Below are 62,223 nucleotides of genomic sequence, written 5' to 3' on the forward strand. Positions count from 1 at the left end.
AAAGCTGCTTTTTCAGGAGAGATTATTTGAGGTAGCATACCTTTAATTCTCTCATGGATGATGCGTAAAAAAATCTTATTCAAAAAATTACTCAAAGATATAGGCTTCAAATATGAAAAAGTACTAACCATCATCTCTTTTGGAATTAGGACTAAGTTCGTAGGCGTGATGAATCTAGATAGTTCAGCACCATAGAAAAAAGCTTTAGTAATTTTGTGAATGTCTTCACCAATAATTTCCCAAGCACTTTGATAGAAGGCACATATCATCCCATCTGATCCTCCTACACTATTTTGATTGAGCCCCATAACCGCTTCTCTGACCTCTTCTATCGTTGGCATTCTCTACATCTCCTCATTCTTGTCTCCACTAGCTCACTACTTGTGGTAGTTCATTTAACAATTCAAAATCTCCACTAGCATATTGCATTGCGAATTATTTGGTATAAAAATATATTTTTGCTCCTGAAATATCCTCTTGATCTTCTAACCATTCCCCTTCCTTGTTTTGTATTATGTTTACATGCAACCTACTTCTTCTACCTTTCACTATGGTGTGAAAGAATTTTATATTTCTCTCTCCTTCCTTAAACCACTCCATTCCAGATTTTTGTTTCCAGAACTCTTCTTCTCTTTGAAGTTATTTTATTAAGGCTGCTTGTGCTTTATGAAGCCTTTCCAGATTTAATCTAGTTGGATTTGCTTCAAATGTTGTCGAATGTATCTTTACTCCATTGCGTTAAATCTCTCTTAACCCTTTTTAGTTTATGATGAAATACATTAAAAGGATCCTTTCAAAGTCCCTTTCCAGTGGTCCCTCACTACTCCCATGAAAGATTCTTCTTTTAGCTAGAAATTCAAAAATCTGTACGGTTTACTCACCTTCTTAGTGGTCACTTTTAAAGTGATTTATAATGGTGTATGATCTGACCTACTCCTTATCAGGTGCTCTGTCTCTACAATTGGAAAGACAATATGCAATTCATCATTACACAACCCTATATCCAGTCTTTTAAAGATTCATTCCTCATCTGTTCTACCTTTCCACCACGTGTATTTTCTTCCCTTGAAACCCTTATTCTCCAAATTACACATATTTATACGGTGGTTTAAGTCTCTAACTTCTGAATCTACAACTGGCCTTTCCCCTAGTTTTCCTCTTCATTACTTTCAACATTAAAATCACCTCCTACCATCCATGGTATCGTTCTAGTGTTTGCCAGTTCATATATTGACTCCCACAATCGAAGTCTTTTTATTTGTGTGTACTTAGAACATATCAGAGATATTAGAACTTCAATGCCCAATCCTTGATTCATCAATTTGATAATTAACATCTGCTCTTCATCTCTTATCAGTTCATATTCAAAAATCTCATCAATAAAGGCCCGGCTCTTCCCATTAGTGCTAGCTACTGCATGTTCCATGCCTAACCTTCTTCTAAACTCTTCTAGTCCTTGATTATCTTCAAAAGGTTCCATCAATCCAATGAAGTAAAATTGACATCTCGTATGGAGATTTATTAGTCTTGTAAATGCTTTTTGAGTGTTTACTGACCTAATATTCCATAGTAAAGCCTTCATTGATAGTTAGGATTTCTTACAATCGTTCTCTTAGATTTTATGGATGATGTTTAAGCCTTTGTAAGATCCTCTTCATTTTTTTCCCTCTGTTTGGTATATTTTCCCTTGAGTTTCCCTGTTTGTTTAGGCGATAAATCACCTTCCACAACCACATGACTTATATTTTGGGATGAGTTTTCCTTCTCTACATTCTCCATATTCTACTTCGAACTCTGCTTTAAATCCCAATTTTGATCCTCCCCCACCTTTTCGTCATCGATCTAAAAAACCAGTGGTAGAATTTCCTTATCATTCACTTCAGCCATCATTATAGCACCTTCATTGATATCGTTATAACATTTTTCCTCGATTTTATTCATCTTTAGCCTTTTTTTCCTGTCCTTCCCCTTGAATCCCTTGGTTGCTTTGAATAATCACTTCCTTACATTTCTCTACCTCTATTATCTTTCCATTGTCTTTCTTTTGAATTTCCTAAGTTTCCTACTTGTCTTTCTGCTCCTTGATGGCAAAGGTTTTGTTCACCCATTCTTTGGTACTTTCCCCTTCCCTTTTGCTCTCATTGCTTTCTCCTTTGTCTATTTCTTTTGCCTTCCTCAGAGCTTCAAAGGCGTTATCATCTTGATAGTCGATCTCCCCTTCTATGTGCCCATATTTGTCCCTCTTGTATTTATTCCTTCTCCTTATCATCCATTCTTATCTATTTTTCTTGTTTCCTACCACTTTCCCGCTTGTTAAAGTTCTTCTTTGGTTTGTCGTCGTTCCAATAATGTTCTGTGTGCTTTCTTGCCCATCCCTTTGCTTTTCTTTTTCATTCATCTCTGGGTGAATTGTCCAGCAGTTTTGTTTGTCATGACCTTGTAAGCAATATTATTTGCAATATTTAGGCATGTAATCATATTGCACTTTAATCCACTTGGATTTATTACTCCTATCATTTTCTTCGTTAATCTTTACTCTCTGGGTTAACTTTGCAGTCAGATCCACTTTGATTTTTACTCTAGCACAACTCGGCCTATTATGATTCTTTGTTTCCATGTCCCCCATTAGGGGCCTGCCTACTACACTTGCTATTGAGAAAATAGCCTCCTGGCAGAAAAGTTTGGTGGTAGATCTGAAACTGATATCCACGCCACTCCAATAGTTGTTTCTACATCAGGTTTAAACCATGGATCCCATTTAAGGGTACACATTTACCAGTAATTCTCCTTTGCCTTAAAATAAAAGGTTACGGAAGATAAGAAATGCACAAAATCCTCCATCATTGTAAGTCTAATCAGTATTCGCCTTGTATCCAAGACCCCTATCGAGCAATCGCCTTTAATACCACAATGACTTGGGATCGTCTTCCTCAGTTCTGCAATATCTAGTTTGCCATACAAAAAATTCCCTATAATTGCATACTGCAAATTTTCCTTAATGATTAGTGATCTAACTTCGGATTCCTTCCATGTAATGCTCGGTTCTCCCTATTGAAATTAGAATTATCACTAGTTTGACCGGTATCACTGGGATTTGAGGAGCTACGATTTTAGGTTTAAGAAGGGTTGTATATTGGAACATATTAGAGTCTTTGTGGGTGTGGGTAGTTTGGATTCCAATTTTGTCTGTCATAGGTAGGGGTGGGAACTTCTCTGGTGGGATGATCCCACCAGCAGTATTGGCGGGCATGTGACCGCCGCTTTTTGTAGGGTAGGTTTCTAGGGTTTTCTAGAGCGTTTTTTAGTTTTGTTGTTAAGGATTAGTTAATCATAATTAGAAACAAATTACAATCGTGAATACATTGAATACGATGGGATATCCACTTAAAAGTTAGTTATGAATGATAATTATCTTAATTATAACTACTGGACTCTTTTAACCCCTAAGCTTCAGTCATTCTCGCAAGTTCTTCTAATTTGACTGGATTTAAAAGAATAATCATACTTTAAGAAAGTATATGATGAATTCGGTGTTCATATTTCAACATAACTAATTAGTTAAGTTCAAGAATAATGAAAATGATATGACCTAATCAAACGTACACCCTATTAATTATCTTTTTCTTTAAGATCAGTAACTATTGTCCCACCCCCACTTCACAATACATAAAATAGGTTTAAAAAGCACATAAATTGTAAATTATAATCGAACAAACTTTTTGTTTCTAGTGGTGCTACAATTTTATTTTATAAAAAGAAGAGTGAAAACTAATGCTAAGAAATTTTTTTCTTAATTACTTCAAATGATTTTGTTTACAAACAAGCTAAAATGTCATAGCTATATTATTGCAATAAACAATAATAGAGCAACCTTGATTGCTTCACATTGTGAGTATGTCATTAATAATAACAACAAAATTCAAAACACAAATAGCATAACACAGAGATTTGCATGACAGTTTCTGTCAAAGTCTTGAAATGATCCATTGGGAACTCATAAAGGAAGTGATCGCATAAAGTATAATTACTTGCTACCTCATGCAATTTCCCAGTTTCAAAATCGTACCAATATTAGTAGTTATGGTATGTTTCCACTAAAATTAGGTGGGAGTTGTATGGATGAATATGATTAATGGAAATCCAAAAGTGCCCAATGGAAGTATTAGGATTGTCTCTGTCAAACTCACCTTAAATTTAAGCCCCCATTCACTACTAGTTTTGTTGCCGCCTGAAAAAACCCAAAGTTCGACATAGCTTTTAGTAGTACACCCAATTGAAAAGACCAGGTAAGCTTACATCACAAACCAAATCAATCTCAGTTAATTTCATACAATTATAAGAAAAAAAGATTGATCAGAAATTGGTGCCAAAGTCATGTCCTTTCATCAATAAATAAAACATAAAATTCCGTCAATTCACTAACAGAATCAATAAATAAATAAATAAGTTTCTGGAGCTAATTACCTTGAAACCAGATCTTCATCCATTATTTTTCTTCTCTTACCCCAAATCTACCCAAACAGAAGATGTTTATTATTCTTTAAAAAAATATGTGTATTTTTTTAAGAAAATTAAAAGTGAAAAGATAAGAAACTAATGAAAGAGAACAAAATAAAAAGTTTAGAGTAAAAAACCAATTAAAATAAATATTTTACAAAGAAAGAAATGAAAATAATTAAATATATATATATATATAATAAAGCTACATGTAGAGGAGCTCACTAACATGCTTTTATGGCCAAGAATGACATTTTTTTTTTCTCAATTATTCCTATTTATTACTCCATCTGTCCCAATTTATGTGGAACTTTTCATTTTTTGATGAGTCAAATAGTTTAAGTTTGACCGAAAATTTGTGCATAGAATCTTCAAAAAATTTTGAAATGAAATTTATATATTTATAAATAACGTAAAAAGTATTATAGGTCACAATAATTGACAATTCAAAATATTTAAAAGATATATGAAAAATCTATTGTCCAAGATAAACTTGTTTGAATCTTGAAATTTGAAAAATGTCACATAAATTGAGGTAAAAAAATTAAATTCATTTTTTGAAGGACTATTGAGTTTCTACATTTAATAAACAATATAAAAAATATTAATAATATGTTGTAAAATAACCTAGAGTTCACAATCGTCAAGACTGACTTGGTTATCATTGAAATATGGATCCTAAAAATTATGTACAAAAATTATAATTTAATTTAATCATAGAAATTAAACCTGATAAATGTTTGAATATAAAATAATACCTTAAGGACCCGTTTGGTAGGAGATATTAATCAAAATAGTCCATGGATTAAAATTTAGTCCAACAAAAACATTGTTTGGTTACTTTATTTAACCTAATCCATGGATTAGATTAGTTATACCTCATACAAGGTCTTAATTAATTCCTAGAAAAGGGAGGGATAACTAATCCAAAGTTTAACAATCCTTGGATAAGACGCCTAAATGACTAAACTATCCCCAAATCTTTTTTCCTAATTATTTTTTTTGTAATTTAATGCTCTTTTTTTTATTTATATGAGAATATTTATAAATATTCTTTTAAATTCTCCAAATTCGTTCCATGTGATTTGATGATTTCACAAATTAATATTTTTTTCTCCATATTTGATTTGTTATATTGGGTTGGTTTTTTCGTTTTTTTTTAAATGTAGTTTGTCGATTGACCACTTGAACTATTTTTTTAAAAAAAACAAGCTTTGTGTATTTGAACAATTTAAGTAGCCTTAAATCTATGTTAAGTTCAAGGTATATTTGACAAACAAAAAAATTAGAAATATACCGTGCTATCAAGGATCTCTATGGTGGCATATCACACCTCAAAATTAATAATAATTTTTTAAATATATTTTAGTATTTAACTTGACAAATTAAATAAAATATAAAATCTCATAATAATTTAAGGGTATAATGGGAAATAAACTTTTTCTAGAATTTTAAACCAAACATAAGATTAAATGGGAAACAATGAACCAAACACTTGATAAAAACTAATCCCCGCATTACTAAACTCTGCATTAGTAATCCCTGCATTATGCATCTTTGTACCAAACGACCCTCAAATGTCTCTACGTGCGAAGTAGGCTTGTATTTTTTAATAATATCATTATCATCAGTAAATGTAACAACTCTAAACACATCATCTTGGCTTCTTGACTTTGATTGTCGGAGCTCTTCAATTCCAGTTTAAACAAGTATGTATTATCCACAATATTGTCCAACTCCATAGGATATGCAGATTTATTTGCAGCATCAGCAGTCTTAAAAAAAGTCATATATTACTGTCATGCCCCGAGCATATACCCTGTACATGGATGACACTCGAGAACCACTGCTGGTCCTCAAGCATATCCTTGTCTTGGCTGACTACTTAGCGGAAGACTGACTCAAGCATTTAAAGGCTTAAAATAGAAGTAAATCATTAAAACAATAAAATGTTCAACTCATACTGTCTGAAAATAATACTTAATGCAATAATAATTTGTAAAACACCCTCAAAGGGAAAGAAGGTAATGAGAGACTCCTCAACTCTATATATCTATGAAGCCTCTATAGTTCAACATGGATGTCAGGACAAAACCCACGACACCCTAAACTGACTAAACTGAAAGGAACGGGGGGAGTCCTCCGGAATGCAAGGAGGCTCACCAAAAGCTAACTGGAGTGCTAAATGATATCAACGGAGCACCTGTTGATGATCCTGAACACATGTATATGCACCATAGAACGATGCAGGTCGAATAACATCAGTACATTGAATGTACAAGTATGTAAAAACGTTGAACGAATAAATAGCTACATTGATAAGATTGGAAGAATACTCACCTCAACTCAACTCAATACAAAGCACTAATAAGAGATGAAATGTTTAAATCGTCATAAATAAAAGATACATGTATATAAAAATACAATAAATTATTCTTTACTCTTATATGGAAGATTCTCTAACCAATAATCATCACTATGAGCTATGTGATGATACATCGTCTTGCCCACGCTGTCAGAACTGTTCTATACCTTATCGGGGTATAGAACACCTCAACTAAGTGGATCCACTAAAGCTATGCTCGAAAGCAATAAGGAGTCATCTAAAAAGTACGATCATTTACCCATGTTGGCTACATAGTTTATGAGGAATGTGAGTCGTCTGAACTCATCCCATATCGGTGCTTAATACTACTCCTAATAAATATATATACTTATGCTCAAGTATAAATATTCTTTCTCTGTTTTGAGATAATTACTCAAAATAACCTCTTAAAAGAAGCAACTGCTCTGAAATATCCTGAACTCATAAACTATTTTGAGAAATCAAAGTTTCTCTTTTCTCAATGTAAAAATGTTACATTGGGGAATACTTAGTTCCCTTATATTCTTTCTCAATTATGTATGGAACTCTTCTCAAAACTCATCCTTACTTTTTCAGAAAAATTAGTTTAAGATCATTGTTGGTTAAAAAGGGTTCTTCAATGATAACTCTATAAAAGCTCTTGAACTCTCCTCTTAAGCTCAATTTAGTTTTGAATGTGCATTAAGACATATGATTAGGATATGCTGGAATTTTCAAAGGTAAATGGAGCTTATAGGAGCTAATACAGAGAAGGGAAACGTGGCCACAACTTAAAGGAACATACGTCGAATGCAACAAAGAAAATAATTGGCCCAACAATCCATGACGTACTATTGGCTCAGGGAACCAGGCCATGAACTTCATAAGTCAGGCCTGGGCGCATTGTTGGCGCAGGGCACCAAGCCCTGAACTTCATAAGTCAGGCTTGGGCACACTACTAGCGCACTGCCCCAGGGCTTGAACTACTGAAGGCCAAGCCTAGCGCATTACTGGCACGGCGCCCCAAGGTCTTCCCCAGTATCCTCGACAAATTTTCAAGTTAAATTAAGACCCCAAATTAGTTTAGAATTAGGAAATTTCTCCTAACTCTACTTGTTTCTCAAATCCAAAACCAATACATGAGAACTTTCATACAATTCCTTTTGAAAACATAACTTTACTAAATCAATAGGGATCATGCGATACCAAGCATGAAAAACACTATAAGATTCACAAAACAAAAGACTCAAAGCGTCAATTGTTAAAGAACATAATTCTATATCAAGAACTATGAATGAATCCTTTAGATTTGACGATTTCTAACTGAATTGAGAAGTAAGGCGTGACGACGAACTAGTCCAACACTATGATAGCCTTACATACCTGTAAAAGGGTAAAGGTTCTAGGCAAAAATCGATGGAAACTTGAAGAACGCTTGAACCCTTGGAATATTGCTCTAATTCTTCTAAGTATTGAAGAACATGAAAAGATGTTTTAATACAAATTAGACCCTTAATTAGGTGAAGAAAAAATGTGGCTTAAGCTTAGAAGGGGTGGGAAAAGATCAAACTACCCCTCTTAAAAACTGACAAGGTGCCTTAAAAGGAAGGTTCTTTAAAACGGGCATATCTTCTTACTCTGAACTCGAAATGAAGCAAACTTGGTGGCGTTGGAAAGAGGACTCAAAGACCTTTAATTTGATAGGTCATGGGCTACCTAATTCTTTATGTTCTGAGAGATATAGTTGTTTGAAGTTGACCCAAAACTCAAAATTGATGGGTGACTTGTACAAACCCCTTTTAGCCCTTTTCGAAGTCTGAGGTCTTACAATATCTCCCCCTTGGAAACATTCCTCCTCTGTGATATTTATTTAAGATAAACCAATATACTTTAAAATATTATAGTTTGTAGCTATATGTAGGGTTTTAAACTATTGCTTTTCCTTTTGTTTTAATTTTCAAATTTAATTGAAAAATTATATTTAAAATAAGCTAATTTCAAATGGATATCAAAATAAATGAAGAAAATCAAATAAAACGTTAAAAAATAAAATACACTTTTGTTTTTTTTTAAAAAAAAACACATAATTTTTTAAGAATTTTTTTAATGAAAAGATAAAAAACTAATAAAAGAAAACAAAATAAAAAGTTTAGAGTAACAAAAAAATTAAAATAAATATTTTACAAAGAAAGAAATGAAAATAATTAAATATATATAAGTTGTAATATAAATAATCTAATATATACAATAAAGCTAGATGTAGAGGAGGTGACTGACATGCTTCTAAAGTCAAGAATGACATTTATTTTTTTCTCAATTATTCCTATTTATTACTCTATATGTCCCAATTTATGTGCCACTTTTCATTTTTTGATGAGTCAAATAGTTTATGTTTGATTAGGAATTAGTGCATGGAATCTTCAAATTTTTTGAAATGAAATTTATATATTTATAAACTCCGTAAAAAGTATTATAAGTCACAATGATTGACAATTCAAAATATTAAAGATATATGAAAAATTTATTGTCAAAGATATACTTGTTTGAAGCTCAAAATTCAAAAAGTGTCACATAAATTGGGATAGAAATTTTAAAGTTAGTTTTGAAGGACTATTGAGTTTCTATATTTAATGAACAATATAACAAATATTAATAATATGTTGTAAAATAACCTTGAATTCACAATCGTCAAGACTGACTTGGTTATCATTGAAGTATGGATCCTAAAAGTTGTGTACAAAAATTATAATTCAATTCAAATTAAACCTGATAAATGTTTGAATATAAAATAATACCTTATATGTATCTACGTGTGAAGTATACTTGTATTTTCAATAATATCATTGTCATCAGTAAATGTAACAACTCTAAACACTTCATCTTGATTTTGACTGTCGGATGTCACGGACTTAGAGTCTTACTAAAGTTCTGTGCGGCACTTGACAACTTACTCACTAATCTTTCAAGATCTTGTAAGCTCAAGTAAGCCTTTGAAACTTAGATCGCTAAGAGAATGTAAATAAAGACAAGAGAACTTTGAAAGAAGGTCTTGTATTGCTTTGGAGAATGCTTTGCAACTTGAGTGATGCTTGTTTCAAGCTTGGATGGATGATTTACAAATGAATGGCTCGTCTATTTATACTACAACATAGGGGCTAAACTGCAAATAAAAATTACTACACAAGTCCCTAAAGTATTTACACTTTTGTCCCTCTCTAAAATTCTCTACACTTTCTAGGAAATTCTAAAGCCTTCTTGAAAATTATCTAGGGAGTTCTATAGTGTTCTACTAACCTCTCCACAACTCTAGATTTTTCTCCCCTCTTCCAGCGCAAAACTTGAAGGGAAAAGTGGCGGGTCATGACACTCTCCCTCACCTATTGATGTGACGACCGCATCGCATCACCGGTGCATAGATAACTGAGTCTTGTCTTCTCGTATGCGCAACCAATAGTCCATTGACTCGATCAATGCCCTCGTGCAACTCCTTCAGTTGCTTTCTTATCTCTTCTAGCTCGGTCTTATGGTCTACCTCCTTCCTAGGAGGCACGCGTCTTGGCGGCTCCTTTGGCATCACAAAATTGTTCCCTTCTAGAACCTTCTTCATGCATGGTGGAAAGGACCTTCTTGCACCATCGTCTTCTTTCGAACTTGCAATGGTGGTTATAAAAGTCGAATCCTTCTTCTTAGGGTTTCTGTCGAGCTTCATGGTCGTTAGTCGAACTTGCCCTTCCATCGTTGGTACCTTAACCAGGGGCACCATGCATGATCCTCCTTGCTCCATGACCAAGAGTTGTTGGAGGTAAGGATCGATCACTGCGTGGCACTGCTGGAAGAACTCTTGCCCAAGAATTATGTCAAAAAGGTCTAAATGAGTGACAGTGAAGTTGGTTTTACCTTGCCACTCGCCTAGCGTGATGCTTACTTCATGTGCGACTCCACACACGGGAGTCGGTGGTGCATTGACCGTCCTGAGTTGAGGGTTACTTGGATTGTAACTCAGCCCCAACTTTGTTGCTGCTGTCTTGGTCATAATATTGGCCTCTGCACCCGTGTCGACCATAGCACGAGCGGGTCTTCCATTAATCATGAGGTCGACATACTGTGCGTCGTATTCTCTCGGCTTCCCTGGCTGCATCGTGATATCTCTGCATAGTCCTATCAAGCCCAACTGCATAATCTATGCGCCTTGTCTTTGCTTCTGTGCATCATTCTCCTTCCGCTCTCGCAGGATAGCACCAAGACTGTTCAGTTCAGGGCACCTTGCATAGCCATGCGGCCCACCACATTTGTAGCAATCGTTTCTCTTTGTAGGTTCTGACTTTCTCTCAACATTGCTTTGACGTCCAGACTTCTTGCCATTTGACTTGTAGGTATCATGATTCTTGGGATGTGGCCGTTGCTCCTTGACTTTGCCACAATCTCCCCCACCATGGTCATGACTACCTCTTACTTCCTCTCCTCCAGCTCTATCGGGCTTCTCATGCCTGAAGTCTGTCAAAGCTTCGTCCTGCGTGATGGCTTATCGATAGTCCTGACATGTCAATGTTCCAAATCCGTCCTGGCCCAATTTTGCAGCCCATTTATGTAGTGAAACAACATATCTTCATCCATGAGGTTAGGAACCTGAAGCGTGAGGGTATGCGCGTATGTTGCCTATCTGCCTCAGCTCCCTCAACTTGCGCTTCGCCTCATAGATGACATTGTTAGGGAAGAAAGCCTTTTTGAACTCCACTTGAAATTGAGTGTTGATGGTGCAAAGTCCCTTCCCTATTTCCGACTCTTTACGCCTCCACCACAACATGGCCATCTCTGAGAGGTACAACACCACAGTGTTAATCTTACTCTCATCACTCTTCACTCTGTTGCACTTGAAGTAATTCTCAAAATGCCAACGGAAATTATCCACCTCTTGCACGTCACAGACGCCTTTGAACATAGATGGCTTGGAAGCCTCGACCTTGGCCTCCCTATCTCGGTCAAACGACAATGATCCTCCAACTTCCAAGCCCTTCTTGAGTGCTTTCATCTTGGCCTTCATGGTCTCAATCGTGCTTAACTCCTCCATGAGCCGACACTCCAAGGAAGTGATAACCTCCTTCATCTCAAACCCGGCACGCTGACGTCCCTCCAACTCCTTGCAGATATTGTCGGTCTCCTCAAGGGTGAAGTCCTCCAGAGTCTTGAACTTGCCATCGACCTTGTTCAAGCGTCTGCCTAAGATCTCCACGGCCTGCCTCGTCGTTTCAACCCTTGCAATCCACTCCTCTTCGGGTGTGATGTCAATGGGATCCTCGCCACGGTCATCGTCACTTGCTTCAGTGGTCGAAGGTGGGTGAGATGTTAGCGCCTCTCTTGGTGTAGGATCGGGCAGCGTTTCCTCGCCACTCTTAAGGTGCTTCTTTCCCTTGCGGTTCTTCTTTCCACCATCTAGCCTGACGTTAGTGGTGTTAGTGGCGTTTATGTCTCCTTCATTAGTCATTCCCTTAATATCAAACCTTTGCTCTGATACCTCGTTGTCACGAACTTAGAGTCTTACTAAAGCTTCGTGCGGCACTTGACAACTTACTTACTAATCTTTCAAGATCTTGTAAACTCAAGTAAGCCTTTGAAACTTAGATCGCTAAGAGAATGTAAATAAAGACAAGAGAACTTTGAAAGAAGGCCTTGTATTGCTTTGGAGAATGCTTTGCAACTTGAGTGATGCTTGCTTCAAGCTTGGATGGATGATTTACAAATGAATGGCTCATCTATTTATACTACAATATAGGGTCTAAAGTGCAAATAAAAATTATTACACAAGTCCCTAAAGTATTTACACTTTGGTCCCTCTCTAGAATTCTCTACACTTTCTAGGGAATTGTAAAGCTTTCTTTAAAATTATCTAGAGAGTTCTACTAACCTCTCCACAACTCTAGATTCTTCTCCCCTCTTCCGGCGCAAAACTTGAAGGGCAAAGCGGCGGGTCATGACACGGAGCTCTTTAATTCCAGTTGAAACATGTATGTATTGTCCACAATATTGTCCAACTCCATAGGATATGCAGACTTATTTGCAGCATCAACAGTCTTAAGAAAAAGATATATATTGCGTAGTTAGAATGAAGATACTGGAACAAAATGTATAACTTACGATATAAAGGTTAAACATGCTTAGAATTTTAACTTACCTCAAATAAATTAGTAGCAGTTTTTCCAATCATCTTTGTTTCTACCCAATCCCACAACATAAGGGAAATTTTGCCAGTGAAATTCAAAACTTTAACTTTTAGCAATTTGTACCTTGAAAAGTCATTCTATTAGATTATTGAATTTGTATGAAACATTGAGAGAAAAATATGAATTTTGGTTATACCTACGGATGACTGATTGAATAGTACACCTTTTACAATATAATTTGACCCCTTTTTTCATCAATCCCCTTTGCACATTGTTTGCATGCTAAATAAAACCATCCACGATCTATTTCTAGATGGATTCTCTTTGCCGCAATAAAATAATTCTCTTGCTGCAAATAGAGATTAAATAATTACTGTTATATTATTTTTTTTATAAAAAAAGTGTGTTGAATTAAGGAATGAAAATTAATTACTTACAGGCTTACTGTCAATCAAATCCTCAATTTCATGTACTTCAGATGTCAATTCTGTAGCAATAGATTGACTCTTTGGTGAAGAAATTTGTGTAATTCTTTGTGAGCTTTTTCTAGTAATTCGTTAACTTAGAGGAAGAATTGAATTGATCCAAAGCGTGTAAACGTGCCAAGTGTTCTTCACAGGAATTTGACCTACATAATTAATAATTTTTATTAAGAGTTTTCTAATTGTATAGTTCTCTTGAATAGTAAAGTTAGACACTTAAATAACCTCGAAATTAATGTGTCTTAATCAATTGCATGACAACGACACTAAGCTTGTCATTGGAATTCATCCAAATATGATTTGATCTATTCCACAAATTCACCCCAGAAAATAGTTGAGATATTTTTATTTCTATATAAAATGTATATGGTTAAGAATATTAATTAAAAATAATGAGTTTTTGTGGCATGTATTTATTAATTAAATTGTGACATGTTGAAACAAACCCGATTTCTCAATACAGATACATAAACATTATATTCATTGATAACCAAATTATAATAACAACACTTGAATTACAAAGAGAAGTAGTGAAATAACAAGTAACTAAAGATAGAGATAAGAATGGGGATGAGAAGTTAAGACTCTAGAAAAAAGATGAGAGGAAAAGACAATTTCTTCATAATACGCATAATCCTCCAAAAACCGCAGATGACAACCATTTTAAGTCTACTCAACCTGGATCCCAAGCAAAACAAGTATTGGGCTGTCTAATTCTTGGGCCTCTTTGTGGTTTAGCGTCAAGCCCAATAACTTGGTCAGCCGTGTTCACAACAATACTCTCCCCTGAAATGAGAACCTTGTCCTCAAGGTTCAAGTAGAGCCAAATTGACGAGGGAAATGTAACACTCTCGTAAGAGAATTTCTCAAAAAAGTTCAACACAAAAACATTTGTTTTGTGTAAATTCTCGGCCATGTGATTTAGCATAGAAGGCAGTGGCACTTGTAAGTTCTGGACGCCAACTTCTGGAGGCATGTAACAAATTCCAAGAAGTGTTGAAGAACTTGGAATAGCTAGCATTTCCACATTGGCTCGAATTGGATCTTTGTTAAAACGAATAGATAGAGAGAAAGATGTAGCATTTCTAAAACCAATCCAAGGAATAACCATTTGCTCAACCAAGTAAGACAGTAGAAAAACACCAGTAATAGAGCAAGTAAGCTTCATCCTCATTTTCTTCGTGTAACAAAGTGCAATGCGCCCCTCATTGTGCGTACAATTAAAAAATGACAAAGGACTCCATGGCGTTGAACAATTTGCCTCACTTAGTATTGCTTCCTTGTAACAAAATTCACGCTGATAGACATGACAAAGAGTATGATATGTCCATGGAAGTTTACTATCATTCTTGAGGTCGTGCTTCACATCTTCGTGTACATCTGCATATGGAGCACTCACTAGAAGACCATTTGCATTATAAGTTTCTCGCCTTTTTACTGGTAAAACATGAAAATCCTTCCCAATGAGAAATATTTTCATAAACACTAGCTCAGTTGAAGCAAGGAGAAAGAAGACAGAGTCAGTTCGTTTGGCATATTCAGCAACATAGTAGAAATGTACATCGCCAATGTGTCGAGGAAATAAAGATTTATGGCTAAATTGTTGGTCATCATTCACACTTGGAGGTTCATGCACTATGCCTTCAGGTTTAGTATCAAAATTTGCATATAGAACTAGTAGGTGTACTTCCCCTGCAATGTAAAAACCCTTGGATGCATTACAACTATACCCAACAGAGGACTCAATGAACAAGGTTTGACCACCAGTAATTGTGAAATATGAACTCAAAGGTTCTAATGGTACCAACGCCAAGTCATGTATTGTTGGGTGCAAGCAAAACCAAAAACTATCTGATCTTTCATCTGGTGAATCATTAGTATCACTTTTATCTGTCTGCAATAAAATGTCGCTAATATCCACACCATGAATTTTATTTTTTTAATTATTTTACTAATGTAAGAATTCACAAGCAAGTAACGTCCAGGGTCCCACACTTCAAATGGAAACTCTAATCCAAATTGGTCAGGTGGAAATAGATACCAAGTCAAGATAAGTATAGCCTGACCAAGTTCACGATGTAGATCAATTATACCTCTGTTTATAAGCTTTGCATAACTACAAGTAGAAAGAATAGAAGACATCTCCTCCCAACGTTGAACAAGTTCGAGAGGGTAAGCTTTTCTGAAGTACCCAACAATTAATTGATTCCAACGATCATCTAAAACATTGTGAACATCAAACATGGCAAGGTCAAAGGGAATAGATACGATAGAATTAATATATAATGAAGGCTTATCCACATTTGCAATAACGAATTCTATAGGTTGGTCTATGATGGTAACAATGTCCTCTTCATCATTATTATCTTTATTTTTAGCCTCTTCATTGCAACCATTAACCACAAGTCGGGAGAAAGAATTTAACAGATCATTAGGGGCAATGGAAAGTTCAATATGCTTGTTGGATGTATCGAGAGGATTTGAATCTTCGTACCTATCAAACAGTTCATCAAACATTTTGCACGCATTGGTATTGCTTTTGCATTCTGATTGATCACCATGAACATGTGAGTTGGTTATGTTACTCGATCGTGGATGAATATATGTGTGCCTATACATCTGACTCACCGAAACTTGACAAATTGTCCTCACAATGATTTTGGTTCTCAGTCACGTAGGTTACCTGCCTGAGATTGTGGAATCTCTCTGCCGCGGATTCATATCCTTTCTCTTTAAATTGAATTCTCACCTTATCAGCTAAATGCGGCCAATTCGTTAATTGACTATTCCTAAATAACCACTGGTACCATTGAAATGTTTCACCATCAAGGTAATGCGATACCACCATAAGCTTCTGATCTTCCTCAATTTTATAGAAATCGAAATAATACTCCGCTTGGACTATCCAAGCCTCCGGATTCTCACCTCGAAACTGCCATAGTTTGGCGTCCATAATTGTGTTTAGGGGTTCAGAAGAGGTCCTATCCTTTTCCTTCAAAACTTCCAGCAACATTGAACGAAATTCAGCGAGATCTTTAGAGATAGAATTCTTTAGTTATAGGATTGAATCATCAACGAAAGCCTTGAGTACTTATTGGTCCTCCATTAGAGACACCTCTGGATGAAAGCACCAATGAGACAAACCCGATTTCTCAATACAGATACATAAACATTATATTCATTGATAACCAAATTATAATAACAACACTTGAATTACAAAGAGAAGTAGTGAAATAACAAGTAACTAAAGATAGAGATAAGAATAGGGATGAGAAGTTAAGACTCTAGAAAGAAGATGAGAGGAAAAGGCAGCTTCTTCATAATACGCATAATCCTCCAAAAACCGCAGATGACAACCATTTAAAGTCTACTCAACCTAGATCCCAAGCAAAACAAGTATTGGGCTGTCTAATTCTTGGGCCTCTTTGTGGTTTAGCCTCAAGCCCAACAACTTGGCCAGCCGTGTTCACAACACATGTGTACTCATAATCCTATATGTCAACGTTCATGAACATTCAGACACTTGTTTGATACACAGTACATTATCATAACTCACAACTTCTTCAATAATATTTACAAAACAGTGACAACATAAATGAGTATTCGGTATAAATAATAATTGAAGTAAGAATAAGGAACAAAATAATAGAAAAAATATAAATTATGTAATAAAACAAAAAATTTAATTGAAAAAAATAAAAAATATGTTAATTACCAAATAGTTATGTGTTGTCAAATTCTTGTGGATTTGTAAGATGTGTATAAGGTTTAAATTTGAAAATAAACATGCTGAAATTTGGATCCTCTATCATCTCAACAACAGTCTTTTGTATGAATAACAATTCAAACTTGTGGTCTTTGATCTTTGATTTCATAGTATTTGGAAAGCCCACTAAATTCTTAATGACGTACATTCTCATTTTCTTAATTTGTTCTATCAAACTTGAGAATAGAAATCTGCCAAGACTCGCATGAATGCGATCGCCCTACACATTCAATCAAATAAATAATTAGGACTTGAATTGTGTATAGAGCGTTATAAAAAAAAAATCACACATATAAAACAGATTAGAATCAAGTGTAAGTATTATCAAAAACACTTTTTCATCCATCAGAATAACCTCAATAGAAAAAGGACAATCAGGTCGATAGCGATCTGTGTTTACGAAATTTTAATTTCTAGCACATTGAGTTGCTCTTAATTTCGCTAATGAAATCACAAATAGCCACCATTATTGATTATTCTATTAAATAAAATGAAACAAAATAAAAATACTGAACTCTAAGAAGTGTAAAAAAGTAAAAAAACAAGTGAATACTATATATAATTGTAGGTAACTTCCATCAATGTGGTAGTGGACAATTAATGGAAGTTCTAACTTTCATAAATGTGGAAGTTACAGGAACATTGTCACGCCCCGAGACTACCCCGAGACGCGGACACGGGACCTAGGACCACAAGTGATCCCAAGCTAACCCTTCTGGCATGATCATGAGCATACTAAAGATAATAAACTGATGCGGAAGCTAAATCATAAATAAAAATGAAAAAATGGGGAATACTCATATACTATAACTGAGATAAATGAAAACTGATGAGTTTAATACAAAGAAGATATTAACTCAATACTAAGTTGAATCTAACTATGTCTGAAATAAGCCTCTAAACTAGAAATGTTGGGACGTGCCCCAACTAGACCTAGCAAAACTGAAACTAAAGGACTAAAAACGATAAAGATAAACATGTCACTAGTCCTCGAAGAATGAGGACTCACCACTGATGCTGCTGAACTGAAGATCGAGAACCGATCTAAGCGTGATCTGGATGCTGAGAACATGAACCTACATCACGAGAAGATGTAGCGCACGTATGCGTCAGTACTTGAAAGGTACTGAGCATGCAGGATAGAGTAAAGTTGAAATAACATCATAACTGAACAAAGCAATAAAACAATGAAATAATTTGAACATGATATAGATACTGAATGCTGAGATAACTGAATGCAGTGACCAATTTATAACATGCTGAAACTAAATACTGGATATACTGATAAATGGTCAATGCAATAGAATCTGACTGAACTGTGGGAGCTACTAATAACCGACAATAAAACCATATGAGCTAAATGTGGAGTCCGATGTATACGCCCCATCGAGAGGACCCAATATACCCAACCAAAGGTATAGAGGCATGAATGGCGTGATCACTAACTGATATTGCCCACAGAGGGGACTTACACCTACGTGGCTCGTAGTTCTGGGACTATATGGGTACGCTAAACCCTAGTCCAACTCGGTATTATGCTACTCCCAATAGATTAAGTAGTTAACACATTATGACTGAGTTTCTGTATATAATGGATAGCTCAAAACTGAACATGCAATCTGAGAATGCAACAATTAATTTGATAACGATGCATTCATAAAGTGAGGCATGTATAACTGAATACATTATGACTGAAATATTGAATAACTCAAAATACTGACATGTAGATACTCATACTTGAAAACTCCTTCTTAGAGAACAATTCAAAATCATATTATACTATGATTATTGATGACTTGGGAAGTCATACTGCATAAACATTGATGGTATATCTAGATACCATACTGCTCATACATTGATGACCTACTCGAGTGTCATACTAATCATGTTTTAGAAGCTCTTTCTCAAAACTCATCTTAACTTTCTCAAAAATTCAATTTAAAACTCAAGTGTTGTCTTAAAAGAAACTTCTCAAGATTTATAACTAAAATAGGGTTTATGCTGAAATATACTGATAATGTGGCGTTCAAACTGGAGCATGTATATCTGAATAGCTGAAATATCTAACCTAGCATATGTAATTCAAGAACTAAAGAAATACATAACTAGGGTTCTGAAATTCATGCAATAAACTGAGTACAAACATGATAATCTGATTTGGGACATATTCATAGGTAATTCATGATAATCTGCTGAAATTCTAGAAACCATACGTCTGTTCATAGTAAGAGAATCAAGAAATCGACTGAAAACTAGGGACCTAATGGGTGAAAGGAACCCACTAGTGAAATCCCACATACCTGGTGACGAATTCCACGGAGAAATCCTGCGATTTTAGGGCTGGAACTGGAGGAAACTTGTTGCGTTCTTGAACTAGGGTTCTTGACCTCTTTTCTCCTTCTTACGCTCTAATTTTTCTAAGTTTTGATTAATGATTTGACTTAGCTAAGTTCTAGTTATGTTTCTAGACTTATACTGACTAAAACCTCATGATTTAGGGTCTAAACGACGTATCTTAGGGGTCCAACGAGATAGGAAAAGACCAAAAGACCCCTGACTTAACTGCTGTCGGAGTAACTGATAGACGGGACTGACGGGCCGTCATTCAATCTACGGTTCGTAGATTGAGATCGTCGGTCAAGTCTGCCCGACAGGGCTTTACTAAAACGAGCATAACTTTTTACTCGGAGGTCAGATTTTAGCAAACTCGGTGGCGTTGGAAAGAGGATTCAATTATCTATCATATCATAGGTCATGGGACACATAATTCCTTTTGTGATAAGAGTTATGACCATCTGAAGTTGACTCACTCAACAATTTTCATCTAACTGGCTGTTGACCCTCACCTACGGTCAGACCTACAGACCGTGGATCGAACGACGGTCCGTGCTGTTTGGTCGTCATTTGCGTCAAAGGCTGGGTAAAGGGAGCTTCGATCCACGGACACAGACCACGGACCGTGGTCTGATCTACGGACCGTGGGTCTGTCCGTGAGTCGAGACTTAGCCGATTTTCTTAGCTGGGTTGGGGAGGGGTTGCAGTGGTGAACCACTGACCACCAGCACGGGCCGTGGTCTGACCTACGGTCCGTGGATGGCAACCGTGGGTTGCACCTTCAACTTCTCAAAATCTGCATTTTTTTGGTTTGTTTCGGATACGAGGTGTTACAAACATGCTCTGAAACTGTATTTCTTAAAAGTCTTCATAAAAAATAATTTACCGCGATTAAATTTTATGTATTTTGGAATCAAATGTTTTCTCATTTAAATAAGTTTAATTAGCAAACCCTAGAAAATTGAAAAAATATATCCTCATAACACCTAAAAATAGGACTCTGTTAGTTACAATATAAATTATTTTGTAGAAATAGGACTCTGTTATTTACCATATAAATTGTTTTACAGGAATCCGTCAAATTGTTTTAAAGAAGGAGCCCTAAATGTGGTAAAAAATTATTTATAATCTATATAAATTGTTTTATAGGAATAGAAACTCAAATTAGATTGAATAAATAACCATCATCATGATTAAGAAAAAAATGTTTAAAATGTTAAACAAGTTAACAAATTCAATAACCTAAAAATGTATATAAAAGTAAGTATTTTTTTTATTTTTTTTATGACAAGGGAAACCCGCAGCTGCTATTCTTTAGGTGCGCACAAGGTAAAACCCCCGCTCCTATGCAATAGCTCGCAAACTACGTAGGAGAGGTAACCCGCACTAAGCAAGTAAAATAGCACAACTTGCTATTTCTTAAAAACAATGTTTAAAATATTAAAAATACCTAAATACTAGTATAAAAAGAAACTCAAAATGTGAAAAAAGGTAATTCTTAAGATATGTTTTTAAGTAAAAGCTATAAAAAAATTAAAAGGTAATTAAATAATTAACAAGTTGTTGTCTTAAACTTACATATGTATTTCTATTGTGCTGCCATGCGACTTACATATATGTTAAAGTTTCTTCCTATTAATTATATACTAGTAAAATTAAGCGAGAGTTTAATATCACGGAATTTATAAAATAATATTTAAAATCTATCGGTCAATAAAACTAAAACACTATATTATCTTACATACAAGATTACATAGAAACAAACATTAATAGTGTAAAAGAAAATAAAAAGTATATTATCTTATCATTTATCCTTAATAATATAAACATAAATTAATGACTGTAAAAATACATACTAGTATTTGTAGCATAAGCAATGGAGTAGTGAGCCACTCAACAGGAGCAAAGTACATGAATATTTAATTGTGCAGAAGAAGAAGAAGTAGTAGTAGTAGTTCAGAATTTTGGTTTTTTTTTAAATGAGAGGAAATCCCTCTATTTATAGACAACAAAGGGTAGTGTGAACAAATATTTATTATGCCTTATCGGAAAGGTCACAACTATTTGGAAAAATTGCAACCCTTCGAAAATGTCACAACCTTTCATAGAAGTCACAATTTTTCATAAAAGTCGCAACTATTCATTAAAGTCGCAACTCTTCATTAAAGTCGCAACTTTTCATAAAAGTTGCAAATTTTCATAAAAGTCACAACTTTTCGTGAAATGGGAAAACTAGTTTTGGAAATAATTAAATTAAAAGAGAATCCTGGTTTGTGGTGGCGCCACGTAAGCGGGCCTAGGGTTCTCTTTTATATATATACAAATATTTTTTTTAAAAAAAATAATTAAAAACTCACTCCGACCCGATTAGCCCGCTAAATGAGGTAGAAAATTGGGCCGAACATCATTTCCCCTCTCCAAACCCGACCCGAATGACAGCCATACTGGGCTAGGGCAATTGATGAATTCCCTGGATATTAGGGCTGAATTCTTCTCTACCTGTAATTTTGCAACTCCCTTTGTTGCTAGACATGTAATTGTATATGGTTTCTTTCGATATTCACACAATTAATTTCCTTCGCATGAAAACCCCTTTTTCTTGGAGTTGATAAAAATCCTCTTTTGCATTTGAAAAGCTAATTGGGAAGTAAACAAACATAAGGACATTGTCTGGTGTTTTCATTTTTTTTTTCTTGAGTTTTTGCTAGATGTGTGGAAAGGTATCCTTTTTAGTATCGTTATGATAAGCAGGGGAAGGTGTGTGCAGCGTTTATTTAGTGTTGATCATCAAAATTGGTGGATTCATTCTTTAATGGCGTTTACATCATCTACCTTTTCCGTTGGACCTAAAGATTCTTCCTTTGTATTATCTAACAAGGGGTATAATCAGATTTTGTCATGTGTTAAGTTTTTATCTACCTCCATTGATCCAAAGGGTGGTGGAGGAAAATACCCTTTTAACAATGCGGCGGCGATGGGTCTCAGGCTTTGGGGTTGCTCTTCTTCTTCTTCTTCTAATGATTCAAATATAAGTTGTGCGGGTAGCAACAATAAGTATATGAATGGATTTCAGGTTTTTGCTCCACCTCATCCGATTTTGGTACATGATGAGGAGGAAGCTAGTACTAGTAGTGCTACTAAGCATTCTGACACTAACAATGATCCATCTCACAGAGGAAGCTCCGCTGGATTCTTTAACCAGGATTTACATGATAAAATCGTTGTAGCTGTTGATGTTGATGAAGGTACTTGAAACTAAACTTTCCCTTTAAATGTAGGGTTGTTACAATTGTGGTTAATGCCTGCATCAGGGTAGCTAGCAAGAAACCCCTTTTGATGAAAAGTTGCATATACATAGATGCTGAACCCTAATAGTACACTATCAACATTTTTGTGTAGTTCTGTAATCCTGCTTATCTAAAACACATATGATTGCAAACTTACTTGTCCTATCCACATAATATTGGCGGTTCTGATTTTCATTCACTATCTTTTCCTTGTAATTCTTATTTTTTAGAAATTTGTGTTATGTTTCTAAATATGAAATGATTGTGTGCTCACCTGTCATCCTTATCTGTTTTTATTTGCTGGTTTGCAGTCCTTGGGAACTTTGTTTCAGCCCTCAACGAATTTGTTGCAGATCGTTACTCATCATATCATTCGGTGTCCGAGTATCATGTATATGAGTTCTTCAAGGTACCATGCTTATCAATTGTGTTGTGTTTTGTTTGGTATCTCACAAGATGACTATGGCTTTTGGTGCTTTTCACCTTTGATAACACTGAATATAACTAAAAGCTCAGCGCCCTGGAATGGTTTTACCTATATCGTCCAATCATTTGATGGAACTGATGAGAACACCTACCCAATTTGGAAGAAGATTTATAATGTTATTTATATACTATTGATATGGGAAATGGACAATTTGATTACTTTTGTTTTTTGTAAGAATTAAAAAAAGAAGTTGGAGTGCTAAATCTCCTGGTGCCTGATCTATCTAAGAGTACAAGAAATAATTTATTATATAAAAATAGGTGCCACATGATTTTTTTTTGTAGTATTAAGTCTTTTAGGGAAGTGGACACAGTTTGATGAAGTTCGAAAAAGGGAAGGAGAACTATTTTTTTATAGGACAGATGGATGAGAAGATATCATATCAAATATAAGGTTAAATTGAGAGTTCAGTCCTCCTTTATAAAATAAAGTTGAGAGTTCAATCCCATTCTCCATCCTGCTGTGATGGTGGGCTTGCTTCTCCCTCTCTCAATTCAAAATTGATAGAGGCAGGATGAGAAGAAGGTGGCAGATGAATAACAATTCAACATGAGCACAGGCGTTCAAGAATCTCAGTAGATACACTTAAGATGACAAAGTAGTTATTGGGATTCTGGTACTTGTTATGATGGAGCTGCAAGGAAGATTTGGCAAGTGGGTCAAATATGAAGTTTGAATTACATGATTTGACAATATCCTTAATTGTAGTGGAAAGAACGCAAAAGACTAAATGACAGACAGATATTGGGCAACTTTGGAAGTCTCTTGGGGTGGAAGTGAAGATAGGCAAGGAGTCATGAAAAATTGATGCAACATGGCTAGAAGGCAAACTAAGAGAACAACAAAAAGAGATCAAGTACAAGATAACAGTCCGAATTAAGACTTTAAAGTGTGGTTTAAATTATGGTAGTGGGAAGCTATGTTGCTCGAACTCTTCAAAAATGTCATCGGGTGCGTGTCGGATCCTTCAAACGCAGTGCATTTTTGGAGGATCCAACACGGGTGTGGCAACATTTTAGGAGAGTCCGAGCAACTTAGGTTGGAAGTAATCTAGGTGAAAAGGTTTTAGTTTGGATCCAGGAAGATAGATGTGTTGCTAGGAATTATATATTTTGGTAAGGAGGTCATTTTGGGTTCTGTGTTTTCATTTTTTTTGTAAGTTGACTTTTGTGTATATTTATTGGTTTCTTTCGCAAATGGTCCTCTACTTGATTGCTAATTGGTATTAACGATTAATCCACTTTTACCTATCAAAAGAGTTAAATTGGTAAACAAAGAAATGGTAGTGAAATTTACGAAATGCTGTTGTAACTGAGGAGGTATCACTTGTTTGGTTACCTTAATATATCCCTTCTCCTGCAACGTTGTACTTTTCTGAGCTACCTTTTCTCTAATCATTGCAGATATGGAAGTGCTCAAGAGATGAAGGTATTATTGGGTCTTTCCTTTCAGTTGAGTTATTTAGGTAGAAGCAACTATTTCAAGGTGTTTTCCCAACTTTTGCTCTCCTTTTGTTTATCCACTTCAGATTGGAGGTATTTGGCATGCTCGTGTTTGTGATATCTGTGATAAAGTGGTGATGACATTTAGGGTACAGTTTAAGCTGGAGTGAGATTTTTTAATTTTATTTTGGTCATAATATTACTACTAAGTTCCACCCAAGGGTGTGGCTTAGCAGTCAATTAAGGGGAAAACTTGGAGACCAGGATTCAAACCCTAGTAGAGGGAGGCTAAGATTTATGTTCTCCACCATGTTTTCCCTTTTGTGACATATGTACCAGGTGGTCTTTGAAAAATATATCTAGCATAGAGGCCATAAACCATAGGTGAATTTTTCCCATTTGCTGAAGCCTCGATGGGCAGAATTATCGGGTACCATTGAGAGATAGCAGGTACCCCATGGATGGAATAGTTGGATACCATCATTTTCACAAAAAATGTGACTAAGCTCCTTTTTTTCCCCTGATATGCTATTATAACCAAGTTACTTCCGTTAATAAAATTGTCATTGTGGTCTCACTTTAGTCTCTCGGCATTCTTTTATCACCTTACCTACATGATCACTATATTATCTATCCAGGACCCTGCATTTGGCTGATTTGATAGAGAAATTTCTTCACACTAAAAGTTAGTGTAATAGCATACAAGGGGATAAATTAGAAGTCCCTCGTGCTGGTGAGAGATAACAGGTACCCCGTGGAATTGTTGGACACCATTGTTGTCAATGTGACTAAGCTCTGTTATTTTTTTCCTTCCGTATGCTATTATGGCCAAGTTCCTTCCATTGATAAAATTGTCTCCTTTTGGTCTCATTTTAGTCTCACTTTTTCCAATTAGATTGAAAGTAATGCTTCTGCAATGCTGAAAACTCTGTCAAAGATGACCTACTGTGAAGTTTACCTTTCCGATCTTTTATGATCACTATATTATCTGATCCAGGACCCTGCATTTGGAAGATTTCATAGACAAATTGCTTCACTCTTTAAGTTAGGTTGCTAGCATATAAGGGATTAACAGTCCTCCTCCCCAAACAACTGAAATGAGACGCTAAAAGGAATGGATTTCCTGAAAGAGATTATCGGTAATAGTGTGAAAAGTGATTGCAACAAAGCACATAGACATTCAGTGTGGTGTCCTATAATTGGTGTCATTTTCTAAGCTATGGTTCGCTTGCAAAGGGATACAGAAAAGGAGAGGATTAAGGCCTTCGGTCATATCGGTTGCATCCTTTGCGGCTTTGTCTGTCTGCCATCCAGGCTTCAACTTTGAATGCTCCCAACTTCTAACTGCTTGTTCTACACTCCAGCATACAAGTACAGTTATCCATCTTTCTTTCTTCATCTTTTGGATTAGTTTACCTATCTCGTCTTCTGCAGTTTTTGCTTTGCTATCTCCTATTGCTTCTTCCGCCCTGCACTCTTCTCTTCTTTTTTGTCTTCTACTTCTCATGTGCCACTTTTTTCTCTGTTTTGGCTCCAACCCTGCTTCTTTTTCTCTTCTTGGATGTTTCTACTTCTGTGTATGCTCTTCTTGCCTCTATTCCTCCAAGCAAGTATCACTCTTGGTGCGTTCTGAATGTATTGTTTTGCCGCGCCTTTGTTTCCTGTTCCCTTACTTCTATTGCTCTTCTTAATTTTAATTGACATTTATAATACTTTGACTAATCAAGAAAAAATAAATACTTTGACTATAGAAAAGACTTCAATTGGCAACTGAAATTGTTAAAGTTTAAATAAACAGACTGTATGCTGTTTGTTTTCTAGTGTAGTGATAACTGAAAACTTGATGGGTGTGGACTGCTGCAATTCTTTAGACATATGGCATCAGATTAATTTGATTTTGATCCTTCAATGCATTCATTTTGTTTTTTTATGGGATATTTGTGTATGTTATATTGTTATTCAAGGTTATGCATTTGTGGTCCGACAACATTTCTGTTTTTAACTTTACATAAATATTGTGGCAGCTGATATCCGTGTCCATGAATTCTTCAAGACCTCTTATTTCAAGACCGGAATTCATCCAATTCCCGGTTCTCAACAGACTCTTCAAAAGTTGTCTAGATTCTGTAATCTATCAATTGTGACGTACGTAATTTGAGGACCCTTCGGTTGCTTCAATTAATTGATACCTTTTGCATGGGGTATTTTCTTAGGAACTAATTTGACCAATGTTTTATAGGTCCCGACAAAATGCCATCAAAGATCATACGATTGAGTGGATTGAGAGGCATTATCCAGGTTTGTTTCAGGAAATGCACTTCGGGAATCACTTTGCGCTGAATGGGCAGTCAATAGCCAAATCAGATATTTGTAGGTATATGTTATCAATCGCCCTTTGCATTTTGCTTTCTCTTTGTTCTATTTTTCTGCAATGCCTCGCCATTTTCAGATAATGTCATAAGCAGAAGATTGATGCCACCATCCATTTTGATATCTAGCTAACTTACAAAATTATATTCCTTAGGCCTCTTTAACTCTTGTTATTGTAAGTTGTTTGACCTTAGATACACCATTTTCAGTCTTTTTCACATAATGTTACAAAGCAGACGACCTTAGATACACCATTTTCAGTTTTTTCACATAATGTTACAAAGCAGACGATTGTTGCCCCTCTTGTTTTTGTATCTAGCTAGAAGACCATATTCTCCGTCCCACTATATTGTCTTGTTAGACCTGTGGAAGACTTGTGTATGTACACTGTTTGACTAACTTTAGATAACTGGTTGTGCTAGGTCCCTGGGAGCAAATGTTTTGATTGATGACAATCCGAGGTATGCTATTGAGTGCGCGGAAGTTGGAATCAAGGTTCTTCTATTTGATTATGAAAATTCATACCCATGGTCGAAAAGTGCGTCACTTAATGGGCATCCCATGGTTAAGAAAGTGCACAACTGGGGAGAAGTGGAGCATCAATTAGCTTCATGGATAGTTCCGACGAATTCCTCTCCAAAGTAGACTCAGGAAAGGAAAGGAAAGAAAAGAAAATGCATTGATTTTTTTTCTATTCGACTCCATAATTTAGAAGCAATGGTAAACCTGGTGATCAAAGGGGGGTTAAGCCTCTGCTGTTAAGAAGTTGGTAGACATGTAGAATATCTCTTATCTTCCCATTTAACCTTTATTTCTCTGTATAGATAAAAAATCTTCAGAGTGACTTAGTAAGGAGGACTTCTTTAGATAGTTTTGAGTTGAAGCCTGAGATGGGCTCACTCTACTTGCAATTCATAAGGTAAAGACAATATTCTAGAAATTTATTTTTTAGTTGAAGTATGTGTTCTTTTTTCTTTTATGGGAATTGCACCCTCTGCAATTTAAGTTAATTTTGGTTTTTTAAGATACCCAGTGTTTGCAAACTTCAGATAAAGTATTTGAAACTTTCCAAGTATTGCATGTCCAAATACACTTCTTTCTGGTCCTTAGCAAAGACTTTTACAAGAGACAGAAGCTAAGCTCCCACGCACGACCCATGTAACAAGCTATGTCAAGTAAGAAGTGTTGAACGATTAGTTCATAAGGACCATCGTCGTATAACCATTCATCAGTGGATGCCACTTCCCAGATTGGGTAGAAATGTTCATCAGTGGATTGGGTAAAAATGTAGACTTGTAGTTGTTGAAGTAGGAATAATTTAAAAAATGATTCTGATCTAGTTCATGGCCTATTAAGAAGTAGAGGGTGCTTTGGAGAGATTTTCACGGACAAAAAAAAATTGCAATCAGTTTGATAATATTGCTTATTCGGCTCAAACAACCTCCAATCTAGAAGCAAATTCACAATATAAAGACAGTCATATTGTGAAAGTTAACAAATTATATAAAAGTTGTCAAGAACCTTGGAAATGGTGTTTATGGATTGGTTATTGATTAAAATCAAAATTAAATCAATTTAGTGGGTTTTTAAATTTCTAAAATCAAGTCAAACCAAATGAAAAAAATAACCACCAGTTTGATTTTTGTCGGTTTGATTTGGTTATTTCGATTTTTTCTATTCGAAAGTAATAAATTTGTTGAGAATATACGTAGCTAGTACATGAACAATCCATAGGCCAGATACTGTGGATTCAATTATGCAATACTAGAGTTATTATTACACAAACAAAGTAATTCAATTAAGAGAAAGTGTGACTATCTGATTTGAGGTAGGGTAGGTAAAAACTAAAGTAATGGATTTTGATGGACTTGTGCTTAGGATTTTAAAAGTTTGGCTAAAATTTAAGTGTTGGGTTTGAGAAAATGATAAAGTTAAAAACTTAAGTTAATTAAACTTTAACAAAATATTTATATTTTATTTATGATACTATATAATAATTATCAAAATTTTATATATAATTTCCCCGTTTAGTTTGGTTATTTTTGTGTTTATTTTTATAAAATCAAAATCAAAATCAAATCAAACCAAATATCAATTTTTTAATCGGTTTAGTTCGAATTGCAGTTCAGTTTAATTTTTTTAACCATAACAATAAAACTTATTGTTAAATTGTTTACTTTGGCGTAAATACACAAAGACCAACTATGGATCTTTGACATCAATTATTCCACCAGTTTTTTAGATTTATGAATCCTTTAGCTTCTTCTAAAGTGTTGTGTCTTAATTATGAGATATTCATAAAGGAATTAAAGGAGTGTAATTAGTTAACCTTGAATTTACTGTAATTGTAGGAATGTCGTTACAGTCTTCAATCTCAAATTATAATTTAGTACAAAATTCTTTATTAAACATATTCCAACTATTTGTATTAATCTTTATAAATATTTATTATAAGAATTATGATTACGAGATTATTTTTAAAAAAATTAGGTCATAATGTGGGTATATTATTTTTGGTGAAAAAATTATAGGAAAAAAATCTGGTAGGGTGGAGTTGTTATTTCATCCATGTGGTACGATCAGGGGTGTATTTAAGTTCAGATAGTTAAGTAGAGTGGTGTTTTTAAGGTTGTCAATAGTTCGGGGGCGAAACTAATAATTCTCGCAAAGTTCAAGAGTGTTTTCTTATTAAGAGTCGCATGCTCCTACATGAGTATGAAAATACTTGTTATACCATGTGACAGATTGAGGATATATTTAGGTTCAATTAGTCAAGTAGGAAAGATGTTTTTAAGATTGTCAATAATTTGACAATGAAACTAATAATTTGTGTCAAATTTAAGGATGTTTTTAATGTAATGCTTATCTATTTTAAATAAGGGGTATTAAACATATAAAAAAAATTGAATACTTGAGCTATGTTTACATAGTGACTTTCAAATAAGTTATTTGTGTACTTCCCCCATTTTTTCTTGGATAATTGCAAAAGGTCTGAGGGATAGTGACACTAGGTTTGAGACTTTAGGATGATGAATCTATCCTTCACTAAAACAATAGGATTTTAGGGGTGTACACGTGGATTGATTCAAGTTTTCTAAATATCAAATCAAATAATTTGTGTCGAATTTTCAATCATTCAAATTAAACTAATAAAATTCAAAATTTTCAACCTCTTTTTTTTTTTTGGTTTTTTTTTTTTGTGTTTTTGAGTTTTTTGGGTAAAGTATTCATACAAACATGTAATTAACTTGTGCTCCAAATACTCCTTCTGTCCCTAATTATTTGTCCACTTTTGAATTGGCACACCTATTAAGAAAACAATTATTGATATAGTGAGTTTATCATTTTACCCCTATTAATTATGAAGTGGATAAATTAAAATTTAAGATTCTCAAGAAGTTCTAGCTTTTTCAAAGTAATTAATTGAGGGTATAATATGTAAAAGTATTTTGTCCTTTCTTGATTTGTTAAAATGGACAAGTAATTAGGGACAACTAAAAAAGGAAAAGTGGACAAGTAATTAGGAACAGATGGAGTACTTCTTTAGTCCTATCAAATTACAACTATCTAAAGTTATTCTTAAGAAAATAACACAAAATATGAGATGAGTGATAACACTAAAATATTTAATAAAAAATAATAATGAAATCACATAAAATAAATATTGCAAATTAATAAGTCATAATGAAAATTATCATAATTTAAAGTTAGGTTATGTATTTTAAATGTCTAAATTATTAATTACACATGATTCAACATTAAAAAAAATTAAAATTAGGTTATGTATTTTAAATGTCTAAATCAATGTAAAACTAAAAATAAATATTCAACATTATTTTCATTCTTAGTGTTGAATATAATATATATATATATATATATATATATATATATTTTAGCATTAATTGATATTGATTTGATTTTGTTTTGAGCTTTATTAGAGTTACTAATATCTATGAACAATAACCTTTATTGGACTATTCAAAATTTTAAGTCTCAATAACTTGAAATAATATGTTAAAAGATAAAAATTATAAAAAGGTATAAGAAATATTTAGAAATTATATCAAAGTAAATACTTGTAAAGTTATCACACCTGATGTTGTAGGTGGACATGACAGAAGAGGGGCAGAGTTCTCCACCAATGGCGCTTCACTAGATTGTTGTTATACATTCTATATTGGACATTTTGATAAGAAACAACCTAATTTTTGCATAACAAGTTTTTGAAAAAGCGAAAGACTCTCCAACAAGAACAAGCTCACAAGAACAACAAGGTACCTAATAAAGTAATTATTTGAGAAAAAGTTTTAAGCGGTTTTGCTATGAGTTGTGTTTTGTACCCTAGCCTTGTAAGATCTATTCATGTGTTATAAAGGATCATAGATCATTTTAGTTGTATTTTGATTACGTGGAGTTCATGGCTAGAGTTGGCCATAGTGGTGTTTGATTAAAGTCTATGATTAACTAAAGTTAGTTAATATAGTGGGCAATAGAGTTATTGCTTAGTTTTGTCTTGTAATAGAATTGTTACAAGTTGTAGGATTGAATTTAATCATTTGTGATTATTGAAGTCCGTGATCACAAATTACTTGAAGATACCGATTTTAAAAAGTAGAACATTTTCATTTAAACTTTGTTGAAAAAAAATGCATTTAGAAGATAGATATAAAAACATATACCAACCGTATACTACGTTTCTTTTGTCCCAATTTTTTTTTAAAAATTATCACCATCACACTTCACTAGACAAAACATTATTTATTTCAAAAATAAAATGTTAAATATGATACCCACACTCCCAATATATATGAAACTCAAAAAAAGAATAGCTTAGGTGTGTTTTTGACACTTAATAATTAGAGTCCAAATTGTCTTAGACTACTCTTTTCTTATTTATATTTAAATAATAATATATAAAAATTAAATAATTGAGAATCTTACCTATTATATAATTTATACGCCTTAAGAATTTCTGACAGCCTAAAATAGTCATTTCACCACCCTGGATATAAGTTAATCTTGTTAGAGTTATTGCTAATTACTCTATATCTTTTATCACGTTAAAATAACAACCTTCCCTAAAAATATAGAAAAAATAAAAATAAAAATCTACAACTGAAATCCCTAAGTTTAAGCCTATCAATTAATTGCTAATATATTTATTAGTTAAAATAACAACCTTTTCCGGAAAAAAATAAATAGAAATTAAGTTTAGAAAAAAAAAATTAAAAGATACTGAAAATTATATTAGATAAATTTGTTGGAGAACAAGTTTTGTTCAACTACTATAGACTATAAATAATTAAATATGATGGTATCTTACATCACAATTCTCGAGAATAACAATCTCTACTATTTTTCTATTATTATTTTATATAATAGAGTTTTACTTCTCAAAATGGTGTATCTTCCCGATGAAATCACTATGATAATTCTTTTTGTTTTACCAGTGAAAGCTCTATTACGATTCAAGTATGTTTTACGGTCATGGCATTGTTGGATTTCAAATCCAAATTTTCATCTCTCAAATCAACGACGAGAAGAAGGAGCAATTGTCAACGCAACATGGAACTCTAACCCCTCCTTTCAATTAATAAAACAACAACTCATTGTGGAAGAACTCAATTACCCTCTAAGTCATGATGATGAGATTTTTTTTTCCAAGTTCAATGATTTTAGGTTCTTGTCATGGTCTTATACTGATTAGTATAAATGAGCATATTTACTTGTGGAATCCTGCCATTTGATTTTACATCAAAGTGCTTGAGCTCAACCAATTGGAAGATGATTGTAATATACGTGGGGGTCTTTGTTTCGACTCCTCGATGAATATTTACAAGGTAGTGTTGATTATGGAATATACAGGCCGAGTTGATGCTGATGAGTTTGTTATAATTGCTAGTCTTGAAGAGAAACAATGGAGGGAACTCGAATTCCCTTATGATATCTCCTCAGTAAGTGAAGGGATTACATTGCATGGACGACTTCACTATAGGATACAGGTAGAAAAATACGATGTTGATTCTTTTAACCAAGTAATATATTTTGATCCCAATTCTGAAAAGTTTCATATATTTCCGACCCCGGAGCCTAGATATAGTATAAAAGAGAATGGTATAGTTGGTTTAGGAGTTTTATATGAGTGTCTTTGTATGGCTCGATTAGTAAATTATAAGGGTAGTGTTGAAATATTGATCATGAAGGAATACAGAGAAAAGAAATCGTGGACATCTTTATTTACAATAAAGAATTTAGATATAAGTGCTTGGTACCAATTTTCAGTGCTCTTTTTCGTGACAAAAAAAAAAGAGAAATAGCTCTCATGAGATATTATTATGACGAAAAATTAGTTGTATACAATTTGAAGAATGAAAATATAAGAGAAATTACCACTACTGTATTTGGCATGGCCGTTAACTATATAGAAAGTTTGATCTCTCCAAAGGAATACTGCTGAAGTGAGAAGCGGTACAAACAATTTGGAAAGCTTAGAAGGGAATGGAAGTTCCATTTATTTAATTGATTAAAAATTATATTTATTTTCCATCTAAATATGTTCTTGAGAATGATTGAGGTATAGTTGATTGATTACATCATAAAAATCGTCAAGCTACCGTATTATATTGTCAATCTTTTTTTATTTATTTATTTATTTATTATAATAACTAGGTAATGTATATGCTTTTATTTTGGAATCTTATTATAATATCAATTTCTTGATTTAAGAATGGAGAGAGAGTAGATTCTTTTTTTCCTGTGTATCATCTAAACTATTTTTTGTACTAAATATAATAAATGAAATCGATTGTAATTTATGTTCATTATTCTTTTCTTTTGGACTTCAATAGTTACGAAAAATTTTTAAAGAAATACTTGTGTTGCAATATTTTTGTGATGATGAAAGAGGTCCGCCAAATATATAGAATTTTCGATCGAATTAATATTCCTCGAAAAAGCTATTTGAACAAATCCATTGAAAATTCACGTGGTTTTTTAGTATGCAATAGCATTGAATTTAAAATTTTAAAACAAACTTTCATAAAGTACTAGTTTATGGACGTGTGTACGTTAAAAAATAAACATACTGATTTTTTTTTGTTGAATCTGAAAGAATTAAAAAGTACCGGAGGAATACTTTGATAAATAAAGTATAAATAGCTATAATAATTTTCTAAATATCTATCTATATCGTCTATACTATTTTAAAAGCACGAAGATCCTTAGAAATGTTGTTTAAGCCTTTTTCCTTCATTAAAACTCTTTGTTTTAGACAAAATCATCCTTTTATTTTTTTTTCTCAAATTATGAATTAATTGTGGAAAAATTGTTTAAGCAATTAACTTTTGAAAGAAAAAAAACTACGAAATAACTTTTGTTTACACAATTTTGTTAAGTTAGCTTAAAGAATCACTTTAGGATTAAGATTCTTTCAACTAATTGAACGCTTTGTTAAGAGTTACTGTAGGATTATGATTCATTTAAATAATTGATTAATATTAATTAGTTGGTATAATCTATTTAGGTTAGAAAAACTAATGTAAAAGATAGGCTATGTTGCAATATGATTGTTGTGAGTTATTAGAGTTCAAAATAGAAATTTCACTCTTTCTTTTACATTGTACATAGGCATTCATGAATTACTTATGGCTAGAATCCTCAATATGAATTAGGTTTGTTGTGTTGGTTTGGTCTAACCTATGATTTAATAGGGCTGAGCTCAAAATTTTGAAAGAAAAGAGTGTTTTAGATTGGTTTGAATAAGTTTTGTGGGGCTTGAGTAATAAAGATTGGGTCGGACTGTGAGATAAATTAAAAAATAAAAATAAAAATAAAATAGAGTATTATAAAGGAGAATTTTCACATATAACCACTAAAAATAACTCAATTAGGCTCTATAACTATAGTTTGCTTATTACGATTTATAGCTACATGTTATCGGAGGAGAGTTGATCTAATACATAAATGGTAATATTTCAGATAGAAAAAAAGAACATCAATTCACATGTGTTTTTGATCATTAACTCTATTTATTTCGAGTCATAATATAACAACTTTCAGGCAGTTTCTTAAGAAATTGAAAAAGAAACTTCAAAGAGATCGTGTTTTTGTATTTCAATTAACTTTGTCAACCAAACAACAAAAACAATAAGATGCATAACACTTAGATTATGTATAGACCTTGCATAAAAGGGAATAAGTCAAATGATGAATAAATAGGAAAAGATAAATAGAGAGAAAGGAATAATATATTATTCACTCGAAAACGAGAATATTAGCCTATGATCATGAGAAACTTAAGAAATTCACTTAGCGCGAAGCGCGGGCACTTTACCTAGTTCGTATATAATATACGACTTTATTTTCTTTAATCAGAACTCTTTACATTAATATGAAGCCCTTAAGAAAAAAAGGCTTTTGATATCAAATTGGTAAATACCAGAACCAACTTGTACAAATTAAATGTCATTATTGATTATTCAATATTCTCCAGCAACTTGAAACCATAAGCTTCCAAAATATCCAGTGCTGTAAATTTACAGAAAATAAAATATTATGTCACTCAACAGTTTTTACAATTACAACCAGAGCTGATAAATGATAAATAAAGGCACAACATTTAAACTTAAGCACACGTAGAGTTCATTTGTATGCTTGAAAAAAGGGTAGCTCGGTGCACTAAGCTCCCGCTATGTGCGGGATCCAGGGAAGGGTCGGACCACGAGGGTCTATTGTATGGAGCCTTACCTTACATTCCTGCAAGAGACTGTTTCCATAGCTCGAACAAGTAACCTCGTGGTCAAATGGCAACAACTTTACCAGTTACGTCAAGGCTCCCCCTAGTAGCGTGAACGTGAATTATCCATTTCTATGCAAGCAATGCATTATTGGCACATATTTTTTCTCCCTAGACAAAAATTAGAAACCAAGGGTGCTGAACTACCTGGCTCATAGACTTCTGGATCAATAGGCATTAATACACCATTTGCTTTAATCTTGTTTGCAAGTAATAGCTGCAATTGGCAAAAGCGAGTAAACTATGGATTCATCCATAACACAGAGATACTTGTGATCATTATGCAAATATTAAATAGAAGAATACCAGAGCTCCGGTGGCTGCTGGAATCCCTACTGTAAGAGCCATGGCCATGGTGGTTTTCCCATTCTCCGTCCTTCCCATTGCCAAGAGTGTCGATCTATGAATTTCAGCATGGTCGTCTGGGTAATCTACTACCACTTCATGGTGTAAAAGCACCATGTCCTGACACAAGTGATATTAGTGGTAATCCGGCATGTAATAAGTTGACATAAAAAGTGATTATGAGAACTACCTGCTCTGTTTTGGAGTATGCTAATTTCTCTTCCATGCGCAAACATGTTACTTCAAATGGAGATTTGCAGGATGATGGTATTTCCGTAGGCTCTTGAAATCCCAAAAAGCTATTTGGATATTAAGTAAACCCCTTATCATTCAACCAAAACATGTTTCTTACGAATAACAAACAATACTTCACATTTTATACCAACATATTTGCTTTAAAGAAGATACTCGTTCAATGCTTCAAGTAGAACTGATTGACCTTAAATAATTGTCTCACTTACATTATTGTTTTTGCTGTCTTGACTGCAGTGTCCTTGTCTTTGCAATGCTCAAGAGCTAAGATCCTATCTGTGATGTATTTTTCATCAATTACTGATTCACGCAAAATCTTTCCACTGATTCCGAGAAGTCCAAGCAAAAACTCTCTGTGTGTGGGTCTGATCCCATTTTTAAAAATTGGAGTAGATTCTGTACAGAAGAATCCAATCTTGACAAGTGTCCCCATTATTTGACTAAAACCTGCAGAAAATATCGATCCATAATGTGTCAACCAAATATCTGATGACAGGAAAGCAATCAAGTCTACACTCCCACAATCCCAAAGAAATACATACTTAGCATTTTTGAGCGTTTATCTCACCAGTTGGGAAGTAGCTTTGTCCTTTCAAAATAATATTTAGAAGCAACATGAACCAAATAAACTCTGAAGATGTTACCAAGTTTAGATTGGAACTATGTAGAAAAATTGTACTCAAAGTTCAAATTTTTTAAAGACAAATAATTCCACATGCTTGACTAAGAAAAAGAATTAGATGCTCCAATGTGAGTGGCGTGTTACATACCTAAATAAACATATAATAGCTTTTAGATGAGGCAGTCACACAATTCACAAGAATACTTGACTTGCCAAAACCATAAAGCGGATTAACAACTTGAGAAGGATGGTGTTTCAACTTCTTTTGAACTTTCTGTTTTCCCCCCTTTTAATGCATTATATGGATGTTCATAAAATCTAAAATTTCTTTTTCTAGTGCTATTATTCCCAATTTCATGTGAGCCATTGGCCAGAACTCAAGTCTCTTTAACCAAGAGCTTCGTATGAAGCCCAGTAAATGTAACTTGCCTTCATAGCACAGTGTTCCTCGGAAGATGGTCGATGCTTCTTCTGCTATACCATACAACTCCATACACTAAGGAGTTGCGATTTGGGAGACACTCTAATGCAAAGGCTGGAAAATCAGGAAGTCGAAGCTTTGCAGCTGAATCATAAAGCTTCTGACCTGCATTTAAAATAGTTAGTAAAGCAAAAGCACATAAACGACAACCACCACCCATGCCAATGGTCTATGAATGGCGGAGATAACTTAGGAGATGGCAGTTGGAATGTTGGAAAGCTAGTGTGGATTATCATGGGAGATGAATAGCTGTTAATTTTGGCTGCCAGAGACCAAAAAAATATAATGAGGGCGTAAACTCTTTAAGATTGTCTAAGGATACATATGAACCTAACATCTGCATATTACAAAGGCAAGTAGAAGTAGATTCTGAAGTTGTTTTAGACTTTAAGTACAATATATTTCTTCATGGGATAGAAATCAAAACAGTTCTTATGCTAAACAACTCACCTTCGACATGGATAATTTCCCCTTGATATCTGTAGGCTGCTGGATTCCACCCAGCTCGTATAGCTCCGGCTGGACTCCAACAAGATATTGTTTCAACATAACAATAATAATAATAATAATGAGTAGAATGAGTAGAATGATTATGAAATCAACAAACTAGGGAGAATACTAGCAAGTAAGTGATAACAGAGAGATTATGTCTACTTCACTAATAACCAAAAAGTAAGATAAAAAAACTAACTACCACAAGATGGAATGCAGTAAACATCAATGTGAATATATTACGTTCAGTAGGTTAAAGAGGATAATAGATTAAGTGAGTGAACATAAATAATTATCCGCTTTATGTGTATGCGGTCTTACGTTGGAAAAAAGAGAAGTTACTCTCTAGTTCAAAATTTAGTTGAGACGGTTTAATCACCAAGGAAAATGGAAATGTTGAGGAAATTTGGAGAGGCCAGTTTATGCGCTTTTCATTTGCAAGAAGTGCCAAAGAAGAAAGCAGAAGAAATACCCCATAGCTTTTTGCAAATATGTCCTAACAAGAAGCTAACACAATTGAGCTTCTCAATATTGACAATGTAACCTTATTGAATCAACATTTAATTGAATTAGTAGGCATACCTGAACTTATAAGCTAATGGATTGTTAGCAGCAGCTGGAGAGGAAAGACCTCCACAGTAAGAAACCAAAGACCTGATCTTTCCCTTTGCTGCATGGGCTTGGTTGATCATTTTCATCGCCATCATATGATCTATAATAAAATATGTGCCACTAGTTAGACTATGATTGGTAAAAGCATACTAGTCTTCCCAAGAAAGATTTAGACTAATAACACAAATTTACAGCAGCAATTTTATTCCCCATCAGGCACTTGTAATTCAGCAATATAAGCGACTATTTTTATTTTCTCGAACTTGGAAATGCAGTACTATCTGTATCTATTACCATAGGTTATGCACAATCACATTCAGAGGAAATATCATAGCATGAAGAAGTTTCCAACAAATTCATTGACGGTCTTATTCAAGCTACTTATATGCAGAAGAACATTTAACTGAGGACAACTTTATCAGACACACACACAAAAAATAAGTAACTGTAGAACATTTAATTTTCTCAGGTGAAGGTTACCTATTCCTGGGTCCAAGCTCATTTCACCAAGAATAGTAATTCCAGCAGATTTTGCATCTTGGTCTAGCTTTAACATAGAATCATCAACGTAGCTAGCCATGACAAGATGTTTCTTCAGCTGCATCAGGAGATTTCAAGTTGCATTTAGTAGGAGTAACTCAGGAGTTCATGAGAGTTCGATTGATATTTTAGCTTATAAATGTTGAGATTTTTCCTCAGAATTGATTTCTTCGCCCATGGTACGGTCCATTTGATTGAATTATGACTCATAAAATTATTCAAGATTCATTTGTTTCAGTACCATAATCTAGGGAGTTCTTTTTATGTGGTTCAACCCTGGAAGGTCTATTACATTGTTGCTCACCATCCTCAGGCATCGTCAAAGGGACTTTTGCACCCGTAGACTTACTAACAAAAATTCAAGAACTGATTTGCATTTTATCTATACTAGAAATCAAACTGTTCAAGAGGTAGTCAACACTTCTAGCTTTACCATTCATCGGGGCCTCTTTTATTATGCATAGACGATAGGAATCTGTAATTACAAGGAGATGATACCCATAAGAAAGAAAGGAAACGATGGGAAAACAAATACCTCAATGCATGCCTTTGCTATAACACCATGGCAACTAGGAGGCAGTAAGCTGATGACAACATCAACCTGCTCGATGACAAAAATGACAGCATGAGACAGAGCCACTTATTTACCACATACATAAATTCAAAGAGACCTAACACTATGTTAAGTATTAGGGAAGGCTTCAAAAAACATAAAATATTCTTGCTACTACCACTTATTGTCTCAAAGGCCATTTTTTTCAAAAAGAAGAACATTTCACCACAATACGCAATCAAAAGACAATACCTGTGCGATCCAGCTAGAAAGAGACTCGTGACTCGTAATGTCAAGCTGAATTGCTTTTGCATTTGGAATACCTTTCGTAACCTGTACTACTGAAACATGATTACTAACGGAAAAAAAAATAAAGCATAGAGGTCTATAAGCGAAAACATAGAGCTCAAACCATAACATGCAAACAGTAGATGAAATTATATTGTCTATAATCAAGATGTGCAGTAAATGGACAATACAATAGATAATTGATAACAAAATAAACAGCAAATACAGATTGTCACTTTGTGCTGTAACAGTATCCAAATCAAACAAGAAAAGAACAGAAAAACCATAGTCATGGACACAGGGGCAGGAAAAAACATTAACTGCAGAAGCAAAACTGATAAACAAAGAATCTGGGGAGGAGAATCAAAGAAGACGAGTGATGTGGAAAAAAGACGAGAACATAAGAAGAAATAAATCTTACACAAACCTTTAAAAATATAATATTAGGACAATGAAGACGCAGATTTATATGAAGTTTTGTTAGTGAAAAGACACCATCAAACTTCCAATGTACATAAATGAAATCACGAAGTTCCTTTTCAAATAAGAGTGATCAATGAAGTCACATGAAAATTGATATACATGCATACCTCCTCCGCATCCTTCAAGTACAAAGAACCAGCAATCACTTGGACACAATTTTTCTCTTCAAAATCAGCAGTTACAGATGATTTAGGCAATTGCCTAGATGTCATGCTACCAACTGATGCTCAAAGTTCTGCAGCTGGTCTGCAAACCCGACCAGCACCTAAAATTAAGACCTTCTTTGCTCTTCAAAATCAGCAGTTACAGATGATTTAGGCAATTGCCTAGATGTCATGCTACCAATTGATGCTAAAAGTTCTGCAGCTGGTCTGCAAACCCGACCGGCACCTAAAATTAAGACCTTTGCGTCATACTTCTCATCCATGATTGTTTCATGGAATTCCCCAACCTTCAAAGATATGTTGTTTTCCTTGTCTTGAGATCCCAAAGAGTTGCTTGGATTAGCAAGGGAAGTTAAAGAATCAACTATTTTATCTAAAACGGATTTATCTTCAGCTCCAACCTGTCCCAAATAATGAAAGCAAAAGGGAAGTAAGAATCATCAAGTTTTGCATCACGTAGAGGTAAATATTCATGACAGAAGAAACCACAAAAAACAAACACCTTAATTTCCACCTTAACCAAGAATAGCATGAAAATCACAACTTGAAGTTTTATTTTGACACTGAAAATCGAGCAATACAGTTTGAACTGTAGCTTTAGGATTTATCAACAGGAACCTGAAAGTTTTAAAGTGACACCAGAAAGTAATTGGTGTTTTTCGTCTTTGTTTTTGGGTACCTTGATAGTCTATAGAAAGGCCCGTGTAATTCTCAGGAGAAATTCATTGCTTTGTTTCTTTCAGACTATCTCGAAAAAAGAGATGAGACATCAGAAGATTGAACTCTCTTATGCCAAAGCTAAGAAGCTCTATTCCGTTAAAATATTTCAGTCTATGAAAAGCAAAGCATGCCAGTAGGTAACAGAATCATGAAAATTACGAGAAGTTCACAGAATTTTTATGATCAAAGAGAAGTATTTATGTAGCTTGATTGTATTCACTTGTGAGAACACTTCTCCAACAAATAGAACAACTATAGCATGAAGATAAAAGTACGATAAAAGGGCAGAGCACTAGGAAGTGAAACTGCAGCACTGCTAAAATAATGGGAATATGACATGTTCGTGAGAGAAGTATAGTGACAACCATTATGTTTTGGGGGTTTTGGAATGCTAACATCTTGAAGACTATGTAATGTCTGTTTCTTATTCGTGTTTGGTTCATTTGGCTAGAGCATGATGCAAGAATATGCATATCCCTCCAGCATATGTAGTGAAATAGAATAGCTGCCCCGACTTTTTTTAGTGGTGTATGATTGCAGGGTTGTTTTCACTGAATAGCTCTCTTGGATCTTCAAAGAGACAACAAAAACAACAACAACATACCTAGTGAAATCCCTCAAGTGGGGTGTGGGAAGGGTAGTATGTATGTAGACCTTACCACTACCTCGTAGAGATAGAGAGGTTGTTTCCGAATCTTCAAAAATAATGGAGGAAGATAAATTTTACTTCGAAAATATAAAACACGGACAAACACTTTCAAATAAGTTTGTAGATTCCACAATTTTTCTCATGGTAGGCAATGATTTTTCATTTTGACTCTCTTTGATCTAAATATTCTTCTAATAAAACAATTGTATTTATATTTTTAATGAGAATCCCTTCTCTTTCAAGGTAAAACTAGGTTAGAAATAAAGTAACCTCCAATTCTGAGTATGACGAATCACTTGTGATTTGACCAACTTGGCACTTCACCATGTGGAAGGAGCCACCTGCTGCTTCAATAATATCCAACGCCTCGTTTATGAGAAACTTATCAAACAAATGACCACTTAGAGATACCTGTCAATTTCAGATGATGGAGTACAAGCATAAGAAGATAAAATCATCAAAGAAGTAAGAAAAGTATATATTTCATTCTTAACTCAGCAGTGAGTAGAAACAACTAGTTGCAGTTTCTAATTAAAGAAGTAAATCCAAAACCTGTAAGAAGACTCAAATGATCAAGCCCCTATAAAATCACAACAAAATATAGACAAAGTGTAACCTCATCCAATGTGGACAATTAGGTATATGTCAAAATCAAGCTCAACATATCCAATCCACCCAACCCGTTAAGTTTAAGCGGGTCAAAACCCGCCTATTTATAAGCTCAACCCGTTTCAGCCCAACCCAGTAAGAATTGGGTTGATGTGTATCCCAAATTGACCCATGAGAAATCTTGTCAAAATATTTTTAAAAAGACATTTTTCTTATTTCATATGTTATACATAGTTATAATAAAGAAAAAAATAATTTTATTAGGTACTAAAGGTTTATAAAAGAACAAAGTAAAGCAATTAAACCTAATTGGTAAGAATTGAGCGAGTTGGGTTATGACCCATATTTTAGCCCAACCCATTTCAACCCAAGTAGCTTTTGAGCGGGTCAATGACTCGCCCATTTATTAACTCAACCCTATTTGACCCACCCATTTGACACCTCTATTGACAATACATCTAGGACCAAAGTCTCATAAACATGCTCCTCTCTATTTTGTGATTTATTTTTAAAATTTTAAAACTAAATAAAGTTAAAAACTTAATTAAGGTCTTTCATAATAATAAGTATTTCAGTTCACTTATGTATTTAATTATACTAATTCTAAAGTGAATCCTTACATGTCTTTTTCATCATTTCAGGCTCAAAAGCACTTCTGAAAAAATTGCTTCTATAGTATACTTACAAAAGCGCTTCTTAAATGATTTGGTCAAACACAGATTGCAACTATCTGAAGTTCTTCCTCGAAAACTCCATTTTGCCAAAAAAATACTTTTCAAAATAAGCAAATTCTGGAAGTTGGTTACTACATGAAACACAAGTTTTAGATAGCGGTTGCCTGTTTTGAGATCACACGTTTTTCTTAGTCTTCTTCAAACCCATTTCCGTATCAGATTAATAACTAATACAAAATTGCGTATCCATAACTTCAATTAATAACAATAATAAAATAAAGAACACATCGGAATTTACCAATACGGTGTATTTCCTCCCGTTTCCATTGGAATTTGAAAGAACTATTGAAGGGTCACTGCCAATCAAAAGGATAACATAACATCATTACTTCATATTAGAAAATACAAGCTACTTCATATCAGATCCAGAAATATTATTTCAACGGGTATGTTACATACTTTACAAAACTTATGGACATCAACGCATATTGAAAAGCACATAAAAAGTTTAATTTAATTTCATTTGTGCAACGATAAACAAGTTGGGAATGGATGGTGGTAACATAAGAGACATAGTTATCTATCATAGATACGAAATGGATTTTTTAGTCGTTTCACTCTAGTTGAGGATTTGACCTATGGACACGAAAATAACTGGTTGATGATTTCGTATATCAAGACCAGAAAATACCTATTGCCCACAACAATTCAACACATGAATTATCCAATGGTTTCTAAAAGGGTGGAGATAAAAAGCACAATAAAAAAGAATAAAGTTAGGATGAACGACTTACTCTAGATCAGATTTCCGCATTCGAGGTATGTATTCATACAACGGAGTAAGACCTCCATAATGGGCTAGGCAAGCTCTCTTCAAGTGTGCAGGTAACCCTTCAAGATTTCTAAAGGAAGCTAAGCTTACAGTAAAGTGGGACAAAATATCTCCGAAATGTTGGGATGCCTATTACATCAAAGAATAGCATAGGTACAGATATCATAATCTCATAGATATAAAGACAAATAGATAACTGTAGTTTGTAGCACTTGATGTTGAGATTACCTCTTTCGCAACCTCAGTGGGAAGAATATCAACAGCTGAACACATCACACCTTTACCTTCTAGGTCATAATGATACGAATTGTTGAAAGGTTCATACCTAGGATCCATGTTTAACAAATTGTAATGACCAGGAAAGAATTATTTAGATGCATCATTGTAAATTAAATTGGAAATGAACATCAAATGCCGAGTAAATGAAAATTTTCCAAGTGAAGCGAGGAGCAGTATATAAAGTATATTCGAAATGGAAGTAGGAAACATATTGACAGATACTATAGAATCTTCATAACAAGCTAAAAGTACCTGAAGAAAGGTGAGTCTATTGATGTGGTTTGGTTGATGAACTCGATCGATCATCCCACGTCACAAGTTATGTCACAGATTCCAACAAGTGGGCATCCATTTTTCATAAGGTCTTTTTTTTTTTTTGAGAAGGATTTCATAAGGTCTTGAATCTGCTTAGTAGTCAACAACCTAGGAAACCTTCTCTCCCAGTACATACAATTTACTGGAAGAAGCAGGGCAGATTACCAAACACGCATTTTCACAAAATTGCTTGAAAACACTAGAAAAAGAAAAAACTTGAAAGACTTCTTGTACTAGGTACAGTAGAATTGGTGTAACAAAGTTCAATTACATAAGAATGTTGAAAAAAATTGTCAAAACTGTTGAATGATAGCTGATGCAATAACTTGCATAAGAATGTCAAAATCGTAATATTTATAAATAAAAAAATTTCTTTTAGTAACACAATTACATAACTCATAAAAAGAGGAAGAAGACACCAGGTTTCCATATAATACAAAGCTCTAGGTGAAGAGTCTTACAATCAAGCATTGAAAGCTTTGATTCACTAATGAAAACAACTGCATGCTCATGATGTATCTAGTGTAGTCAGAGCAAGCAGGAAATACGTAAAACTAGATACTGAATTAGATTTCCCAAAAAATGATTAGAAAATGAACAAGAAATGCCTGATCATCACTGACCTATGACGGATGCATACGGGGCTATTTTCTCATGGAAAGCAGGTTTGTATTGCTCTGGATGTACATAGTAATCAGCCTGAATGAATGACAAGTCTATTGTTAGTGTAATGCATAAGGTAACATCATGACAGGCAAAGAACTTGGATGCTTTCATTTTCAATGATGTTAAAATGTAAAGGTACCAAAAACAATGTGCACAAACTTAAAATTTTGTTCTCGTCCTTTCCCATATTAAGAACTACAAAGACCTTAAAATCTAAAGAAGGAAAGACTCCCTGATATCTTTATTCAAGTTAACGAAAACGGACACTTTTTTAAGGTTCCAACAGACAGAGAAATACCCATCACTTAGGCTATTAGGGACATTTAACCAGCTTTTTCCTCAAAAGAATATAATGAAGATAAATTTCATCATTCAAGCAGATTTTAGCCACATCTCTGCAACTCTATTTTTCTAAGAATTTCATTACCTCCTATGCAAGAAGGACCTAAAATGTATCCAATGCATATTTTAATAATACAAGGAAATGCAATACACATGCTATTAATTTTAGAAAAATGAAAATTATAAAGAAGGCAATCATACTTGAACACTAAAGTATGTACCTTATTGAAAGATTTTGAAGGATTTAAATGTTCCACCATGTCTTGGCAGGTTGCTACACAACCATACACTCGAAAGATTATCTTTGATGGTTGCTTCGATTGAGTAAGATCCCTGGCCTACACATGAAAACCAGATTTCTGAAACACAAAGCTATGAATTTTTTTAACTCAAGCATTTGAAGTACATAAAGTGAAGATTTGGCATGTGGCATGAAGAATCTTAGAGATCATAGGCGTTTAAGTATCTTGTTGATCCAAAATTGGTTAGAAGAACAAAATCTCGAATGTTACACTAGATAGAATTTACAAGCTCTAGAACTGCTAGTGAAACAGTTTCTCCAAGTGAACAGAAATTAAGGGTGTGAACGGCCCAGGTTGCGACCGGTCCGGTCCACCAAAAGATCAACTCGGCCGGACTCATGTGAAGTAAAGTGAGAAAATGAAAGAGAAAAAACTCAATCAAGTGAAGCAATATATCGATTACATTGTCTTAAATAAGTAGCCCAATCTTCGAAGCCCGGTATTTAAGTGGAGAAGGGTAGAGGGGCGGGCCCATTATCCACCGAGTTTAGAAGGCTGTGATTGGTCCAAAGGGCGGGTCACAAACGGATTTCTCGGTTATCAAAAAAGAAAAAAAAAAAAAGTAGCCCAATCTTACCATCTCAGGTAGCTCTGGAAGTTTTCTTGGATCCACAAATGTATGAGGAAGAAGCTTAAAAATTTCTTGTGCACCACGAGACACTACAAAGGATATCAAGATTTAGCCAAAAGACATACAATGAGAAGTTTTATGGAACACATTGTGAAAAGAGTAGATCAAGGAAATAGGTGAATAGAATATATCTTGAATAGAAGCTGAACTAAACATGTCAATAAACTGAAATTAATGAGCCTAGGTTACTATCCACGGTACCGTTTCCAGAACCAGTGAAAACAAATACAAGAGGACAGATTCCCGATGGAAGTCCCATAGTTGCTATCTCTTCACCAACAGAAATCACTGCAGCCTTAGCCGCAGCCAATGAAGAGTACATGTAAGATGAGCCGAGTGAAAGAAAAGGTGTTGAGTAGCCATGATTGAGATACCCTGACATGCACATCCTTAAGTATTAGAAAAAAGATAAAGGTATAAAAGAAGAATAAAAGAGCATACATGCACACACATTACTGGAGTCCGCAACGAGCAGGGTCTATGTTCATACAAAATCCAACAAGAAACAATACATGAATTCAATAAATCATCTTCAAGTTACAAACAAAATGCTTACAGAGTCCCAATCCACGTAGAAAATCAATCATTCCAGCTCTACCAGCAAATTTTCCAAATGCTAGTAACCTCTTTCCAGTGTCTTCAACTATAAGCTCATAGTCGAACAGAGATGCCCTTTCAGCTAAGATCTAAATATCCATCAAAAATGTTAATCTTCGAGAAAAAAAATTACCACGCCTGTTCAGTCAATATTGCTGACTAGAATTAGAGCTACATACCTTATCCAACAAGGGCGTATTTTCCTTTTGTACCTTGTGAGTATGGGAGAAGAAGGCATACGCCCTATCAGGAAGAATCATCTCCAACTGCAATTCAAGTTAAATAATCATCATCTCAAGAAGCATAACTCAAGAAGTAAATCAAAATTTTCTTTTTTTTGTGAAAAATATTTAGCACATTGGGAGAAGAAGGCATACGCCCTATCAGGAAGAATCATCTTGGTTGTTTGATACCCAAGATGAGACCACATTGGGACAAGTCCTCCAATATCTCACATCCAACATCTTCATAGAGAGCATCATGATGAACGCGCTTCGTAGATGGCTTGCACAATGATACGTGACTACTCCAGTCTTACCCCTGCCACCATGCAGCAGTCTAGCACAGTGTGAAGGAGTCAGAGGAGCCCGTCTTTCCCACTTGTTGCTAATGAAAAGTATTTTGTGAATTAAAAATGAAAATATGAAAAGATAAAATTCTTTCTTGTATTGATAGCATGGCAACCGACTGAGTTGAAGAAGGGTTAGAGATGAGAGAGTGTGTGTGTATTTGTGTGTGATTTTAGTTGATTAATTTTATTAATTATTATATTATCTAATTAAGAATTGACAGCTGTCAAATTAATTAATTTTGATTTCCTTTTTTTCCTCACGCTTGCTAATAGGAAAGTGAATACACTTGCTATGCCACATCACCATTTAAGGGTGTCAATATTTCCATTTAAAATACTTTTAGGGGGTAATAGGACCTCCTTAAAGTATTGGTGTGTAGTTGAGAATCGGGTAATAGGTTGAGGGGGCATTTGACCATTTTCTCTTTTTTCTTGATCTTTATATTTATAAAAAAAATCACCTTTGTTTTCTAATATTAAACTGTTAATATAACTAGTAGAGAAGAAAAAAAAATGTAAATATCATCATATTTTAAAAATTAAAATTGCTGGAACTAACACTACTTTTTATTTTTTAATTTCCCATCCGATGTTCGAATATCCACATTGAAGCCTAATTATATTAAGATTCATGCTGCTTACGACCCCAATGGGGAGGCACTGTTTTAACCCAAAACCTCTTGTTAAAAGAGGAGGAACCCCTTCCGTTGCACCACATCCTTTGATAGTTGCAACTGAAACTACTAATTTCAAATAATGGTGATTGGACCCAAGCAGTGGATTTACACCCTTTTCTAGTCTTCATAAAAAGCTAGAGTTATTACTGCATCATGCTACAAATTACAACCAGAGGAAATATTGTCCCTTTAAAGTCCAAATGGAGATGGCTAGTCTAATGAAAAAAGCAAAAAGTCTTCAGTTTCACCAAGTCTGCTGCCCATTTTAGCCAATCAGTTTTCCTCCCTAGTTAAGGAACAAATGAGGAATCTGCAATAATATAAAATAGGTGAATATTTAGCATTTTCAGAATTAAACATTACTTACAACCCTCTTTTGAATCTACATTGATCTCCAAAGCCAATTTCAATTCTGTATCAACTCAGTTTTCACATGGCTTCATTTTACGACTTTTAAGTTTAATAAAAGAAGAGGCCTTGTACCTAAAAGTTAAATTCATGATGTGAGAAATATCTAAGACCATATTTGGAGAGAACATAATATTTCCTTGACAGGCCCAAAATTATTTGTATCACAGCATAATAATTGGTTCTATAGCTTAGCATCAGTAGTCATGCTTCGCGTCGGAAGGGAGGGGGGATTCTTATCTACTTGACATATTATATCAGCAAAAGTTAGATTTATTGAACATCAGATTCATGACCTACATTTCTAAAGATGGGGCATTAGTAGTCTGATCTTCACAAAGATCAGAATTGCCGTGAAGTTAAACTCACCAGTCTCTACCACATGCCCTCGCTAAAATACAAACAAATTTTATTTTCCCCCACATAATACCACTGTCATAACACAGCTTTTCAGCAGGACAGGAAAACAACTGATGCAGTAGGTGGTGAATTCCAACTTAATTATGCTTCAGTCGTGTAAAACTAAATGGATGACTAAAAACATGAATAAAACTGAAAATACTCATATTTATGTAGGAGTTCATTGGATGACCTAGAAGCACTGCCAATGAAAATAGATTTTGGTCCATTTTGCTGGGCACAATCAACGATCCTTAAAGCCAATCAATCCCTGCAATTGGATCCATGGTAAAATGAGTTCTTTCTATCATACCTTTTATCCACGAACAGAATTGAGATGGTTTTTGTGGTTCACCATAATACAGTCATTGGCTCATATTGGCAAAATCACGAGGAACATTAATAAGAATGTCCTCTCATGTGATGATGTTGCCTACAACTTCCATCTTACTCTAAGATATTGTGCACTACCTAGGAAAACTATAAGAGAGCATGCAATTCAGCTGTGCCAATATAAGAAAATCGTAACATTCCACTATTGGTATTAAACCAGCACTACTTCAAATACCAGTAAGGGTTTGGTGATCCAGACAAAGGTGATGAAATTAGTTATCAACTCTTGCAAAGGCTTAATCACCACCCACCCATTGTCTGAAAGGTTCGGCACAGCAAGGTGAGAGCAAAAGTATGCTAAGGTCTAAAAATGGCCAAAACAATGAGAAAGGGGCAACGTTTCAAATGTCAAACAATTCTGTGAAGTGAAGCTTCCCATTAAAATTGCTAAAACTGCAGCTTTCATTTACCCTTTATAGCGGCGGTTCTCTGGGAACAACCTTTTACATAAATTTATTGACAGGCAGAAATAAATCACAACTGTTATAAGGAACCAACAAAAAATAAGTACCAAGATCTGAGCTTAAGATTCATCTTTCTTGAGCATATTCCAGGTCAACCTCTTTGAAATCCTCTGTATCATCTATATCATCTATGGGTATATCTTCACCGAGGTAATCGAAGGAACCTGAAAATGCATTAAAAGTAGGTAAAAGTCAACCAGTTATTTAGATAAACCATGCAGCTCTTCTAGAATATAAAATATACATCAAACAAAAAATAAAAGAACGAAAAGTTATGACTTCACTATACAAGATATCTCTATACTAGAAACATGTCAACTATACTTAATCAAATTGCATAGCATACCCGTTTAAAGTATAATGACATTGCTGACAAAAGAAAATGTGAGTGAATGCATGGTAACATACACAGTTTTCACAACAGAATATGTAATCGCAGGTCTCTGGCAGCCGCAGGTAATGCAATTTTAAACCAACAAAGGAAGTTTATGAAAGGTAATAAACTATGACTCACCTAAATAGTCGTAGAAGTTGTAAAAGGTAAAGGAACGCAGGGTAGAATCTATTACTCTTCAAAGGGATTACGTATAGAAATTTTGCATGTCATGTACTTGGAATATTCCTAAACTAACCAGAGCTTAAGCTTTAGCATCAGTTCATTCTTGCAATAGCTATTTGAATCCTTTGCGACCGTCAAATATATTACCTACTAAATTGTATCTAAGGTGGCTCTATATTATATCAGAGAAAAAAAAATCAGGAGAAGTGAAAATGTTCAATATTTTATGTCAGAGAATCATTTTTTCCAGAAGAAAATTGTAGACAACCAAATACTTCAAATGTTAAAACTTCTGGTTTTCTTCTCTCTATGTCATAATAAACAAAGAACAGTACATAAAACTTCAACCAGTGTCAGTTGAATACAGATAGCGGATCATGAATCATAAGGTGAAATAATTTTACGAACACTAGAGGAAGAAAGTTTACATCCTGAAATTAATGGGGCTTGACTTGCAGCAAGCTTCCTTGATTCTGGCATTTTATTGAGAAGATACTCAAGTTCCAGAAACTGTAGAAGAGCTTCTGTCTGAGGGTTTTTATAGAAACCTGTGAAGGAAACGGAAAAGAGAAAGAATCAGCATCCACACTGCTATAAAGTATCTTTCAATATACTACTAGATAAGAAAAAGAACTAGTACTACACTGAACAGTATTCATAGACTTCAAAATGGAGATAACAGTGAGCATCTACTGGACAAATTTTAATCTCACTTGTTGAGTAATTCAGGACAAACTCAGTTTTTATTCTAGATGATTATAACAGACTCAATTGACTCCAGTGAGCAACTTATGACAAAAAAGAAAGTAAGTGCATAGATAATGTCCTGGTGTACAAATCATCACCATGGAAGACACCGTCAGCTACAGGTTGAGAAGGTTTGTAGCATGGTGCAGTCTGAACAAATTCAAACGGCTTGGATCCTCTTGTCTGCAGCTTATTTCTTACAAACTGGCGGCACTGTTCTATGCCGAGATGTACATTACTACAATCAAAATGGAGGGAGTTACGAGCTGAATTCCTTGAAACATGATAAAAAACAGAACTATGAAATGTACATACTTATAGTTCGCATTCCTGATTGTCAAGGGCAAGACAGCATTATACTTTCTTGTGATAGCCAACCATTCTTCATCAAGTTGAAGTTCATGTGGTCCTGGTCCGGACTCAATTTCAATAACCTATAAAACTCGGTGAGTCGCACACATTAATTTAGGCCGGATACATATGCGGCCCCTTAAAACTTTTCCAATTTTTTACATCTGAACACTTAACTAAGATTTGTACCAATTGAACACTTCAACTCCAGTCAGATTGTGTCTATTGATTACTTATTTCACAAGTCTAAACAACTTAAAGTGCGTGAAAATCACTTAATGTGACTTGGCAAGTAAAACCAGTGTAGTCAAAGGCGCGCTTTAAGCGCGCTTAAGCCCTGAAGCGAGGCTCAAAACATGTTGTGCGCTCCGCCTCGCTTTATGTGCGCTTCAGTGTCATCATCAACGTTCTAAGGCAAACTTTTCCTTGCCAATGAACCTCTTCTAAAGAAGTATACTAAACAATTGATATTTTACTTTATCATAATTTTTTTCAATTTCTTTGGTCATATAGTTGTCATTCATGTTTATAATTATAGTCTTGGACTAAACATATATATTTGTATATTTTTCTCCTCTTGCGCCTTTTTTCATTAAAGCACACGCTTTATATGCACTTTGCGCTTAAAGCCCCAATAGACCTTAGAGCTTTTTTGCGCTTTTCGCCTTTGATAACACTGAGTAAAACCAATGACAAAAAGACATGTCAGCAAATATAACAAAAAGCCAAAAGAAAACTGAGTTGGCCTGAAAAGACTTCTGTAAAATCTCCTCTCCAATGAGGTTATTTTCCCGAGAAGCAGAAATAATTAAGATTTGGAGCCTCAAAAAATGTTCCGGTGAAACAGAGGAAAAGAAAATCAGACTTGGGTCACAAAAGTGTTCCTAGATTTGGCAGAATGATATAGAGGAAAAACATAAATTTGGATCTCACCTGACAATATTCCGGTGAAGTCCAATAGATTCCAGATTGGACTTTTATTTCTGGTGTAAAGAGATAGGATTAGAGGATTCAGATCAACTTTTAGAATTCTTAGGATCCTTGTAAGTATTACTCTTTTTGTTCTTTTCTGATTTTCTAATGGTCTCCAGCATATCCTTAATGCCGAAGAATACAATGTTACCAATTCTCAAAAAAATAGATTCCAAATTTGTGGGGTTATACAAATCAGTTTTCAAAGACTTTGCGGGAAGGATTTTGGGGTAAAAGGATGAGAAGAATAGTATAAGAGGAAGGAGTCTGATGGCCAGCACTATGGAAGATGCAATTCCACTTGAATCTGAAAAAGAAAGAAATTTAAAAGCATGTATTATTGTTCTAGAGCTGAACTCTACTTATTAGCAGTAAGAAAAGAAAGAAGAAAACACAACAATCATTTGCTGGTGTATTTCTTCTTCTCATGAACGTACAAGAAGAAAAGTTGGAAAAAAGGCCAGAAGCCAATTTTCCAGCAGAACTCTATTTTTTCGGCAATCACGCGCTCAAGTTCAGGTGATGAACACGCAACTTGCCATGTCACCAAGAGTGTCTGATAGGCACATTTTGAGATTAGATGTAGTGTTCAATAGGTTATATGCTTAGCTTAGGTGTCTAATGAAAAACTCCGACAAGTTTAAGTGTTTGTGTATGTATTCAGCCTTAACTTTATCTGTGAACTATAAAAAGATCTTGACTCAGTAAACAAGAAGGTGCAGAGAAAGACCTGCAAAAAGTTTCTACCAGGGAGGCACTTATCAAGAGCAAGAAACTTAGTGGAATGACCATCCTTCTCATGCTGAACTAAAGCAGCAAATTTGCAGTGCAGATGTGCAGAAAACCAGTAAGGAGGCCTCAACTTTCCCAGTAATTCTGCAGCAGGTTTGCTTCCCAGAGTTCCTTCCTGAATCTGAAAGAGTACATATCTGAAATTATTAGAGCATTAAGGGGCCCAAAAAAAGATACAAATATAGTTCTACACTTCAGAAGACGAATATGACACGAGGGCAAAGAAATTAAAGAAATGATAAACACAATTTCTGTGAACATAACAGATATGTAGATATGTTCTTATTGAAGAAAACTAAATTAACAGAAAGTCAAAGGATCACAAATATTAGACCAAGGAGTTGTCCAATTAAATGTGAAAAGGGAAGAAAACAAGTGAGACACTGAGGTTGCTCCAGTGGTAAAGCACTCTACTCCAACCAACTAAAGGTGTTGGCTGTACAAGCAACCAAGGGAGCGCCAACTACACAAAAATAGTAGGTGCTCTTAGTCTTGTTGAACACCTCAAGAAAGGCATGTCATGGAAAAACGACTACCTTAACCTGCCCACTATGCAAGACTTCAATAGGAAGCTGACATACTTGCTTGCACGTGATAAAATGCACCACACGATTACTTATCTTGTACAACAGAATCCTCCTGCTATTACAAAATTCAAAAGGAGCTGACAGCTAACATGGAAAGAAAGAAGATGAAATGGGGGGTCAGGCCTAGCTCTAATAAGATAGATCAGCAATAATAGGCTAAGGCCAATGAGGAGATTCAAAAAATTCTGAAGAACAATTCTGTGATGGTGGTCACATCTCAACAAGGGCTACACTCTCACCAGGAAAATCATGTTGGGCAAGTGCAATCTTCTACACCTGTGGTAATTGGACCTCTAGTTCCTCTTAAAAACTCCTTCCAACAGCTCTTACTCAAGACAATGTCATGAAGAGGGATAACCTTATGTTCTAGATGCTTTCTCTGTGGGGAGACTTTAGAGAATGTGAATCATCTGTTTCTACACTGCAAGTACACTCAAAACTTATGGAGAATTTTTTTGAGTCTCAAAGGCATCTCCTAGACTATGCCTAGGAAAGTGAAAGTTTCTGAGGCCATACAGAACTGGGAGGAAGCAGAAGTACTGGCAAAAGACAGAGGCAGATGGAGACTTATCCCTTCTTCAATATGGTGGGCAATATCAAAAGAGAGGAACACTAGGTGTTTTGAGAGCATAGGAAATAGTGTGCAGAAAGTGAAGCTCAACTGCATTTTGCTATTATGTTTTTGGTGTATTCAGCTATACTCAAATGATAGTGTCTCTATAATTGATGTTTTAAACTCAATTTAGCCATAGAGCAGTAAGAATTGGGGCTTTTGTATATAAGGTTTCAGTACAACCCATATAGTGTCTCTATAATTGATAGTGTCTCTATGTACTTGGGTGATGATGTCAAAGTTTGGTGGAGAACAAGGGTTGGAGAAGTGTAGAGCACTAACCTTCCACGAATTGAAACATGGATGTCTTGAAGAAGGAATTAAAAACCCAATTCCTTCCAAGCAACTTGTCTTGGGCCGCGGCAATTGAAACAAAGCGGCACAGTGAGGTCATATATCAAGGAGTTTTCATCCTTGATGCTCAATATAGGCAATATGGTACAGGAAGACAAGTTGCACTATTTCATGAGCGGGTTGAAGGTTTGGCCACAAAGAGAGTTGAGGAGGCAAAATGTCCAAACTCTAAACTCTGTTATTGTGGCGGCAAATAAGTTGGCTGACTTCGATGAGGGTGACGACCCAAAGGACACTTTGTACTCCAAGTCAAAAGACAAGAAAAAGGAATGGAAGAAAAATGAGAAGGGTCATGCTGTCGGAAATGAAGACGAAGTGGGGCAAGAGAAATCTACTATTGCAAAACAAAAAGGGGGAAGTTTTGTGTATGCTTGCGGTGGTCCACATTTAAAAAGAGACTGCCTGGTACAAGCAAAGGTAAATGCTTTGATTGCTGCTGAATTGGACAAGGAGAAGGACAAGAAAGCAGACTCATCAAACATTAATGCCTTAGCGTTGGTGGAGACAAAGATAGAGGGCACGGGATGATCTGTATTCCCAATCCAAATCTGCTTACTAGATGAGCAATGTCCTCGACGAGGATGTCGAGTTTCAAAGGGTGGGGGTGGTTTGTAAGGGGCCTGATCCTAAGACTCGGCAGATGGCACGGTGGTGGCAAAGGGTTGGCATGAATGACTTTGTCAAGGGCCTAGGTGTAGGTTGAATTAATCATGTGGGCAAGATGCTGACATTGTTAAGATGGTGACAAGCAAGGTTGACAAGGCAGTGTCGTGACATGAAAAAGGCACTGGCATCGACACTAACTGACGTCGACATTGGGCAAGTTGGCATATGGAAAATGGCATGGTCGGGTCAAGTATGGGTGAATCAAGTTGAGCTAAAGTAAAGTATAGGCAAAGCTAAGGCAGCAAGAAGACAATGAATGGCACGAGGGAAACAAAAGTTAGCATGGGTAAGGAAAACGCAAGCAAGGCAGCGACAACGCGTTGGCAGTGCGTCGACAGAGCATGTGCGGCCGGATCCAAGTTGGCTATGGCAAGACAATGGCTAGGCAAAGCCTAGACAACGTATTGGCGCCAAAATAGGGCGGGAAGCCGGCAACAAGGGGCGAAATTGGGTAGCACAAGGCACATGCCAAGCACATGCGGCAGTTACCATTTTGTAACTGCTTGTCCAGATTCAATGTATCTTTGTATAACTTTGTAATTCGAATTTTGAGTGCCTTATTAGATGGGGATGTCAACTGAACATTAGCCTTGATTGGCCTCGATCATGACAAGCGTTGGAAAGGTGTCGGCAGGCTGTTTATTGTAAGTCAAAGGCTGTCACATGGTCTATAAATATGCAGCCTTGGCCTTGGACGAAATCAATAGTGAAAGAGCAAAGAAATAAGTCTAGAATTTCACTAAGTACACTAAGAAGGAACGCAAGGGTTTCAAGAGTGTCTTTCGGCAGCAATCGACTTGTGGTTGTGCCTTAGTCGAAGTCGAAGTTGTGGCAAAATTGTTGTCATAATGAGTGAGGGTCCTTGTATTGTTTTGAATTAATATAAAGGTTGGGTTTCCCCATATATGTTATGTTCATTTCAGTTTTGGCATCGAAAATAATTGAAGGCCAAAAAGTAGGCGTTGTTGAAAAAACAGACAGACTTGACTGCAAGCAGGCTGAGTCAGGCAAGCGGACTTGACTGCCGCACAGTGGGCTAACCTCTGGCATAAAATCTGAGCGTAGAAATCTGCCCCTATGATATCATCATTAATGGACTATCAAACTTCCTTAAACAGATGTAGAACATCTAACAAGCATAGGTTCTTTTTTTTGATGAGATAACAAGCATAGGTTCTGAACATACACCTATGCTAGTTAAGTGTTCTGTATAGTTTTAACTTATTTTTCACTTTTATTTCATTTAGTATGATGATATAATATGAGCTTAAATGAAGAAGTCGAGATTCATATAGCCGACTCCAAATTGTTTGGGACTGAGGTGTAGTTGTTGTTGTATGGTATTTTCCAATAGGATAAGCAGATAGATACATAGGACTTCATCTAACAAGGTATATCAGCCATGGCAAAAGTGAACCCGCTCAATATTACCTCTTGCTCAAAGAAAGGTTTTTGACGAAGAAGAGCTTTCAAGTCCCCACCGGCGGTGATGCCAACAGGCCAGTCATGTGAAAGAAAGATATCAATTGGTTCCTCAATTTGCAAGAGCTTGTGGACATCATACTCACGAACATGATATATCGATCGAATATCCTGTTCACTATAAGGTAGCTTCTCATAGTGCCCTGCCCAATATCAGGCAATTATCACATATAGCAGTCATGTAAATCCAATTTCAAATTTATAGAACTTATATTCAGTAACAAATCTAGAGGAGCTAGGTACAGTGAATTAGCCAACCAATAAAACTTGCATTTGACAAAACCTACAAGTTTGCTAACACATCAACAACAAAAATGTCAATATCCAAATTCAGGTAGTATTTGCTAGGACTAACATACCCATATTGTAATGGTGTGATTTATAAATTCCAGAAAGGCCACCAATACGAATGTTGCCAAACTTGATTACTCCAGCAAATCCAAGGAAGTATATCTGAGGTGCTGCCCATCCTCCATAGTACCTGGAAGCACAAACAATCATTGTATTAGGAGGCAAGTTGAGGAAAGTAGCATATCAGAAGGGATGTATCCTACATTCCATGTTATTCCTCATTCACCACTCCATCTTATCATACCTTTATCAATTATAGCTGAAAGAGCATCTATGAACAGAAAAAGAATCTCCCTCTCATGCTCAAGTTTGCAAGAAGAGAGAACAATCCAGAATGCATCCAACAGAGAAATTTTAAGGAAACCCGGTGAATTATGCCATTGGAGAAATACAACATGACTGATCATATCAAACCAGCTTTCAGATTTCAACACTTCATGCTCAAGTAAACTAAACAATAACTTGTGAGAAAATGAAATCCTTAATATTCTTCTTCTTTTTTCTAAGTTGCAACACCTCAACGGCTAGTTCCAAAAAAAATTCTTTTAATAAATAAAGTAAAAAGTTTATAAGGTCATTTTAGCAAATGTTATATGGGAGTGAATACTGGACTTATAAATTCGTACACATTCCTAAGATGAGTGTTGTAGAAATGCCAGAAGTTTAGATGAACGTGAGGTCATTTAAAAAATTACATCCGACAGAAGGTACAAAGATCATCATGGAGGATAATTCAACAAAATGGTGCCTAAGATGATTTGATTAGTTCTATGTACACCTCCAAAAAGACCAGTCGGAAGGTGTGATACTATGGTCATTGAAAGTGTTAAAACAGAACAAGATAGACCTAAAACATATGTGGGGAAGTTGTCCAAAAGACCTAAAACTTCTTAGAATTCAGGAGAACATAGTGAAAAACATAACACAATAAAAGGAAAAGATTCATAGATGATACCAACTCCTACTTCAATCCCATTTTATGTTCAACACTTTAAATGGGCAAAAAGTTTAAGAAATGTGGAAAGAGTTCCGAAACTTGTGGTCTAAAACAAGCCATAGATATTTGTGTGACTATAAATCATCTCATTTACGCATATATGGAAAGTTTAAAGTTAAATCGTTTCTAAATATAGAAAGGTAACATTCTTTTTAGGATAGAGCAAAAAGGGAAGTGCGCCAACCGTCTTCTTTTTTTATTTGTTTGACGAGGGAAGACCCTTAAGTACTAAATTAATGAAATTACACCTATATCGCATCACATAAGTTGGACAAAGGGAGTACTTGGGATTAAGGCTTAGTTGTGTTAGTTTACTTACATTATTTCCAATGTTTGCTAGATCTTTCTAGTTGTATTTGAAATTTGTATCACAATAGAAAATAAGGAGAACCTCTAGTGCTATAAAATTATTGAGGAAGAATGGATATTGAGGATATGTATAGCCAACCCAAACTAGTTTGGGATTAAAGCATAATTGTTGTTGTAGTAAGTTGTATATCCATAATGGTGGTGTCTCGACCAACATGTACACACTCTACCAGGTAAGTTGCATGTCCTTAATTTAAACATTTATTTTAAAGTGATAAATATGCAAATAAATAGATGAAAGCATTTCATGAGTCAAGAGACTAAAGATTTAGGAAGTAAACTGGTTCACCTAAAACAAACAATCACCACACAGCACAAACACAAGCTCTTCATACAGAAACCGTTAACTCATTTGCGATTCTTTCAAGATGCTTTTCTTAAATTTCCATTAAGTACTATTGTAAGCACTTGACAGTGAATAGACACTCGAATGTCAAGTAATACTGATAAAGATTCTTTGGAAGTTCCAGATTAAGAGATGAGGTACAGAAATGTATATCAATCATGGGTAACAATCTCATGCAATATTGACTGCAGTTATAATATATGGGCACCAACTCACAGTTCCCAAAGGTAATTGGATGCTTCGTGGTTTCCTCCAATAAATATAGTTGGAAACGGTGCTACTTTCTCTCCTGAGTAATACTTCCAGAAAGAGTTCATGCTCCGGAATTTAGGTGGCACATTTAAGCTTTCCAGATCCTTCTCATTCCTAACAGCCTGTTTGCACAAATAAAATATCTCAATTCGTACTAGTCAAGTCAAGGATTTAAGTGTTTGCAATTCAATTACTGCAACATTTCAGCCAATCAGTTAATATGAGAAATCTCTTATCTCAAATTTTATTCTTGGTTGTGTTTGTCTTCAATATAACCATGAAATTAAGAATAATCAAGGAATCCCCATATCACTACCAACATCATGAAACATAGAAGATCAAAACACTAAAGAGTTGTATTATAACCATTTTAAAAAAAAACACTAAAGAGTTGTATCAAAGAAGAATGATTCAAAATAATGAAGAGCACACTTAAACTGAATTAAAAGGATGAGCCAAAGCCTAATTTTCCAATGAATGGATAACAATTACAAGAATAATTATACGTAGAAGCTTCAAAACAACAAAATCCAAGTGTAATCATTATTGTGTGGTATATGTAAAAAAAAAATGAGCAAAAGCCTGATCTATTATCAACTCGTTCGGGAAAATCAAAAAAATAAGTAATGCGTCAAAAGATAACAAGGAACAAGTGGATCTACCTGAAAGTCACCGCAGCATAAAAGGAGATCAATCTTTATATTTTGAACTTCTTGCAAATGCAATAAGGTGGCATAAACATTATCCAAGTCTCCGTGCATACACCCTTCTACAGCTATCCTCATCTGCATTTAAGTAACCAAAAATTCCATTAGAGCAACTTCAAATTCATATATAGATATTCTAAACAACAAAAAGTAAGGGTTGTCTCATCATTACTGATACTACTCAGCCAACCAGTGAAATAAACTAAACAAACTTCTCAAGTAAATTAACACTTTCAGAATTTAATCTATACCCATATCTATATATATATATATATATATAATATATATATATATATATTATTATTATTATTATAATTGTTGGAACCCCAAATCTAAAAACTTGAAAGACCGAAATATCCTCCTAAATAACTTGAGTAACCCTTCTTTTTTTAAAAAAAATGGTAATTGTTTCTATTTCTGCAGAACAGTACATAGGTTGTACTGAAACTCTTCTTTTAAATAAGTATTGTTTAATATTATAAGGCTAATTATTCTAAATTGTTTGGAAATTAAGAAGCTCCACTACTAAAAAAACAGTGAATACGAGTCCTACAAATACCGACTTCCGAAAGTCGGTATTCCCTGAAATACCGACTTCCCAGCTTAGGTCGGAAAAAGCTTGGTCGCTTTTCAATACCGACCTATCAAGGTCAGTTTTAATTTTAAGTCGGAAAATTCATTATTTTATTTTCTGACTTCTTGAGGTCACTTTTTATATATTTGTTTATTTTTATTTTTATTATTTCCGTCTTCTGGATGTCAAAATATTTTTTTTTTTTTGAACATTGGTAAAGTTCTGGATGTCAAAATATTTATTTCTTATATTTTGAAATAAATATAAATTCTGGATGTCAAAATATTTATTTCTTATATTTTGAAATACCGACATTCAGAGGTCGGTATTAATTAATTTTTAATCTTTAAAAATTAATTTTTAATATTTCCGACCTCTGGAAGTCAGTATATTTTTATTGTCATTTTTCTTAATTTTTAAATTTCGACCGTTGGAGGTCGGTATTTTATATTTTATATTTTTTTACTTTTGATATTCCGACCTCTGGAGGTCAGTATTGTTTTTTTTTTGTTTTTTTTATTTTTTATATTCCGGCCACCAAAGGTCGGTATCGTTTATTTTTTATTTTATTTTATTTTTGAGATTCTGACCTCCAGAGGTTTCGAGAGTAGTTAAGACAAGGGTATAAACAGCGTCTTCTCTATTTTTTACTAAGGCAAATCCTAGGTTATCAACCGCTTCGTTAACGGACTTAGCATTGTCCACCTGCATATTTCTACCAAAACAGCCCAAAGAGTGCCAACACAATATTTTTCAACATATACACTAATCTTCTTAAAAATAAACTTCATCCAACTTCAAAATAAACTAAATCCAACTTCAAAATAAACTAAAATACGATCAAACAACTAAACAACTTTAACTCTAACTAGTTTTGACTTAATTCCAACAACTAAATCTACCAACTAAATCACATTATTTATTTGAACTTATTTAAACAACCAAACAACATTAACTCTAACTAGTTTTATTTGAACTTATTTAAACAACTAAACAATATTAACTCTAACTAGTTTTGAATTAATTTCACCAACTAAACCAAATTATTTATTTGAACTTATTTCAACAACTAAACAACTTTAACTCTAACTAGCTTTCACTTAATTCCAACAACTAAATCCACCAACTAAACCACATTATTTATTTGAACTTATTTAAACAACTAAACAATATTAACTCTAAC

General features: G+C 34.6%; 2 protein-coding genes and 1 pseudogene across 3 annotated transcripts; 1 reads left to right on the plus strand and 2 right to left on the minus strand.

The window, feature by feature from the left end:
• The first annotated feature begins 22,050 nt into the window (after positions 1–22,050).
• On the plus strand, positions 22,051–28,124 carry LOC102583598 (uncharacterized). The gene is made up of 6 exons (XM_006344480.2): positions 22,051–22,826; positions 23,180–23,277; positions 24,759–24,783; positions 26,822–26,942; positions 27,037–27,171; positions 27,590–28,124. The coding sequence occupies exons 1-6, from the start codon at positions 22,322–22,324 to the stop codon at positions 27,810–27,812; spliced, it is 1,107 nt and encodes a 368-aa protein (XP_006344542.1). The 5' UTR covers positions 22,051–22,321; the 3' UTR covers positions 27,813–28,124.
• A 7,303-nt stretch (positions 28,125–35,427) lies between these two features.
• LOC102583932 (alpha-aminoadipic semialdehyde synthase-like) lies at positions 35,428–47,698 on the minus strand (annotated as a pseudogene).
• Positions 47,699–49,642: 1,944 nt separating this feature from the next.
• Positions 49,643–60,570, minus strand: LOC102584487 (lariat debranching enzyme). Of its 2 annotated transcripts, none has more exons than XM_006344482.2 (10): positions 60,422–60,570; positions 59,724–59,881; positions 57,804–57,925; positions 57,394–57,587; positions 53,681–53,863; positions 51,943–52,061; positions 51,726–51,865; positions 51,309–51,428; positions 50,369–50,485; positions 49,643–49,735 (listed from the first exon to the last, which is right to left on the minus strand). In XM_006344482.2, exons 1-9 carry the CDS (start codon positions 60,548–60,550, stop codon positions 50,388–50,390), a joined length of 1,263 nt encoding a protein of 420 aa, XP_006344544.2. In that variant the 5' UTR covers positions 60,551–60,570; the 3' UTR covers positions 49,643–49,735; positions 50,369–50,387. The 2 variants fall into 2 exon arrangements, with proteins under 2 accessions (XP_006344544.2, XP_006344543.2); XM_006344481.2 differs by having other exon boundaries at positions 49,643–49,741.
• Between the last annotated feature and the right edge of the window lie 1,653 nt (positions 60,571–62,223).

This window comes from Solanum tuberosum, unplaced genomic scaffold, assembly GCF_000226075.1.
Source record: "Solanum tuberosum cultivar DM 1-3 516 R44 unplaced genomic scaffold, SolTub_3.0 scf00058, whole genome shotgun sequence".
Taxonomy (NCBI): Eukaryota; Viridiplantae; Streptophyta; class Magnoliopsida; order Solanales; family Solanaceae; genus Solanum; species Solanum tuberosum.

Coding starts and splice junctions, on each gene's coding strand:
- LOC102583598 (XM_006344480.2), top strand. CDS start 22,322: ATGATAAGCAGGGGAAGGTGTGTGCAGCGTTTATTTAGTGTTGATCAT. Junction 22,827..23,179: donor AGCTGTTGATGTTGATGAAG/GTACTTGAAACT, acceptor GCTGGTTTGCAG/TCCTTGGGAACTTTGTTTCA. Junction 23,278..24,758: donor ATGTATATGAGTTCTTCAAG/GTACCATGCTTA, acceptor TAATCATTGCAG/ATATGGAAGTGCTCAAGAGA.
- LOC102584487 (XM_006344482.2), bottom strand. CDS start 60,550: ATGCAGATGAGGATAGCTGTAGAAGGGTGTATGCACGGAGACTTGGAT. Junction 59,882..60,421: donor TATGCTGCGGTGACTTTCAG/GTAGATCCACTT, acceptor TTGTGCAAACAG/GCTGTTAGGAATGAGAAGGA. Junction 53,864..57,393: donor AACCTTTCTTTGAGCAAGAG/GTAATATTGAGC, acceptor GTACTCTTTCAG/ATTCAGGAAGGAACTCTGGG.